Source organism: Oenanthe melanoleuca, chromosome 9 (genome assembly GCF_029582105.1).
Source record: "Oenanthe melanoleuca isolate GR-GAL-2019-014 chromosome 9, OMel1.0, whole genome shotgun sequence".
NCBI classification, from domain to species: Eukaryota; Metazoa; Chordata; class Aves; order Passeriformes; family Muscicapidae; genus Oenanthe; species Oenanthe melanoleuca.
This window is the reverse complement of record NC_079343.1, coordinates 20,462,587-20,534,131: the sequence shown is the minus strand read 5'-3', so window position 1 is coordinate 20,534,131 and position 71,545 is coordinate 20,462,587. Positions and strand designations below refer to the sequence as shown.

Below are 71,545 nucleotides of genomic sequence, written 5' to 3'. Positions count from 1 at the left end.
TCACACTGGGCTCAGGTGTCTCACAGTTAAAGGAGATATTGGAAATAGAGTCAGCAGTGGAGAATTTCAAGCCATTGGGGTTTTTTTAGGAGCATGGAGATAAATCTGAATAAAAATGAGTAAGGTAGAGGCATTACCCACAGGGTCTTATCTGATCTGGCATCCAAACCTGCTATTGCCTCCACTTCCCTATCTCAAGGAGCTTTTTAAATGTGCACAGCTACAAATCACACTCTTTCAGTTTAAGTGTCAAATTAAATCAAGACAAACGTTCCCCTGTTCCACATTTCCTTTGGTCCTTGGCTAAGCCCTGCAGCCCTTTCCCAAACCTCCACCTCCCACAACCTGGCACAACCCCAAGCCTTTGCCTTGGGAGACATCTTCAGCCTGAACTTCCCATCCCTCTGGCATGCAGAGCTGCTCCACTGCCAGCCCCTCTTTCCAGCAAGAAAGTTGCTGAAGATTTTTTGCAGAGGAGTTTTGCTGTCAAACTCTTCCAGTTACCAGCTTTAAGCCCTTTACCAGAAAAAGTCAGGGAAAACCAGAGTTGGTTTTGGCATCCAGCTCACTCTGCATTGAGTGTCCATCCCTCATGCAACAGTGAAAGCTCTGCTGGGACAGATGGTGAAATCCAAAGAGGGAAAGCTAAAAACTGATAAGAAACTCATTTTTACACCAGCACATGATTTATATGTGGAACTCATTGCCGTAAGATACAGCGAGGCTGAGAGTTTTGTAAGATTTTAAAGAAGATCTGACATTTATGCAGCTAATAGAAGATTCTGTAGCTCCATGAGTCAAGGTAGATAAAAGGAAGATGCCTGGAGGGAAGATAAGGCCATGTGCTTCGGAGCATAAGCTAATGACTAATAGCAAAAGACAAAGAAGAAAGCACCCCTGGGAGGCTGGGTTTTTCCTGTGTACCAGGTGTTTGCTTGTACCTTCTCTGAAGGTCCTGGCACATGTTTCTGCAAGATCGGATATGTGACGAGCTGCATCCCAGGCTTGCCCCAGGACAGCAACTCCCCTGCTCCTAAAATTCTAAGTTTTGTTTTGGTTTTAAATTAGACCCAGATCTTAAAGCTCTGAGAAGCCTCTGTCATTAATCCTCCTGACACACAACCTGGCTGCATGCACTGGAAATCATTGCTCAGGGGTTGGCAGTGCTCCAGGCAGAGGGGACTGAGTGCTGACTCACAGGGGCCCCAGGGATGCTGACACTGAGGGCAGGCACCAAGGATGTCATCTTGGCTGTACCTGCACAGAAAGATCTTGTCTGAGCAAGAGCATGGTGCTGCCTGGACTCTGCCAGGGCTGGAGGGACATGGGTGATGCTGGCAGGACAGATGGGTGCACTGCTGGCTGTTTCCCATCTGCACAGAGGGGACCCCAGACCCCTGTGCACTCAGGTACTCCCACTGTGGCACTTGCTGCAAAGCATGAGGCCAACGTGCCACAGTTCAGGAGGCACAGTGGCAACTCACAAGCCTCTCCTCTGTATCAGGGTTAGGAAAGATATCACATATCCTGGGCTGGAGCTGAACCAGGGACACAACTGCTCAAATGTGCTGATGCTGGGTGTGGTGGCACCAGGGCTGTGTGCTCACTTGTATTCCCACATCCCATCTCCATGTTCTTCCAGTGCAGCAACACTGCCACAAGCCCACCTCCCACCTCTGCCAGACGTGCTGCCTTGCTGCCTTCTCCTCCGGAGCCCCTCGTGCCCGTGCACTGACACCTGGAGCTGTCACTGGCCGCCTGCTGGCGCCTGCTCCGTGCCCTGGTCCAACATCTCTTACCTTTGCAGTGTTTACATGATCTCAGCCTCCTCCTCCCCCAGCCTGTCTGCAGGCTCTGTCCTGCCTGTCGGTGCACAGAGCTCTCTTTGTACAGCTACTGTCCTCCGAGACATGGATGTTTAGGTCCCAGGACCCATCCCCTTCCCCTACATCCCTGCATCCCACCCCCACTCCATCAGCCAGCTCTAGGGCCATTAACACCACCCAGGGTCCTTACCTTGAGATTTGTGGCCCCAAATGCTCTTTTGTCTCCTGATCAGTGCTTCTGCACAGAAGTGGACCCCATCTCTGGGGCCAGCCTGCCATTCTTTGCCTGGCCTGCACATCTGAGTGTTTCTGGGCTTGGGGAAGGTCCCTCAGCTGCAATGGAGATGAAGGTCAGAGCACTGGAGGATGATGATTTCAACTCTACTGCTCAGACTCCTTGTTCCTTGCCTTCATTGCCACCTTCCCACACCCACTTTTCCACTGCGGTGAGTTAAACCCTCCAATTGCTCTGCAGCCCCATGACTGAAGCTGGGTATTTTCCCCATGGGTGCTGCCACTCTCCTCCTGCCCAGCTCCAGCAGCCCTGCCACAGTCCCCTCGCTCACCCCACCCTCCAGGGCTGCTGCTCCCCCTCCACATCCCCATCCCTGCAGGGCTGGTCTCCTGAGCTTCCCCACTTTGGGCAGGAGACAGGCTCAGCTGCAGCACTCCAGTCTAAACACAAACACAGGTACAGCACCCCGACCTCCTCCGCCTCTTCCTCCTGGTGCTCTCCCCATATGCTTGGTTGTGCCTCTCCCAGCCACAGTCTGTGTTTACTGACAGCACTTCAGCCTACCTAATTCAAGATTGGGAGAACTCTGGGGAAAGATTGCTTTTTCTTTTATTTTCATATTTCCACAGCACCAGCAGACCCAGGACACACACAGCCCCATCAGGAGCCAAATGGGTACTGGCTCCATCTCACTCTTGCCTTCGTGCCATCAGTGAGGCTGATGAGCCCACATTCCAAGGGCTACAAACACAAAGAAAAGAAGAAACCCTAAAATAAATCCCTCCGCCTGAAGCTGGCAGCACCCAGAGCCGTCGGGGAAACCCATCCCACCCTCCTTGCCTCGTTGAAAAGGCTCAGCTGCCACTCAGCGGGCAGGACCCAGCTGCGAGGGCTGGCGAGCCTTTGAGCATCCCGGCACATTGCGGCGGGCGGGTGGATTCGCTCCATCCTGACGTAGCAGAAAGTCGCAGCTGCGGGGAGCGCTCCGGCATTTGTTACAAAACAGCTCCCCACCTTTTTTTTTTTTTTTTTTTTTTTTTCCCCTTCTCTTTCTTTCTTCTCAAAAACAAACATATTTGCTTCACGCAGCGTTTCGGGCTGTCCCCGAGCGTCGCAGCCCTGGTGCCTGGTGCCATCTTCAGGGCATCTCCCACCAGCTCTGCGGGAGGGCGTTCCTGGCCGCAGCTCCTCCGAGACCAAAGGCGAGGGGAAAAAAGCCAACAGGCAACTTCTGGAGCACTTTCCACAGCGCGATCCAAGAATTAAAAAAGCTAAACAGATTTTACATATTAAGACTACAACCCTTTAGTGCAACATTAAAGACTATTTACTTAAGAGGTTGTGGATGTTACGCTGGGAAGTTTTCCCTTCCACAGATGCTGGGAGCAGCGATGGGAGAAGCCTGGAACCAGGAGTTCGTGGTGTTTTATGGAGTTTTATGCTGCAGCCAAAAATGCTCGTTATCCTCCCAAAGTGGAGGCTTGCCAGTGCTGCAGTGATGGGCAGCTGGTCCCTGGGTGATGGCTGTGGGTGCTTTTCTTCTCCAAAACCACGCATTGAGGGCACCTGTGGGTTGTCACAAGCAAGTCACTGCCCTTATGGATATTTACGGAGTTGAGGATCTGGAAAAGCATCCATAAATCTTACCCTGCACTGTTTTCCCAATATGACATTGCCCAACCTTTCCCTCCTCCCCCCTCCAGCTTCTCTCCTCTGGATGACCCTTGGGAAATCTGGAGAAATTAGAGATTAACAGAAAAAAAAATACTTCACCTAATCACCAAAAAAAAAAAAAAAAAAAAAAAAATAAAAAAATAAAATATATATATATATATATATATATATATATATATATATATATATAAAATCAGAAGAGCTCGTTGTGAGCCCAGGAACCTGATGGGCTTTAAAGCTCCAAGTTTTCCTCAGACCTCAGGGAGCCGTTCCCACTCCTCCGTTGGAGGCGGAAAGGAAGGCAACGCCTCCTGCTAAATCCAGATAACCCTGTTCATCATCTGCCGCGGATCTTGAGCGTTTGTACTGGAGAGGAGCCAAACACTGGGAAATCCAAGCCTCACCTCCAGCCCGCTCTTGGGCCACCTGTGCTCGTGTCAGCACAGCTACGAGGGCCCTGCGCCGCTCCCGAGCCGTCCTGTGGTTTCCTCCCACCCCAGACGGCGCTCCTGGAGCTCTATCTCCAATCCATTATGCTAAATGGGAGCAACCAGAAAGCCAGACTTTGGGTCAGCAGATTTTTGCTGGGGGGAAGAAAACTAAAAAAGAGCAGGTTTGGCTCCTCATAGACACATTTCCAGCTACAAGAAACTGTGGGAAACCCCAGTGGTGCTCAAGGAGCCATTTTGCCCCAGTTTTTTGATTTCTCTTCTCTGTCCAGGTCTGTACCTGCCACAGACTCAGTGATGTCTCCATGGTTTTCAAAGTTACAACCACCTGAAATTGTGTTTAGATGAGAAAAGCAGCTTTCATTAATGTCTAACATGTCCCTTGTGTGCCTAAAATGGTCAGAAAGCTGAAGAAAAATTAAAAGTCATAATGTATTTTTTTTATTCTTATTGATTTTTAAGCCTATTTCATTTTGGGGAGCTGGTTTGTAATTTTGGAGCGCTTGTGGGATAATATAAGTATCCGAGGCCTCATGGCAGGATTGTACAAAGACTTTTACTCATGTTTTATTTTTCAGTAACCTTGATAACAAAATACAGTCTTGTGGAGAAGAGTTTTTAATATTCAGGCTGCCAAAAATAATTGCTTTTCAGTATTACGTGCTAAACCACCTGATGGGGCCACGGCACTGGAATTCACGTGGGCAAGCTGGCCAGGACAGACCTCTAGTGAAATGTGGGGATCAGCCACCTCATCCCAGGGCTGCCCTGCTTTTCTCTGACTTTTATTGCATGACCCTGGACTTGCCACCAGAAAACTGGAAGCGCCAGGATGTGGTGGCATCTCCTGGTGTTCCTGGGGAGGCTTGGCTGGCTGTGCAGGGCACTGAGAGCCCAGCAGCTTCACATGCACATCCTTGCTCAGGAAGCCATGCCTTAATCAAGGCTCTGGGATCCTTCCTTGCCTCGCCTGAGGCGGGGGGATTTTAACTCTAAACACATTAGTGTGCGAGATTGGAAGGTAACGTGTCCTCCCGGGGCTGCCGAACAACGGAAAGGAGCCTGGGTTTCATTTGCACAGAGTGTGCAGAGGGAATTTCCCTAATCAAATAAAAAGAAAATGAAAAACTCACTCTCTCCAAAAGTTTAATTCTCTTAATTACATTAATTGGAGAAACATAGGAGCCTCCTTTGCACGCCTTTCTTCTCTGCAGAGAGCTCTTGCATGAGGGTGCAAGCTGGACCGGCATCTGCTGTCAGCATGGGATGGGGATGGAGGAGGCACAGCAGGGATGCTCTGTGGTCAGCCTCGCCCCAAAAAGAGCCTGGGTGACCCTTGCACTGTCAGGTGACCTATTAATCCCTGGTTCTCCAGCCTTTACCTGCTCCAGATTCCCGTCAGGTGTCAGGAGGGTCATGGGGAGCAGAGCGACTCTTCTCACCCCGGCTTCTCCAAGGCATTTCAGCAGCCAGGAGGCGGTGGCACGTAGCCCTGGAGGGGGCTGTGCTGTGGGCTGAGGTTCTGTGTCAGCTGCGGCCATGGGCACCCCCTGCCAGGTGCTGCCCACCTGCACGGCCGGGCCCCACCGCCCCTTTAGCACACGGGCTCGTTTAACGCTTCCTTGGGGACAGCGGGGAGGTGACATCATGGCGAGCAGCAGCAGAGAGGGGGAGCGGCTTCCGCCCCGCTCTGCACAGCCACGGCCCCCCAGCACCCCCTGGGATTCACCCTGTCGGCTTTAACCCCTTTGCTACCACAAGGAAGGCAGGAACTCGCAAACCTGCCACGGTGCTGGGTGTGTGTGCTGCCCGTCCCCACTGCTGGCCGTCCTGAGCCAGGTGGGGTGTCCACCACCTTCAGGGGTGGGGACCATCCCCCAGATCCTCACAACACAGAGGTGACAGGGAGCAACAGCATAAATATGTCAGAAATGCGTGCAAATCCCAGCCCTACTTGGGAATCAGTGCTTTTGGAAAATCTGGAAGGAAAAGGGATTTTGAACTTGAACCCACACAAGGCTCCTGCTGAAAGCAGCCTGGCCCCCACCCGACCTGCCTCCAGCTTGCTGGAGAAAAACAAACAATAAAGTAGGAACACGTATTGCTCTGCTCTTGGGCAAAATGTCTTCCTCAAGGGTCGTAATTCAGGTTTCCCGGGGCACCTGAAGGGCTCAGGGGAGGGTCAGTGTTTGGGTGAGCTGAGGAAAAGTGAGCTGGGTTGGACAGCAGGATCCCCCTCCACACGCCAGCTCCCCAGCAGTCAGCCAGGGGCCTGCTCCCCACTGACACTACAGCAGGAAAGGTGACTCTATAACTATAATTCTAATATATAATGAGAAAAGTCTGTGTTTACTAGAAATAAAAAAATAAAGAAAATGGACATGGCCAGACCATTTGGCTGAACGCTTTTCCTCGGTTAAAAAAAAAAAAAAAAAAGAAAAGAAAAGGAAAAGGAAAAAGCCACCTTTGTAGGGAGATCACGTCTGGAAAATTCCAGCCCAAATGACATAAGTTATGAGCAATTGAAAATTCGGATTAGAAAGGAACTGAGCAAAAACCTCAAGTATGAGCATCAGCATCCTGCTCACAGGTCCCCATTGCCTGGGCAGAGGTCAGCAGTGGGATGGCTCCCAGGGCACGGACACTCCAAAATTTAGGGCCTGGGGAGGGGAGAAGGGGGAACCCCTAAGTGACATCATGGTGCTGGTGGAGCAGGGAGAGTTAGGGGCAGCCAGGTATAATCTAGAGCCTCCTCCCTGGGCAGTCAGTATCAGCAAAGGTGTCAGTCTAAGGTGACATAAATTACCCACAGCAAAACCCTTCAGCCCAAACACCTCCTGTTCTCTCCTGCCATCTCAGGGCAGGGTTGAGGCTACAGCCCAAGTTTGGGCTGCACATGAGGCTGAACCTGCTGAACTCCTGTTGTTTCATGCTGCCTTAGCTCAGCTGGGGCAGCTTTGTGCCAGAAATCTCCTAACTGAATTTACTCCTGGCTTGCTGGAGGTCGGGCTGTGCCAAGAAATGCACAGGTGCAAATTAAATCAATATACCTGGTGTGGGGAGGTGCTCCCCGGGGACAGAGATGTGCCTGCCTTGTCTGGCACAGCTGCAGGAGCACTGGCAGCTCCGTTGCCCCAGGGCAGAGCACCAGGAGCGTGTCCTGCCCTGGCTCCCTGGCTCTGCTGATGCCTGTTGCAGTATGTGAGGCTGGATGCAGCAGGGACTGCATCAGGATAAGGTCCCTATGGGATCAGGGTAACCCAGTGCAAACCAGGTCCCATGGGGACAGCAAGAGGGAACTGCTCCTTCTTCTGGGCAGGATAGGGCTGCTCTGCCCCAGCTCCATCCCATGATGTTCCTTCCCTGGCAGTGCTGGTGCTGGAGATCCTCCTTCCCTGGGCTGCCATTCATGTCCCTCCCTCACTTGGTGTCCTAATCCTGTGTTTCAGTGTCATCAAGGAAGGGAGAGCTCACAGTCCTCCTTGCAAGCTCCCAGGGTGGGAGGCCACCTCACAAACCTCCATGCTGTGGGATGACCTTGCAAACCATGGTGGGGGAATGCATTGCATCCCCATGGTAGGAGGTTCCCCCATCCCGGGCTCCACAGCTCTCTGAATGGGGCAGAGATGGGGTTTGATTCCCACAAATGAGAAGGTACAGCAGCCTCAGACAGGCAGTGACAACCCCAGGCTCAGCTCAGCTCTTCCAGGTCACTGTGGTCATGTCCACAGTAATGAACAAAACAGTGCCAGGGAGTGGGAAACTGTGAGCTCAGCTCTGCTAAAGAGACTCTGCTAAACATGGCTTGGAGTGGTGTGGGACAGGGACCCTTCCTGGGTGACAGGGTGGGCATGGTCCTGTCTGGGATCCTGTGAGATTTGGATACCCTGAAAGTGATACACTTCATGCTGCTTGGCTTCAGCCTGTCTGGACAAGCTGTGGCCAGCAGCCAGGCAGCACCTGGGACTCTGAATCTTATACACCCAGGACAGCATCCATGGTGTAGCTACAGAGGATGGGATTCAACTACCCAAATATAACAGTTCCCACCAAGGTGGGTGTCTGTGCTGCCTTCATGGCTCTGTCACAGGGATGATCCTGCCTGTGACACTGTGCCCAAAGCAGGCAGATACCCACAGTGAGAGCCACCCAGCTCCCAGGCCCCAGCACAACGGGACTGGAGATGCCCTTTGTCAAGTGAGGGTGCAGAGACCTCATGTGGGAGCCAGGCCTTGGGCTTGGAGTCAATGAACCCAGCCACAGCCTGTCCCAAATTTGTTTTATTTTCTGCATTGTTTATTGGCACCCAGAATGGCCCTGACAGCGTGAGGGGCATTGCACCCCTGTGGCAGTGCTGTGCACACCCTGCATCAGCCCCAGAAGCCAGCACTGGCCAGGATCCACAGACAGCATCACCCCCCTTAGCGAGGGCTGGGAGAAAGGCAGGATCGGTGGTGTTATTTTACTTAATTTATGATTAAATGCCCCCAGAAGAGTTTAGCCCTTATTACCGAGATATAATGGCCTATTAAGGGAGCAGCATTCCCTGGAAAGCAGCCCAGTGTCAGTGACTCCTTATTGCGATAAGAACTTAATAATCACACGTGGGGCGAGGACAGGAGGAAGCCACAGCCTGCCCATGGCGCAGCCCGGGGCTCCTGCCCGCGGGGAAGGGGGCTGATGGGAGCCCCTCTGGGAGCTCTGCTGATTGAGAAGGAAATCCCCACGCTTGTAAATCTGTAATTCCTCACTAAATGCTTCATAACGACAACAAATGGAAAGTAGTGTCAGAAACCTCTCATTTTCTTTTACGGTAAAGTCATGTCCTGAAGCCAAAGGAAGGAACTAGAGAAAAACTAATAGTTCACTCACTGTTTAAAATGTGCTGGTCTTCAGCATCTTTGTGGTTTCTTTGACCTGTTTTCCATGTTGTCCTACGGGCAGGGTGGAGAGCCTGAGCCCTGTGTGTCCTCTACCCTTGTAATAATTAATTTCAAATTTATCTTTCAGGAGAAGGGACCCCCCTCCTCTATGCTCATTTCTGAGCGCATCATTCCTGAGTGTGATGCTTGCTTGCTTCTGGGTTTGTTATTGAACAGGGAACATTTTCTCAGCAAAATGTAGAGCTGAGCGATAAGGACTGGGCAGGAACTGATAGAGACTTTGCAGATCGAATATGATGTTGTTTATTTGACTATGATGTATATTTAAAGGTCTCAGTTACAATTGGCCCCAGGCACTCTCTAATGAGCTGCAGCTGCCTGGACTCTCATTAGCTTTAATGACATCTTCTCAGTACATTTTTCTTGGGGTAAGACCTTGTCCTCTCTATGGTTGTGCACACACTAAAACCAAGAGACATCTCACCCTAAAAGGGCAGCCAACTCAAAACAGTGGAGCAATGATAAATGATGCAAGTGCCCAGAAGAGACAAACCTTTCCTGGAAGAGTCATTGTTTATTTAAGGCAAACTAAATGTAATTTACTTTGGCACGCCTTAGAATTAGCCCGGGAGGTATTTGCGCCGAGGCTCAAAAAGTGGGTAACAAAGTCACCGTGTGTGTTCAGCAAAGATCAATTTGCAATTTCCCTGATTTTTGCCATTTGCCTTACTCAATGGGCAACCATCTGCCTTCCCAAGAGCCACTTTCAGAGGCAGAGAAGCGGCGAGAAAAAAGCCTGGATGAGGAGAGGAGGTGAGAGCAGCAAACACAAGCGCCAGTGTTGGGCAGCGCCTCCCGCTCCCGCTGCAGCCCCGGAGCTGCCGGCGCTCCAGCACGCTGCTGCTATTGATCCTGCCCCTCCATGCGGAGCCCCGGCCTCTTTTCTTCACTCTGGGTATGTCTTCTGTGCTCTGCCCCTACCGCCAGCGGAGGCCTTATCCGACTTCCATCTCTTCTTCGGAGAATTGAGGGAGCAGTCATTAATCATCCGAGCTGTCCCCTCCGTGGGAGCACAATGGCCTCCTTTATCCTGCACTTCAACAGCCCTGACATGTACAATAACAATCAGCCTTGACGTATCTGTATTGCACCAAAGAAACTTACTCAAAAGGTTCTTTTGCAACATTTCGGGTTGTAGTTAAAATATATTGGTGTATTGTGAGGCGAGTGGTACAGATCATATCGGAGATGTATAAGGGTTTCTAGGTAGCGGGGCAGCATCTCGCAAACATTTTTCTGGCTCTGTTGCTAACCCTGGCAGCAGAGGTAGAGATGGCTGGTGCAGGGAAGGTAATCCATGCTTTCATGGGGTTGTTTTCCATCCTGACTGTTTTCTTAGGGAATCTTTCTAACGGGGAAATTTGGCTGCTTCTGACTGAGACGTGCAGAGCTTAGGAAATTCCTATCCCGAACTGAGTGCTGCTCTCATGACATGATGGATAGTAAAGCACCATCCCAGCAACCCTGGAAATATGAGATGAAACTTGTATCTCCCAGCTGATGTCTTCAGACCAGTCCCACGTTCAGGGATTTCTCCTCTACTGTGAAATATGGTGGAATTTTGTCCCCAAAACCCCATCAGAGATACAAAAGTCTGCAGAGCTGCTCATAGGATTTGTCTGAGGGAATGTTTGGATCTCACTGCCACCACCACACGTGTGCACCAAATGTCCATGGACACAAGGCAGGAGAAGACAAACTGGTACCACAGCTCTTGGGCATGTGGGGGACAAGGAAGAGGTCAGCAGAGGGGAAGGGAGACACGAAAGAGAAATTCTGATTGAAAAAGCAGCAAACTGCCTTCACCCACATTTAGTCAGCTGAAAGCTGTGTTAGAAATTTCTAAGCCCTCCTTAAATTCCTGGGCTCCAAAATGCCACTGAACAGAGGTATTTCTGGACAAGTTGCAGGAGCTCCCAAACAACGAGGGAACACTAAGAAAATACAGAAAGATGGGGGTGGGGGAAATAAAAACAGGAAACAGGTGGGATTTACTTCTCCCATTCCCCCCCTTGTCGTTTCACTGCTTTCTGTGGGGGAAAGCTGCACCTCTGAAGCTCAGATTAAATAGTTTGCTACAAAATAAAAATGCATCTGAGTTAACAAGCTCTGAGATTTAGGGAGACGCCGCTCGGGCAGATACACGCGCAGGTCACCGGGGCATTTCTCAGCTCTCCAGCCCCGTGGGTAACTGCTCTGCCCCTTCCATCCTCAGTGAAACATAACCCTGTCTGCTCCCAGCCAGGCAAGCTGCACTCGCTCAGCTGTCCCAGCAGCCCGGCCTCCATTTGGCTTCATTGCTGCAGATCCAACACCCTGCTCTGCCTGAGAGCAGCTGGGGCTGAAAAAGCAGCAGAACAGAGCAAATATTGGGATTATTTCAGTTCAACGGCCTTTCTTGAAATGACAAATCGCTTTCAGTCCTCTGTGCTGGACAAATGGGTGGGTGAAGCAGTGCTGGGGAGTTGCAGTGGTGAAGCTGTCCTGGGACCCCCATGCTCTCCCTGCAGAGCTGCTGATCTGCTCCAGGGCAGGCAGACACAGCGTCCCCAGCACCACGCGAGCCGTGCCAAGCAGAGCTGCACATGCTGCCCTTTTGCTTTTAGCCAGGAATCTATCTTTTTAAACACAAATTTTCTGCTGTCTGCCTCCATGGACTTTTAAAAAAACCCTATTTATTTATTTATTTCCTTCTTTCTGAAGAGATGTGGGAATCGAAAAGCACATGGCTCACAGCACACAATGACCTGGCCAGTGCTGCTGGTTCCAGCAGAGCCAGAGCCAGGCTGTGGGCATGCTCTGAACAGAACCATGCCCTTGGCAGCCCCAGAAGTAAAAGCAGCTTTTCTCTCTGACACAAACTACACCCAGGTCCAACCTCTCATTCTCAGTCCTCAGTTCTCTTCATGAGCATCCATGGAGCTCTTGCTGCTGAGTGCTGCAGGTGGGTGTGGGTGATGCCACCGACTGAGCCAGAGGCCAAACAGATGCTTCCTACTTGGTCATGTTCTGGTGCACTGGTTTGATGTGTAATTAGAATTATAAATTTATCCCATCCTTCCTCCTACAGTCATGAATTACCCTGATCTCCTCACCAGGCTTTCATCATTTACAAATGTTTGCAGGGATGACTGAATATGGTGTTGGGAGGGCTGTTCACCCCTGGCCACGTGCCATCATCATCCCACCACCCCAGCCAGGGAAAGGCATTCCAAACTGGGAAAGGCACACTGTGGGCAGCTGGCAGAGGAGAGGGAGAAGGTTTGGGCAAAGCATCCCAGGAGCACCAGGTGAGGCTGAAAGGACTAATGAGCTCTGCCCTCCTCCTGCTGCGAGCTGTGGACCCAAGCAGAGACATTTCAGCTGGTAGAGACTTGCACATCAACATATCCATTCCTCCAGGTTTTCCTTTCCAGCTTTCCCCCAAATAAAGGCTCATGCTTCTCTGCAGCAGGCTCAGGCCCCAGGCTTTTTATTATTTCCAAGGTCATTTGCTCTGCAGCAGGGCTGGAAAACAGAATTGCCTTTCTTGTGCTGTTTATGTCTACCAGATACACACTACTTGCTTTTTCATTTGGATTCATTTTCTGTGCTGTCCTGAGAGAAAGGAGCAAAGCAATTTTCTATTTACTGCAAAATTCCAACTGAGCAATTTTGTGGATCTGGAGATTGTCAGGAAGAGGTTACTGGACTGTGTACATAGAGGAGGAGGAGAGCAGAAGTGATAGGAGAAGTGCACAGAGCATGAGAGGCGATAGCTAAAGCTGTTTCAATCCCATCCCTGTCTGAAGAAACCTTTGCCTAAACACCCAAGACTGGTAACTATTACTGGATGTGTGAGTAATTCCTAGATAATTTTTTAAGTATTTGGAAAAAAACAATGCATAATGAAAACATTACGTTATTGTCGTGCTGCTGACACTGTTGGCCAGATTCTCAGCTGCTGTGAATCATGATCTCGCCTTTGACTTGAGCAGAATTATCCCTTATTTTTCCCAGCTGAGGATCCATTGGGCAGCACTCGTGCCACCTTTGCCTTGCAGGTTAAAGTGAAGTTATGCCTAAACAGCTGGTAAATTTGGTGCCTGCCCGTGGCTTGGCTCTGAAATGCAGCCAAGGCTGCAAAGTGCCAGCTCCTGGCTGCTGTTGTGTCCAGCCCAAACCCGATGGGGTGAGCTTTGTGCAGATCTGGTGCTAGAGAGGGCAGGCAAAGGCTTTGCTGGATGCCACGGATGGGAGCCCAGTGAGGACAGGGCTGCAGCCAGGGAGCTGAGAAGCACCTGGCTGGCAGGAGGGAAGGGCAAACAAGAACTGGTTAGCAGTTTGCACATATAGATTAATTCCTATATGTTTTTTAGAACTTAGAATAATTTATTGTAATTACTGTTGACTGAGTTGTGTTTGAAGGAGGCAGCGCTGTTTAAAAGGATTTTTTGAAAGGTATTGAATTGGGAGGCAATTACTTTTTTTTAAAGATATGTTTAAGGATTATAAAAGTAATTACTGCCCTCAAGCCAGGATGTCTAATTATGTTAAACTGTGGCTTAAGACAGCGCAGCTTTCAGTCTCTTCCTTGGGTGGCTCACACAGGAGCAGCGCACACGTGGCATGGCCGGAGCAGGGTGTGGCACCAGAGCAGCACTGCAGCCCTGCAGGGACACGGGACAGACACGGGGGATGAACACGGGCCACAAGAGAGCAGGGAAAACGGGTGGGAAAGGGAGAGGGAAAAATTGGAAGGGCAATGGAAATGAGAGCCTGTGGGCACTAAGTTGGCACTCCCATCACCCCAGCCTGATGCCTGCAGGGAAGAGCTTGCCCTTGCTTTGGGGAACGGGCACACTGACCCCTCCGGGGCCTCTTCCTGCCCTGTTTTTCTCTGTTTTCCTCTGGGAGCCCTTCACGAGCAGCAAGAGAGAAGTATGCGTTTATTTTTCAAGCTTGCCTTTTGACTCCAACTCCCCTCTGTTCTTCTGCCAACGTGTGAGAAACAAGTTCAGGTTTAAAAGGCAACCTGAAATGTGCATGCACGCACAAAACAGTTTTATTTTTATAATGCTGTGATTTATGGGCCAGCTTGGGGCAGGGGGGGATTTCACTGGTGATTTCTGAGCATTTGAAGGCCGCCCATAGCAGGAGAGAGAGCCAACATCCTACGTGCCAGGGACGTGGCTGTCACAGGCAGGGCAGAGGGCAGCAAGGGCAGCAGCAGGAATGGCACAGAGGGTCTCTGCCAGGGCACTGCAGCTGCACGGGGGCAGGGCTGGGTGCAGTGTGGGGAGGCAAAAATGGGAATGAGAGTGCCTGCAGGAGTGACAGGCAAAGCTATGCCTTAGGGATGTCTTAAGAGCTGCTTGGATTTGGGCTCAGCCCAGGGTGGGGGACCCAGGGGGACACAATTGCTCTTGTAGCTGGGCAGGATGGAGGCTGCTGTGCCGAAATCGGGAGCCCTCCCTCCAGCACTCGGCTTTGGAGGTGTGCTCACATGGCTGATCGCACACATCAGTTTTGAGTCCTTATCACCCGGCTGATGCCCCTCACCCCACACCTCTTCACCCCCAGCCAGAAGGCCATGGGCTGGTGGGGGCACACACACACTGCTCCTCCAGCGAGTCTCAAAACAAATTCACCCTGTTTAACCCAAACTGTCAAGCGGCATTGACCCAGAAAAGGCTGTTCCTGGGGGCAGCAGCAGAGCAGGCTGGGGCAGGAGGGAGGGCTGTGTCCCACCCAGTGCTGCTGGGCGCAGGAAGGGAGCGGTGACAGCAGCCTTGGCCATGGCACTGCAGCCCCGGGCACTTCGTGGTTCAGAGCTGCTGTCTCACGGGCTCGGGGGAGATACTGCAAGGAGGAGATGCGGCGAGAGGCGACGGATCATATCTGCTTTCTGGGAAGAGCGAGTGCTGCGCTACACGGAGAGCAACAGCTAGAAAGCAAACCAGGAGCTGCCAGCACCGGGAGAGGAACAGCAGGGCAGCTTCCAGCATCCCACGGATCTGTCAAGTGTCAGCGCTGGGTTTATCTCTGGCTTGGCTGCATGAGATAGACTGGGGAAAATGCAGTCCTGACACAAGTTTTTTTTCAAATACAGAAAATAGTTTTTTATTATTATTATTGTTGCTGTTGTTATTATTACTAGTGCTATTATTATTTCTCAGTCTGGCTCCCCAGTGTCTTTGTGTGATTTTCACCCCTTGAGCCTGCTAGCTGAAATAGTCAGTGTATTTTTTTTTCCAAAGCCACACGTGGAAGCAGTTCTTGGTGGTTTGGGTCCTTTGTATTCTGTGGATTACAAAAGGTCTCTCCTGTAAGTAGCCTGGAAAAGGAGAAGTACTAATTATTATTAACTCTGCCAAAGCCAATAATATCCTTGGGTAATTATCAGTTTACCCAATTTTCCTGTGAGCCTACTGTGTAAATACACCATTGTAAGAGGCTATTATTTCCTCCATGCTCCACCTCACCATAGCACTGATAGTTTCCGGCTCGTCACGAGCCTGTTGTGTTCAGGGCTACTAATTTTGGTGGACAGTCACCACTAATAATCAAATATAAGACAAGGAATGGCACGAGTTTGTGTGCTCCTGCCACCCTCCCAGTCCAGCCCCTTCTCTGCTGCAGCCTCACCAAACTCTGCTGAGCCCTCTTGCCCCAGCTGGGGCCACTTCATGCAAAATCCAGCAGGATTTTGGGGGATGGCCACCGCTCCAGCCTCTGGGCAAGTGGCGTGGCACGGCAGGGACCATCCCAAGGGCCAGCTGCCCCATGCCCATCCCGATCCCGACCCGAGCAGGGCTTTCCCTGCCTGCCGAGGTGAAGCCGGGCGGGAGCCGCGGGGAGGAAGCGTGTCTCACGGCAGGAGAGCCGAGCTGCTTTCCCTTTCATCGCCGCTCATTTATTTGGATTAGAGTCAGCTCTCTCCTGAATCCTTTGTTCGCTGTTTGTTATTCCACATGCGCCCAGTGCTGCGTGTTCATCTTTATTAGCTTTAATTGCTTCCCCGTTCTAATGGGATCTCGCTATTCGCATACAATTGAAAGGAAATGTATTCATTAAAATAATTCTCCTCCTAACTGTTGTTTAGAGCTGGTGCTGTCAGTGCCACTCACCGTGATTTTCTCCCTGCCCACCGTCCGCTGCCGGACAGGACCAGGACACAGGCAGAGCATCACTGCTGATTTTCTGTTAATGTGTACCACAGGCTGCGGGCTCAGGTCAGCTTGGGTGATGTTTGCCGACAGAGGAAAGGTCATGAAGCCACCTGGCTGCTCTCCCTGCGCAGCCTGAGGCACATGTGAGCGGGCAGCACGTGTGTGCTCCCATCCCTGGGCACCCTCTTCTCCCCTGGCTGCACCTCGGCCCCTCACACCAGAGCTCCCAGCCTTCACCTCCAAGGAGAAGGAATTAAATGGCAAAGTGGAAGAGAGACAAAAAAGCCAGGATTGCTTGAGGGCTAAGACCGTGCTACAGAACAGTCTCCAGCTGAAATTAGTGACAAGAGGTGGTTTCAGGGAGCAGACAAGCCATCCCCTGAACAGCTTGGCTTCCTCCCTGGCACTCACACCAACTTTTCCTCCTTATTTATTTCCTCCAGCCAGCACTAGTTAGGGGTCTTTAGGGAACAGTTTAATGACCCTTCTTCCTCCTGGCTGTTTACTCTGGGCTCTCCCTCCCCTACCTGGGGCTCCTGAGGTACCATTGACACTGTAGCTAAGCAACCTCCCCATTAGCACACCGGTGGCTCAGACCAAGGCATCTCCTCACCAGCTTTACACAATTAGCCCCTTGGTTTTTGGCTGCAGTGCCACTCTCCTCCCCTCCCAACACCTCTGAACAGTTTGTTTCTGCAGCACTGTCCGTTCAAATGAGTAGATCTTCCTTTCAAGGAAAAAAACATCCCCAGTTTCATGACATTCCCAATCCTCTGTGAAAGCTGCCTTCCCTTGCCTGGCATATTTATGCCATAGTTTGTTAAGACCATCATGTAATTCCAGGGGTTGGAAACTGGCAGTTTCAGGACTTGCAGAGCTGTTTCAGAGGAGATGGGCAACATGTTCTCCTTGTAAGTGATGCAGACATGCAGGAGCTGTCCCTGCAAATGCAGCTGGCAGAGCCCTTCCCTGCTGGCCACCCCATGGGCTACATTTAAGTCACTAATGGGCCATGAGGGAGTATCAACATAGACCAACACCACTGTCCTCGAAAAAACCCTGGCAAAGCTGAGCCCTGCCAACATCCCCCGTGCTCTTGTTCCTGTCCTGTGTCACCTCTGTGGGCTGGCTTCGCAATCAGCACACAAGCTGAGCCCTTGCAATGTTTGTTTTCACTTGCAGGGTATTCCTGGACACCCCAAGGCTCCCTGTAGGTTTCTCAGAGCTAATCCTGGACTGGAGCTGGTCTGGGAGCTTAGTTTAAAATGTAAATGTCTCGGTGTTGCCTAACAGCAATGGCATTAATGGGATGGGATGCGAGTTTGTGCCTGCTAATAGCATCCTGCAGGACTTCTGAAGGGAGCATCTGCTTTGTCTCTGCATTTGTCTGTCACAGAAGAACATTGCCCAGGCCCCGGCTCCCAATCTATTAATATATTTGCGTAATTACAGTGTACAGAGCGAGTGCCAGGCTGGCAGACAGACTGCAGAAGCTCTGCTATCACTGGAAGTGCTCCTCTGAAAAAGACAGTGGTGACATCACAGGCAGGTGACATCAGTCCCATGACACTTCTGCTCTTCCATCCAGCTCTGCCAGCCCTTCTGACCTTGCCCTGCCAGCCCCAGGGTGAATCTGGACGGGGGCAATCAAGTTGGGCCCCGATAACAGACACGTGCCGTGCTCCTGAACAAGCTGCCCTGCACATCCTGGCGCTGGCATTCAGCTGCCAAGCACTGCTCCCTTCCCCAGTGAGGGCTCGCCGTCTATCTGCATTTCAGAAGTGCCTATCAAGCCCCAAAAGACAGTGTTAGACAGACAGTAACCATCTGCCTGCAGGTCAAGTGGCTGTGACAGGCATCCTCTGGCCACTAAGACAGTGAGACAGTTTTGAGACTGTCTTCACAAAGACTCTGGCTGACTGCAGAAATCACTACCTGTTCTGTCGCTTTTTATTCATCCTTGGGATGCACTTGAGAGCTGTCAGCTCCCTGAGTCACGGGCAGGCTGAATGTCTTGCCAAAGTGTGTGCTGGGGTAGCAAGAACATGACGAGCACTTAGAGCAGCCCCAGGAGCCCTGCCCCGGGCTGGGGCATTGTCCCTGGCAGAGGTGGCACACGCAGCAAGGGGGGACCCCAGCCTCCCTGGCCAGAAGCCCCCAGGCAGCACTGATTGCTGTGGCTGCCAGGCCCTTGCAGGTGGTGCCAGAAATGGCCCTGCACAGCATCACTGTAAGTGAGAAGGTTGGTGAAGCTTTGAGATGTGAACAGGGTGGGTGACTGCGCTGCTGATGCTTTTTTGGGAGCCTTGCTGTTTTTCTGGCCAAGCAGTGGGACAGGAAATGTCCAGCCCAGGAAGGAGCTTTCATCTCTAACAGCCCTACTGAGCTGCAGCTGAAGCCCAGGTCTCCTTTCCTTCCCTCCCTGCCTTCTTCCTCCTAACTGAGGATTTTCCTGATGCCTTCTCTGCTTTGATGCTTCACTTCCATTCTTTACTTTGGACCCCTTGTCCTCCTCCATTCCTTCTTGGTAGATGGTAGATCCCACCTTTGCAGGAGGTGCTGGTGGCTGATCCAGGACAGTCTGATGGGTGGGAATTAGTAACAGGTCAAAATAAAGAAAAGTAATCACCGCTTTCCAAAAAATCCCCAGAAAACTCAAAAACTGAACCCAGAAAGGAAGAATTATGGTACCACACAGCAGTAAAGACAGGAGCTTGAGGGAGAGACCTCCTGATGCAGCCATGGGGAGAGAAGAGGGGACAATTCTTGCTCCAAAGAGAGTAAAATGAGATTTTTTTTTCTCCTTGTTCTGCACTTTGAGGCAGTCCTCCAGGACTTCCCAAACCCTAACTTCATAAAAAATGGAGAATATTTTAAAAAAACTAAGCTGTTCCACCAGAATTGGCCCCCTGAATCTTATAAACATAAGTGAGATTAGAGGGGCAGAAGAGATGGGGAAACGTGCCTGATCCTGCAAAGGGTGATGGGCAGAGAAAGCTGGAGTGCTGCTGGCAGGGAGATGGGGAAAACAGGGAAAAAGCTGAGAGAACAGGGGCCATCCCTTGGGGAGGGAGACCTTGGTCGTGCAGGCAGGGGGGCACATCTCTGCAGGCATCAGACGAGCCCCTCCCTGCTCCTGGTGCCTTTGAGACTGCTCCTGAGGAAGGCACCAGGGCCACAGCAGGAGAGCCAGCAGCTGTGCCTCGTCCTGTGCAGCGCTGGAAACCTTGGCTGCCCCTAAGCCTCGGGGTTTTGGGGTTTTTTGCTCCTAATCGATCTTCTTTCTGAGCTTTACTCTGGTTACAAACGTGCACGGGCTGTCGCTTTTGTTGCTTTACTATTTTTTTTGCTATTTGCTAGGTTTTTTTATTTTCCTGCCTTGTCTGACAGCCCTGTTCCCACACTGGGGTGTCCCCACTCCCCAGCAGGGCATGTGCTCCCCACCGCTGGCACCAGCACTCGCTGCTGCCTTGGACAGACATCTCCCACCAACCCGAAGATTCCGTGGCATCTCCCGCATTCCTGAGCTGAAATAATCCCCCAAGCTTTGTCAGGTTTCTGCACCAGTGGCCCCACTGCAGTTTAATTAAGGCAAAACCCCTCCTTGCTTTGGAGATTTTCTCTTTCCAGTGGATTTCCCTAAGGTCTCATCAGCCGGAACGCCCCTCTCTGCCTGCTCCTCCTCTGCCAGCAGCGCAGCAATCCCGGCTGCCCAGGGGGAATGGGTGAGCCTGGATTTAGGGCTCCTCTCAGGGTACCTGTGTGGGAAGTCCTGACACCCAGGGATGCACCTGGGTGCATCTGCTCATTGAACTGAGACTGGTTTTGTCCTGGGAAATTATATTTTTTGTCTTAACCCTGTCTTTGCTTTAGGCTCAGTGCATTGCAATTTAGCTCCTGTATCTGCAAATGGCTTTGTGGCCATTGCACAGGTTGGAATTTGTGTTTATTCTCCAAAAACGTGTGGAGCTGGTGATGGCTCTGCAGCTGGAACAGCAGACAGGATTACCCAATTACCAGGTTTTTTTCTCCACTGAGCTTGACAACAATATTTGTGAAAAATTAAGAAAGGGCAATGCTCTTCCCTGCTTAGAGGAACAATAAGAGCCTATCTGCCATAGGCTTCCAGATGTCATTTTATATTTTCTATAAAAATTTATAGGGAGCCCAGCTGGCCCTAGAGACACAGTGTGAGGAGCAGACAGTGAATTGCCACTTGGCAGAGGTGACCATGCAGCACGTGCTGGCAGTGCTGCTGCCTTTCCCAGCCTGGGGGTCGTGGCTAAAGCAATCCTGGCACCAGCCAGACCTCTGCCCTGTGCCAGGCTGATGGGGCTCAGCCTGGCCTCCAGTGGGCAGTGGGAGGACAATGTTTTGAGAGCAAGGTAAGCTCCTCCTGTGATGGGAGGATGAGGCTCTCAGGCTGCTCCTGCTCTCCAGCTTTCCTCACTCCTCGCTGCTGCTGGACCTGGTATTCCTATAGCATCCCTGGCAAGCAAAGTGCACTGGAGCGGAGAGGGGAGCAGGATTGGCCCCTTCTCTGACTTTGTTTCGTATTTTCAGGAACATGAATTGCCATGGTTACCAAAGCCTGGGCTCCTCATTAGCAACATTTGCTCTGGATGTCAGATTAACGAAGTTGTTCCCTCGCAGCACTGGCGGGAGCTGCAGCTGTTCCAGCGCCGTTCGCCAGCACGGGCCATCGCTTCACCTGCAGCCAGCACCCGGCCGTGGGGCGAGGAACCAGCCTGGGACCTGGCACCAGTGTGGGAAGGGAGCCCAGCCTGGGACCTGGCACCAGTGTGGGAAGGGAGCCCAGCCTGGGACCTGGCACCACTGTGGGAAGGGAGCCCAGCCTGGGACCTGGCACCAGTGTGGGAAGGGAACCCAGCCACAGGACCCTGGTACCACTGAGAAGGCAGCAGCACGACCAGGGCACAGGCTGCTCTCCAGCGCTCACTCTGCTGCTGTTCCCCAGACCCCAATTATTCCCTGTGCCATGTGGATGCCTCGCACTCCCCCACGAGCTGCAGGGAAAGCCTGGTTTCATTTTCCCTAACGCAGGCTGCCGGCAGAAGCGCCTTTGAAAGCACAAACCGCATCTGCTGCTCGTATCATTACTCGGCGGTGGCTACGCAGAGCCACGGCCATTGTGCCTTTCTGACCCGCTCTCTCTCTCCAAAGGGGAGCTATTTAAAGCATCCTATTGAACCATATCATGTGTCCACAGAGGAACTTCGAATGCTCCCGCTATTGTAGAGCTCTTGCTGGTGCCAGCTATGAAAATGCTGTTTGTGCACTCTTGTCAGCAAGGAGGGAGCGACTGCTGGGATCACACAGCCCCTGCCAGGGAGAGGAGAGGACCGAGGGACGCAGCAGAGCGCTGGGGATGTGCCGCTCGGCTGGGCATTCCCGGGATGCTAATGGGGAGAAGAATCAGCCCATGGCAGAAACTCTGGACCTGACCAAATGCCTTCAGTGACATCAGCATGTACATCGTTCCCCGGCGATGTCATGTCATCAGGTTAATCCCCAGCGGCGCGTAATCCCCTGTCACTAGGACAACACCAGCAGAAAGCAAACCTGGACCAATATCTCCTCATTTACCCAGACCTACCTAATCCCAGAGAAGCAAGTTAATAACATACATCAGCTCACTATCTGCAGGTTTTTTATTAAACTCTTCGCGTAAGTTTTATATTATTTTGATCCTTGCCAAGTCAAGCTGCCCAGCTTCAGAGCCAGCAAGGATGTGCTCACAGGAGATGTTCTGAGCAGACCTCAGGCTAAAACTTATTTCCTCTCACTATCTGATGAACTCTTATTAATAATGAAAACATTTATTTAAAAAAAAAAAGTAGGTCAGATCCCAAGCATTTTACGGATGGAACAGGCTGGGAACAGTTGACTGAATGATGTTACAACAGGTTGTCCAAGCAGCTCCTCCTGGCATCCAGCGACTCCCTGGTGCTCACGGGACCCTTCCCAGTAAACCCTTACCCACAGCTTTATCATCCCAGTGTGGATGAACAGGCTTTTCCTTACCAACTGTGGCTTAATAAACTCCAGTGAGCGCAGATCTGTAAACAGTGGTATCAGTTATTCTGTCTGACCTGCAGCACAAAATTGTTTTCCTGCTTGTGAAGGAAATCTTCAGAGCAGAGCTGGGGATACACAAAGGCAGCTCCATGTAGACCATAAATAAATATATATCAGTGCACGTGCTCTTTTATTTTGCACGCCTGAACGCTAGAAATAATGTCTGATGCTTAGAAGAAAGGAAATATTTAGTTAGGAGAAAAAGAGAGAGCTGTAAGAAAAAAAAAAAAACCACGATATATTTATTTTTTGTGGCATAAGTGAAAAGCCTGCGCTTTCAGCTTTGTTGAATTATTTTACACTGTATCTCTGGCAGAAATCGAAAAAAGACCTGCTCTCATCCAGCCCCTCAATTATTGCACCTCGCTTTTCTGTGTGCCAAAATGACATCTGAAGAACTGGCAGGAAGATTTGCCTCTGCGCTCTCCCTTGCACGCAGGAAGGCAGCTCCGCCGCGCTCAAAGGTGTTGGGAGATTTTGCAGCTTAGGTCAAAGGATGTTAATAAAGCACTTGAGCCTCCATATGGTATTTTGGCACTAAAATGTCAGCTGCTTTTCAGACACTGTACTTTAATAATTTCAGACAGGCCTCTTTTAAATGGTTTGTTTAGTTTGCTTAGAGAATAATATTTGTTATTTGGTTTTCAGAATGACTAATAAATGAACTGTCTTTGCTCAGGGAGAATAATGCCACTTAAGCAAAACCTGGTACTGCAGTTCAGAGCTATTTAATAAGAAATACCTGTCAGTGTCAGAATATATTTAGTGTGCATTAGCTTTGAAGAATTGCAGAATAGGTTTCCCCCTTGCTAAGTTTACTTTATGTAAAATGTAACACATGAACTGTGAATATGTGGACAGCAAACAGACTGTATCAATGAATTCAGCCTCCCCCGGAAAATGCTGACAGTGGCAAGAGAAACACCTCCTCCCAGACACAACTGACACCATCAAAAGAGGAACGTGTGACAGCTGCCAAGGAGCCGCAGCTCCCGCCTCCCTCCCCTTGTTTAAAAAACAAAATCAAATCCAAAATAACACGCTGTAGTCTATTTATCCTCTTGTTTAATCCACTGGGAAAGCATCAGCATAATTAAATGCTTTTAACCTTTCTGTTTTAACCTGTGATCAGACAGCGGTGCAAAGAGAAGCTGCAAGGAGCAGGAACCCACATTGCCGGCACTGCAGCACCCCAGCCCTGCCCCCGAGCATCCCCATCCTGAGAGACACCACTCAGGAAGGGGCAGTGTGGCTTCCCAGCAGTTCTCCATCCCAGATCCAGGGCTGCAAACAGAGAATTTGCTGGACAAGCCACAGCCACCCCGTGTGTATTATTCATGCGACTCTGGGCTTCCTTTCATGGCCCAGGTACTGTCTCGGATGCTCCAGCCATCTGGGGCAGCTTCTTGGGAGCCTGGCAGTGGGTTGCATGAAGAAGCAAGTTATTTACTTAGAAACTGTCTCTGTGGCATCTTGACCATCTGGAAAGAATATGGAAATGAGACTTTTAGCGAGATGGAGCTCCTCAGTAAATAAATTAACCAGGCGTCTCCAGAACTAGGTAGAGCTGATAAAAGTGAGCATTTCTGAGCACGTCTCACACATTTATAGGTGTGAGCATTTGCAATTTCCCATCTCACCTACACATCTGGGGACCTAAGTCACTCTCCTGCAAACTGCCTGGGTTTCTGGGCAAACAAAGCCTGACTTCCAGCTGTAGAATTTTTGTGCAAAGAAAGGAGGGGCCAGGCAGGGCTGGTTTACACAGCTTTGACACCAAAGCTCTGCTTGCATCACCAAACCTGCTCCAAGGGGACTAAGCCCAGTCCTGCACGGAGAGCAGGGCTGTGAGTGTCCTGATGGGGTGGCTGGCCAGCAGGAGCTCCTCACCCCATCTCAGGGAAGGTGAGGTGCAAGTGTGCATCCCAGCTTGGTCCTTACTCACTGCCCAAAGCTACAGCAGTGAACAGGAGCCTGGTGCAGTGGGGGAATAATGCTCACAGCCTGTCACACACACAGGAACCTCTCAGCTCTTATGCCAGCCTCTTACTAATCAAAATATCATGCTAGGCTGGAGTGGATCTGGCTTCTTTGAACATGAGTCACATCATTTGCAGATTGCCAGGAGAGTTCCCAGGAACTGGGGGCAGCAGGACAGAAATTGCAGCTGTCCTCAGAGCACTGTAATTTGTGCTGGAGCTGGATGGCTCTCCCAGCCACCCTGAGACAGGGCAATTAAGGCTGGCTTCGAGCCAGATGCAGGTCGCTGGGATCAGAGCACGGAGCCCCAAATTAAGCACTGTGAGAATGGAGCCAGGAGACTGAACAGAAGAACTTAGTGAAGTCCCTGGAACAGCCATCGTGCCTTTCAAATGCAAATGCCATCTCCAGGAAAGTGTTTTGTTCTGCAGCCTCAGAGTGCTGACTTCTAAACACCAAGCAAGAAAATACACCCAGGAATACCAACATGGAGAAAAGACTCTGGGGGTGGCTCGGAGCAGGTCAGTGGTGCAGGGAAACACATTCCCACCAGCTGAGTCAATCCAAGGGCACACACGCTCAGTAAAGCCCTGCTCTGTGCCCACCCAGGGTCAGAGTTTATTCGACTGCCCCTGTTGTGCTGCATAAAATTACCTCCTGCTAATGCAGCCCTGACACTTTCCAAAATGCAGTTGAGGTATCTGGTACCTGCTGCCCTTCCAATATCATGTTCAAAAGCGATGTACAACAGTAGGCAGCTCCTCCATTGTCTGCTTCCCAAATGGACAAAGTTGGATGGATACCATCCATTTATAAACTGAGGTTAAGAGATGTGAAACACCAACAGGGCTCTAGAAAAAGGAATAGCCCTGTGATAACCTCCAGTGGGGCTCAGGTGTTGCTAAATTCCCAATAGATTTTTAGTTTCCTAAAGCTTCCCTTCATTTCACAGGATCAGCATCAACCAGGGGTCCTGCCTAGGATGGCACCTTTGTCCCACAGCAGCAGGTTTTTACATGGGAGCTATGGCTGAGTTGGAGGCTGTTCCTGGCTGCATCTACATGAGCCTGATGCCACTGGTCCCTGGAGCCTGAGGAGATGAGACCCACCACAAGCTCAGGAGCACCTGCAGGGGGCTGGAGCTGCCTTGGCGGAGCACTGAGCAGGGAACAATATTCCAGGGTGACACATACTTAGCCCAACAGGGCAGAGAACTCTTGGAGAAGCTCTGCTGTGCCCAAGCCCTGCTGATGGTCAGCAGACAAGCAAGTTCCTCATTTAAGGCTCAGTGTGGTCTGAAGGTCTCCTTCATACAGGTACTGGTAACTCTGGTGTGATGAGGACCAGAGGCAGAGCAGCAGCTGAGCATCTGTCCCCTGAGCCCATGCTGCTGCTACAGCCATCATTGACATTGCTAACACTTTCTCTAAAGAGATTTTTTTTCCCCCTACACATAGGAATGCATCGAGCTTACGTGTGCTCCAGGAAACCCATGGGACCTCAGAGTGGGATTTACTGACCACAATACTTTGCAAACATGTATCTGTTTTAAAATCCGTGATTCTGTTTTGCTAATTGACTGAAAAAAGCGATGCATTAAATCAAAACTAAGATCTGAGCAATGTCAGATGACCTTGCTCAGATACTCACAGTGCCAGCAGGGCTTGAAGCTGGAGCTCATGAAGGCTCAGCCCTCTGGCTACTGAGCCAAAGGCTCTCAGGTGGACTCATCCTCAAACTGCCCACTGCAGCAGCTAAACAACATGGGGGAACAAAAGCCTCTTCAGTGGGAAATATCCCAAGAGGCTCCATCCCAGTCCTTTGCTGTGTTCCTTTACGAGCAGTGACTTGGGCAGTGTGAGATTTTGCCATTGCTGGGGTTTCCTAAAGTCATGAGGCCCTTGGCCAGTGATGAGCTCCAGCTCCCCCTATACCCACAAGTGCCCTGAATTTTTTCAGGACCAGGAAAGGTCTGAGAAGAGACCCTCTCCCCTTTCATCCCAGGATCACAGGCAGCAGTGCTTACTTTCTGAGCAACAAGGGTCCTTTTTAAAGCACTCTTTAGGTTTAACTCCCACGACATTCATAAACTCTTTAAAGACAGGAATTAACCTGGGTTTCTAGAAAGAGTCTCTGACACTTTTAAACAGCATTTCAGAGGCAGAAATGATCTTCAAAATCTTCCGACTTCCAGTTTTCAGGGAAACACTTTTTTTTCTTTGAAATTAGTCTAATTAGAAGATCACAAAATTAATTAAAATGCAAAATGAAATGCAACACTTTACATCAGGTCAAATTAAATGTTTTCACAAGTTTTAAAATGAAATCAGAGCTGTTTTTCACTTTGATTAAGAACCTCCCTCTCCCTCCCCAAGTTCGGGAAAACATCGATCCATAGAAAATCCTCCTCTCCCAAACCTCCCCATTCCAGCAGGCAGAGGGGTACAGCTCTCCCTGCCCTGAAATATCAGGGAGCAGAAATTCCACTTCACACTCAACCCTCGGCTCTCACCACAGGCACTTTGGCTGGATGATATTTTAAGTGCTCCTACTTGGTGGCAGCAGCTCGTTTAAAATTAGCAGCACCCCTAATTGGGAAGGGGGAGCTCTGCCTGGCAGAAATGGCACTGCTGGCCCCAGGCACAGCGGGGGCAGCCCAGTGCCACTCTCAATAGCCATCACTGTCAGGGATGGGTTCCTGGCCAGGGCTAAACTGTCTGCCCGTTTAAATATAGCAAATCCCAAAATGTCAGGAGTTTTGTAGGCGGCTGCAGAGCAGGGGCAGGGGGAGGCAGGGCTCAGTGCTGGGTGCTGGCTCAGAACCAGTCCCTGCCAGGGGCTGGGTCACTCCAATGTGCTGGTGTAACACCTGAGCTTTAATTGCCTCTGCTGTGGCCCTGTCCTGATCCTGGCAGAGCTGCTGACACAGCCCACTGTAGCTCTTGGCTCCAGAAAATACATTCTCCTCCGAGACCAAAAATATCAGCTCACTCTAAACATCAAGAGAGCAGTTTGTGATTAAGCAGTTGGGGTTTTACAGCATCCTGAGGATGTAAAGTGCTATTTAAGTGACAGCTATTTTTACTGTGGTTATTTATGATGTGGGGCTGGTCAGTGCTGGGTCCAGCCCCCTCTGCACAGCAGGTGTTCCCAGCACCAACACTGGTGTAAGGTGGGCCAGCCTCAGGCAAGCACCACAACAGCAGGTGCCAGGGTCCTCCTGCTCCTTCTGCAGGGAGATGATGTTTTGGCCCTAAGGAGGGTGGTTAAGCCCAGACCCTTGGAGGCATTCATGTTGCTAATGTTCCCCATGGGGGAAACAAGCAGCTGCTTCCCCCAGAGCAGAGCACTCTAATGTGGCTGCAAGGGGTGCATCCCTTGGGTTTGGTTTGGCTTGATGAACTCTGAGGTATTTTCCAGCCTAAATTCTATGAATCTATGGTTCTATCCCTCCAGAGTTGGTTGAAGCAAAAGCAGGCATTTCTTTTGACAGAAATGCTCCATTTTTCTCCCCCCACCCTGTGATCTGGCCAGTTCTGCTGGTCCCACTGGGATGACAGCAGGACCACAATCCCCAGCAGCTGCAGAAGGTTTGGGGTTTTACAGCTCCCTGCTGGCTCCCCTGCTCAGCTACCAGACATGAGCTCCCTGGGCAGCTAAAGGGGCTCTGCATGGAGGGTCTGAGGAGCCAGGGCATGCATCACTCTGCCTGCAGCCATGGCACTTGTGAACACCTATTTGTGCCCTCACATTGCACAGCATCACTCGTGCATTGCTGCAGCCCTCAGGTCAGGGAGGAGCTGAGACTCCCCTCCACCAGCCACGGCGCCACTGCAAATCCCACACAGACGTGGATGCTCCAGCATCATGGCAGAGCCCTGTCCCTCACTGCAGCCATGCAACCTCCTTCCCAAACGGGACACTACAACGGCCCAAGGATGAGCTAAGCCAAAGCCCCAGGCAGCTTCCAAGGGGTTAAGCACACCCACTCTCCCCTCTGCCTTTCCAAACTCCTCCTGCAAAAGGCAAACAAAGAGGCTCTCCTAAGAGTACCTCGGCCTGCCATAATGGCATTAGGGGAAGGGCGGAAAGAGATCCTAACTCTCAGCTCACATTTAAGCATACAAAAACAAACAACCAAAAAAAGGGAAAAGTTAAAGCCATCTGAAAGTGCCTCCCTCTCTCCCAGAAGAGTGATAAAGGCTTTTTGGCAGAGTGAGGTGGTGTTTATTTTGGTTTGTGTTGTGTTGCTGCTCTGACCCCCTCAGCTGTTAGCCGGCAAACTTGACAGCCTGATTGTTTTTACTGGACTGCGCCGGAGTTTTTCGCTTAGCGAAAGCGATCTGGGAGCAGTTTGCACTGATTGCACAGAGGGCTCTGCCCAGGCCCGCTGCCATGTCCTGCACCATGCCCTGATCCCAGCCAGGGCTGCAGCGGGCCCGGCCCACAGCTGGTTTAAATCAGCACTTTCTTCCCATTTCACTGCACAACGCAGCGCTTGAAGATTTTCCTTTCTGTTCTGCTGAAATGTGACTCTAATTAGATGATAACAAGGCTCTGACATTTTCTAATCGTAATCCTATCCGTGCGAGGGGACATTATTAAAACGATTAAAATTATTGATAAAGGGGAGGAGGGGTGCTCAGTCAGAGAGTTTGGTATTTGGCCTATGGCACAGGGGGTGCACAGGCCTGGGTGTGTCCCCTGGGATAAAGGCACCGCTGTCCCCAAGGACATGACACTCTCTAAACACTTGATTGAGTAACACAACGCTGCCCACCGAGCTGGAGCTTCCTACCATCACCAGGACTTAAAGGAAAGGTGGCTTTGGAAACAAAAGGTGGCTTTCATGTAGAGCTAAGGAAGCAATGCTTCACCAGACTGAAGTTACCAAGGAGGTGTCTGGACCCAGTGTTTTCCACACCCATATGTGCTCATGTGGAAGACACAGTACAAACACCAGCACTGCACGTGTGGCTTTCAGTCCCTCTTTTGTCGGGTTTTTGCTTCACAGGATTGGCAGGAGGGATGAGCAGTTGTGCTCTCATCTGTTCAAGTGAAATCAGAGGGCACCATGCCCCTGTCCATAAGGTGAGCAGTATTTTCTAAAGCTGGGCACCTCTCCACAGGCAAGAGTCAGAATCAGAGATGAAAAATTCCTGAGGGCTGAAATTTCCACAAAGGGATGGTGAACAGGGCAAGATTTTACTTTTACTGCCTTTGAACCCCTCAAGGCAATGCAACAAGCATCTCTCTGACCCAGGGGACAGGCACGTGACATCCTACACCCCTGTCCTGTATCAGCCATACACACAGTGCCATGTCAGGGGCATGCCAGCTGTGCTGAGCCAGCCTGCTGTGCCATACAAGGCATGTGGATCTCAGCTGGAGCCTAGTGAGCCCCCAAGCACAGGACCAGGCCCTCCAGCACCCTCTTGGTGGTTCCTGACTCTGCATCACTCCTGCAGGATCCCATTGATCTGTCAATCAAACATCCTTCTCTGCAGGGCTCCGTGCCCAGCTCTACATCATCCCTGCCTGGCATGGAGGCAGGCAGTTCTGAGCCAGTTTTCTGCTCTGGAAACCTCGGGAATCTCCCTCAGTGTTTCCCAGAATAGCCCCAAGGCTCCTCTAATTTCCTACAGCTGCTGCGTGGCAGCGAGCCGGCGGCTCCACCCGGAGCATCCCCCTCGGTGTGGCAGGAATGTCGGTGCCACAGCCCCGGAGAGAGGGGATTCCTCATCCCTGGGGAAGTCCCTACACCTGCAGAGAAAAAGGCTCTTTTTTTTTTTTTTTAACACTAAAACAAACAACAGCAACCCAAAGGGGACAGAGACACGCAGGCAGCTCAGCCTGTGCACTGACACTGCAGATGTCAAACTCCAATACCAGCCCTCCTCACTCCCTAGGGCAGGGGAGACACAGCATTACCCACCCCAAATAGCCCACACCTTCTCCAGGATAAAACAGAGCACGAATCTTTCCAGCAGCATCCGTAGCCCTGCTCAGCATGGTGATCTCCAGCCGAGGGGGAAAGTCTCTGGAGAGCAGGAGTGGGATGGGTCAGTGCAGCCAGAACACACCAAAGCTTGAGGTGTTTCAGAAAGCTCCCCCAGCAGTGGTTTGCATGCAGGATCAAACCCCCAACCCACAGAGGACTGAAGACCTCAGCACTTCTCAAAGAGAAAAGCCCTCTGGAGCCAGCAAACCATTTGCAGAGAACAATTTATTAATCCAATTTACACCTTATTTCTCTTTACAAGCAGATCATAGTCTTCATGAAATTGCTCATTGCTAGAAATAATGCAGCAAATATTTTAGGATATGAATCTCCAGCAAACTATCTGCTGCCAGCGCTGTTTCCCTATCCAGGGCTGGAAATCTGAGCTGTGTTGATAGGACATGCAGCTCCCATAGCTCAGTGCATTCCCCACAACAGAGGCGTGGTGCTCTCCCAGCCAGGCACCAACAGGCAGCACTTCTTTGCTTATAAATAAAAAGATACAACAGAATCAACCTTACAGTGCAAATATTCATGATTCTGAATTTAAAAATCACTTCCTATGAATAAGCCTGCATAGTTTGCATTAAAATATGCTGCTTCAGCACCATTCCTGACAGTGTACATGTTTGCTAGAACAGCCACATAGAGCAAACCTGAAAAGGTCAGGAAGGGAAAGGGAACAAATTTATTGAGGAATTGAAACATATGTTTGGTGCTGGTTTAAAAAAAAATCTGCTGCAAGTACATAGATGGTGTCTATGTCAGGGAAAGTGCACTATGCAGAGCTTGCTACACAGGTACAGAGGTCTCAGCTAATTGAAAAACTGATTAATTTTTACACCTACAAACTTTGGTATTTGAAAGATTTTAATTTCTCTTAAAAACGCTGAAGATTCCTTTGAAAAAGATTTAGAATTCTATTAGAAATCCACAAAGGAGTTTTTAAGACTCTACCTTCTTATTTTAATAAAATGTAGTTTAGATTTTTTTTTTCTTGGAAATATCTTCATTAAATAGAAGAAGAACTAAAGGGCATGGTAATATAATTCACAGATGATACTAAATTAGGATATATTGTACATGGCAGTGTGGACTGAGAAATAATACAAAGGGCCCCAGAGAGATTGGAAACCTGGGTAGAAAATAAATGAGATTCAATTTGGAAAAATGCTGTCAATGCCTCTGGGGAAAATAATTTGAAACACGCGGAAACCTGGGAAGCAGGAATGGCTAACATGGAGTTTAAAACAATAACAGAGAGAAAATTGTCTGCAGAGCATTACAGACCCCCTCGAACGCCCGCTGCTGTCAGCAAAGAGGTTCCTGCTCCCTGCTGTGATGCCCTGGGGACGGTCACTGCTGATGGCAGAGGCACAGGCAGGACAGGAAGAGGCTCATCAGCACAGCCCGGTGACAAAACCACTCGGAGTGGCCAGGGACAGGATCAGGGCTGGGGAATTCAGGTGTCTGGGGGAATGAGCAGGGTGGGAGCTGGGACATCCTGATGGGCACAGGAGGGTGAGGATGCTCTGTGGGACCTGATAAAGGTGTGGGGGAGTGGGGCAGGAGACATAAGCTGAATTTTGAACCACTGCCTCAGAGGACCTCCCAGCAGTACAGACCAAAGGCCCAAGGAGGTTTTGAGAGCACAAATCTCTGCAGACTCAGATGTTCCTCCATGCAACCCTCTCCTGGGAAGCAGATGGGCTGGGACCCTGGTGGTCCCTTCCTACCTCAAGTGTTTCCTCTCCTTTTTCCTTTTCCTTCAAACTGGCATGTGTTTATCAGAGCTGGATAAGGGAAGAAATGAGGAGCACAGAGCAAGTGTGATCATGGATCACATGGATCCATTGTGGGATAGATCATGACCTTGCTCAGATTGCCCTTTTCCCCCCTGCCACCTATGAACACGTGTTTCCCCATCTCTTGGGATTACAGATGTAATGCTGCAAGGGCTGTGAGAAAGGGGCCTGGCCCTGCAATGTGTCCAAGGCACAGGAGCAGCTCCATCACACACCCAGGTACACCCTGGCTGTGCCAGGGCTGCACCCACACCCCAACCCTTTCATTCACACAGAATGGCACCAGGTCAGTCTACTTTGCTTTTAAATTTTTTAATTTTTTTTAAAAAAAATTTTTTTTAAATTATTATTTTCTTTTTAAAGGGTTGGGCACTATTTCTCTAGGGCATTCAGAGCTCTCCTCACCTGTCTTCTGTATTTCAAGAAACCATCTAAGCCTATATATTCCAGATGATAAACTCCACCTAGCAATTTTCTCCTTTTCATTAAAATTATTTACACCAGAAGAACTTAAAACAAAAATCGATTTCAGGAGAAACAAGGAGGGACAGACCAAGGACTTTAGCTTTACACTGCTATTTTTTAGCTTCTGAAAGGCACACACTTCACTTATGAACTTGAGCATCACATATATATTTTAAAAGGTAACAGTAGAAACACTTGTTACTGTATCCATCATTTTTTCTTGACCTTACAAAAAACAGAGCTCATCAGGTAACAGCATTTCTGACATTTTGAAGTTGTTTTCTTTCACCTTTGGGATAGAAATAAAACCTTTAAGCATTCTGTTGAATGAGCTTTCAGAAGTGTGGCTTTGGAGACATCTAACCAAAAATCAATGTTTTTTGTTTAGATAAGGTTGAGAATCTCCAAAACCTCCCAGCAAGTCTAAAAAAATTCTGATTTTAATTCTAATTCTAAAAAAAGTTATCATCTCCTAAGAGCATTTCAAATGAAATGTAATTGTTCTTTTCCTCCAGATGAAAACTGTGATGGGAGTGGGGCTGAGGATGTTTTTGATGATCCTCCCCAGAGACATCCACAGGCTCTTGGAGACTTCATCTCAAATCACAGGGAAGCTGTTTTTTTTCCAGGACTATTGATTTTTAAAGACATCTCTGAAATAGTTTGTATCTGACTGTCACAAGAGGGGTACTTAGGAATGAAAGGTGTGGATATACAACTGGCTTTTGAATAGCCTGGGAAACAGCAGAGAGCATGTTTGAAAAGGCATTTTCCTGCACACCAGGACTGCCAAAACACATCCTCTTTCCAGTCAACACTGAGCTTGAGCCAGCAAATATTTAAACCTTTTGAGGGCAAGAGAGAAATGAGAAGGCTTCAGGACTCCAGCCTTGACTGTCTGCTCTCACACCAGGTGTTTTAGAAAGGCCAACTTCAGGTGATGGATGTGGGAGTTTTAGCAGGTTACAAACTCAGAAAGGAGCATCCCTGCTGCAGAAGACAGGGAACCCTTTGGTTACCTAAGGGCATTGGGTCCCACACTAGAGCACCACGTCAATCTTTAGACTGGTATAAAGGATGGATTTATTTACTACAGTGTAAATACCTGCACATTTTGTCACACAGGAAGCTCATCTCCTCATGCCACCAGTTTCCAGTCCAGCTACCAAGTGTAGGGCAAGGTGATCTTCACCCAGCCCAGCTCAGATGGAACTGGGAAAACAGGGAATCAATCTTCCCATCCTTGCTCACCTGGCAAATCTGAACTCACAATGGAAGGCTGAGAGTTAGAAATTCTAGAATTTCAGAGCAAAAAAACCACACAAACTATTTCAAAATGCTGTAGGTACTAAATCAGTAAATGTAAGCCCTTGCTCTCTTGTAAAAGGCTTCTGGAAATGCTTTCCATGGCTGCAGAGGCCCTGGACGATGAAAGGCATTGTCCTGTTGTGACCAGAATCTGTCACATTCATTATCTTGTACTCAATCACTGCAAAATGCAAAACATGGTTTGACAAGTTTAATTTCTGTATATAACCATTTTAAAAGTATATTGTTTATTTTAATTGCATACCATTCTTCATCCAAGTGCAGGCCAACAAAATTCAAGCTAAAAACCATCTCAAGGTTATGTTCACTTTTAAAAAAGTGAAAAAGCTGAGGTTTTGAATACAAAAATTGAACTATGTAATTGTTTAAATGAGAATTCCTTTACCATATCATCCTCCCTAGTAAGAAGTAGTGCCGTTTTTAATGCAAGCAGCTATATTTGGTTACAAATCATGTTTTAGCAATTATACTACACAGCAAGAATGAACAACTCTGTAGTCTTTAATAAAATACACATGAGAAACAGGATCTTCAATTTACATTTATTTTTATCTTGCTTGTTCATTAAAAGTCTTGTTCAAAAACTACTTTGTCTTGTCCTTTCATGAGAGCAAAGCAGGGATGTTCCTGAGCCCAGCCCGGCTCAGGATGGAGCTGATTCTGCAGCTCTGAACTCGCATGTGGCACCTCCAGGCTTTGCAAAGGGAAAGGGGTGTCAGTTTTGCAGTCTGGGAAGCACTGTTGGAATTCAGTGGGAAGTGGCAGGACCCCCCTCCCTCGAGGGGCAGCACGCTGCTCTCAGCTCCATCAGTTGCCTCCAGGGGGTTTGGTCATTCTCAGCCTCATTTCACACACCCAGCACCTGACACCTACGGAGGTGAGAGCTGAACCTCACAGACACTTTGCCACCTTGCCTTCCTGATGTGTCCCACGGACAAGCCAAGTACTTCTGCTACTAAAACGAGTCTGTAAAAGCAGAATTCATCTCATTTTAAAGCCTACAAAAGGCTGTGATTAATTCCCACTGGCAACAGATAGGATTCTTAAATCTACTGTGTTTCAGCCCTTAATTAAGACTTGGGGTAAGAAAAGGAGAAAGATGTAAGAAAATAAAATAAAATAACAGGGCTACATGGAAAAGAGATGAACAAATCTCGCTCAAAACAGCCAAGTGATGAGTAGCAGTTCACTATCCTCCAGAGTACCTTGCTCCCCTGCTGCCCCCATGGTTGGTCTGATGTCAGAAAAGATTCCCACATCAGCACACTTTAATCACACTCTAGGACAGGCAAGGCTTCACCATCCCTCCTCCAGGAAGTACATTGACATTTTCTATTAAAAGTGATAATCCAGGTCAATAACTTGAGGAGAATGATGACTTTGGTGGACTTGGCACCACAGAGCTGGCTACCAACAGGGCAGTACCTTCAGAGTGTTCCCAACAGGCTTGCTCAAGTTTTCCAAGCCAAAGCCTTCCTGGACTCAAAACTTCAACCTGGATGAGGATGCTGAGGTCACTCAACCCAAGAAATCCCATCAGCAAAGCAGAATAAAAAGGACACAAGAGTGAAGCCATGGCAGTGCAGTTCACTTTCCATCCGCCACGGGGATTAGCATAATTAATGAAGTATTTAGAAGCTTTTAGACTGGGAAGCAATGCCACCTAGTGAACAGGACGGCGTGTGACAGACAGGGGACACTCTCAGAAGGCTGGTCCTGGGTGAGGTGTCGAAGCAGCAAGTCCCACTGCTGCTGTGGGGTGAGCAGTGCACTGGATAGGGCATCTGTGCAAGGACCATCCAGGAATCCCAACATGTGCCCCTGACCCACCAGCTACACAAACACAAGTTCAAAGACATTTTATCAATGAATAATTTAAAGAAAAATGCATTTTCAGTAGGCCATGAATTTAAATTTTCCTTCAACAAGACCTTTTAAAGCTGGAAAATATACAGCTCAAAAATGACAGATGGCTTTAAAATTACACATCAGATTATATGGGAATTTATAAAGGTATTGCAGAGAAAAGTGAGCACTGAATGTTACTAAATTTAGGATAAAGCCTGAGCAGACACCAGCAATTAAATAAAAATTCAAGAAAACGCATGGCCCAGAGGCTGCCAGTGTTTGGCAGTGGTTGACAGCCACAGCACAGCCCCAACTCACTAACAGAGGGCAACTCCTGTTCTGAACCATTTTCCTTTAAAAGATCCACATTGTGAGCAATTCAGACGCTTCACACAAGATATTTGATGCAGCCATTTTTTGGAATTTTGGGTAGGGGTTTTTTCCTCCCCCTAAACGAATTCCTGGTTTTGTTTAGTTATTTGCAAGACCATGTCAAGTTATAAGCATATGACCACAAATCAGACAGAAGTTGCTACTGATGTGGTTTCTCCCCGCTCCCAGCATTTGCCACGGTAATACAGAGTTATAAAAATAACAGTCATGATCTATGGTAGGGCAGCAGTTTGATCAGAGTAAAGACCTCTGGTATGCAAGGCTTCTCTACCAAAAAATGTTTCGGCCAATTTGTAAAATTGATGGGACTCTGGAGTAATCACACTGGAGCCAAACACTTACATGTTTGATACAGAGGGATTTTCAGTGGATTTGATGGTGGGTGGAAGGTGGTGGTGAGGGGGTTGGTTTAACACACACATTCTTTCTGCAAGTGCAGTGCAGACGTTGCTGAGGAACGTGTGAGAAGACAACCACTGACGTGGCAGTGACACGCAACCAGGAGACAGCCATGGCCTGGTCAACCCATGAGCTGGAGCTGGAGCACAGCACACGCTGGTCTGGTGGTCCTTGCGTGACATCTGGTGGCCAAAGAGTACCCTGGGAAGATCCATCTGACTCAGGCTGCACCCAGGGACCCCCCCCACAGCCCCAGGAAAGGCCATGAGCTACAGCCCTGCTAAGAACTGCACCACGACTTAAATGCTCTGTTTCTAATGTTCATTCTGGTAAAACGATCAAAGAGTGAATTTGGGAGCTGGACCTTTATGCTCCCTGTTTTCTAAATAGCACTGATGCCCTCAAAATACTTACCAGTCCCTTCTGAAGACTAAGACATCCCATCTGGGGACAACCAATTGCTTATAAGAATCTTAAGCAGCCATTAATTCAAGGCATTGCATTGCATTACTTAAGAGTATTTTAGCTATATTTATGTTCTAAAGGAAAAACATTCACCTGACGAGCCATTCACCAGCGGACAAAACCCAAAACTCTGCCAAAAATTCTGCCCTGAAGATTCTTTTCTGCCCATTAATAGTGAAACAGAAACATTTCAGTATGCAAAAGTGAGAGCAGATCTCCTAAGCCAAGTTTCCTGAATGAAAAGACTGAAGAATTACCCTAAAATTCTCTATACTTCAGACTTCTTTAAAAACAAAATAAAAATCACCAACCCCCTCAAACCTGAAACCCCAAAGAAGGCAGACCTGAAAGGTGAGCTGGAATCTATAGGATTTGGGAGGCCTTGGAGCAGCCCCATGTCTGCCTGGAGCAGCAATGCCTGCCTGCCAGCTCTCCAATGGGCTGGAGCTGTCAAGAGATGCTGAGGATAAATTGTCAAGCCCCAACTGCCCTAAACAAACGGGAAGTTCAGCCGAACACTGCAGAGGGAATTTCTTCCTTTGCTGCAGTTGCTGCCTGCATTAAGTTGATGTAAAATGCACAGGACTGAAGCAAGACAGTGTCCCTTTATGCAGAGCAATGATCCCTGCAGAAGGCATCTCCTCCCTGCATTTCTCTCCCACCCACCTCAAAGGCTTCCATAAACAAGATGGCTCCTTGTCTGCATCAAGCTCACCTGACCCACATTATCCAGTTAAATACATCTTTTTTAAAGCTCAGTTTCTCCCCTGCCCTTCCTCCCACAAAACATTTATCACAAGGTGGTGCAAACAGATTCCCCAATGGATTTTTGATCCCTCCTCCTCTCAACCACTTCCTAAAGTTGCCTGTAAAGAGTCCCAGGTAACCTCAGCGTTTAGGTAAGGTCTGAAAGCTCAAAGTACCAGGTTAGGGGAGATGAGTTACCAGCAATGCTGAAATTAAACCCAAGAATTAAGAACTCATCAGGATTTCAGGCAGGGGCTGGAGCTGCTTTGCACATGTTCTGCTTACTTGTGTCAGGAGAAAACAAACCAGTTGATTTCTCAAGATATTTCACTCCTTTTACAGCAGTTTTTAGCTCTATAGTTTGTAATATTACATACTCTGAAATGAAATTCAATCCCCAAATCCTTCTAGCTGGTTACTCATAAAACCCATTAAGTTCAGGCATAAGCAAACCAGACTCATCTTTTTCCCTCCCAGTGCCTATTACATATAAATAGTAATTATTGTTCCTGGCAAGGCTTTAGTGTCTCTTATGATTCTGTACTTTAATGATCTGATTTCTTAGTACTTTCCACTGAAGAATATATTTAACAAGCATCCATGTTTCCTCCTCCATGATAGGATTTTTAAATTATGAATGTAATAAAGACAATGATGTTGCCAGTCTCATGATTAATAGCTTAAAGAGACATTTGCTAAGCCTTCATTCTCACCATTATCACAAATTCACAAGCTGTATAGCTTTGTAACATGTGACAAAGACAAGATTTAACTCTATAGTTACACAGCTAAATCCACAAGCAATACAAGAAGGGCATTAGTGTAGTTTGATCTAGAAAAGCAATTTAAGTCCTACGTGTTCTGTTGACAGATTTGTGTTTTTTAAATGCCACCTTAGAAGAAAGTGTCTAATGCAAGATTTCCACCCTTATTTATGCAATGGGTGACATCTCCAATCTTGTATGTTGTCAGAACTTAACCACAGTAAGTTACATCACTGCGAGACAGAGAGCATCATTAGTCTCAACTCAGAGTTATTGAACTAATCAACTGGAGAGGCTTCTCCTAATAACACATCCCAAAACAAGCTGCTACAAACATTCCCTCAAACATCACATTGCTTGCTTTTAAAATTAAAATGAAACCAAACCGCTGAAAGAAAATAGGGTTTATGGTAAAACTCAATTTTATTACTTCACAGGAACATGGGCTTCATTCAATGCAAGAGCACACCCACAGCGCAGTCGTTGCTCAGTGGAGTTAACTCTGCAGCATTTTCCAAGGTTTAAATTTGCACGTTGAATTGAGTAAATGCTACAGTAGATAACGCCAATCAAAACTCTGAGAAAGTAAAGGTAGTTTAAGCATTACGCTGGAGATTCAACACGAGCCAGCAGCTCTGTGCAAGCCTGTCTGGCTCGGTGATCAGTGCATGTGAAACATTCAAAATATCACCTTCACACTCAGGAGAACCAGGGAAGAACAGAACAAATGCATATTAGACAGCACAAAGGTCCAGCCTCCATTCTGCAAGTACCAGCTGCTCAGCAATAGGCATCTCTCTGCTCACCTTGCAGAATCAAGGCCACACTCTGTTTTTGATATTGATTTGTATCCGGGGCACAGTCATTTAAAACCATAGATTAAAGCAAATGAAATGGAAACTGATAATTCATTTTCAATTCTGTTTAAGGTTTATTACAACTCAGGTAGCTTAAATTTGTCACGCACGAGGCAGAGGCTTCACCAGTTCTGGGACTATTTGTATAAATCAGCACAGCGAGACAATCTCTTTGGAACAAGTCGTGAAATTTAAGCATCTGCCAAACCAGTTCAGAGTGATTTATGAAAATCTGAAGATCACATTAATGGAATTGCTAACAGCCATAACTACATCCACATAAATGTGCCTCTCATAATAAAAACACTCTACATAGTTCTGAATGTTTTAAGAACTAGTAAAATGACTACAGATTATGAAGTCCATCTCCTTTAAGGCATCAAAGACATTCTCAAGGAGGAGTTAATTAGTCCAGTTTCACAGGATACACCATTACAGAGCCTGAGATTCCGACTGCCTGTGATTAATTTCAACACTGCACCAACATACTTTGCTTACATTAGATCTGTTTTCAATTTCCCCTTCTTTTTTTTCAGAGGCCCCTCACTGGTGTGTTCACAGCTGGAGACTCAAGTGCAACTCCTCTGTGCTGCCCAATAACCAACTGGAACACTTGTCAGGAAACCTCTAGATGACAAGAAAGCACATAAGAAGTACTTTCCAACATGCATGTTTCCCCACCCTGTTCCCCAGTTCACAAGGCAGCAGATTCAAGTGCAAGACCCCTCCCCTCAAACGATCTGGGACACACATGCACTTGCTTCAAAGCACCCATGTTCAACACACAGTTCACAGGAATCCTTTGGCTGATGCTGCTGATAAGGGGATGGTGATTAAAGACTCCTCATGATCTCTCACATAAAGCAAGATGGATCCTACCAATCAGCAGTAGGCACCAAGCAGTAGGAAACAACTGTCTGTAGTGCAATGTTCCAGCACATTCCCAAGCAATGAAAAATATCCTTCAACAAGGCAACTTGCACAAAAAAATAAGGGTTTTTCTTTGAGGCATTGAGCCTCCCAGGCTGGTACCCTCAAAGGACATCTTTCAAGCTTCCTCAGCAAATTGCTCAAGTTCTGAAAATAAAAGCAATTTGCTCATGCAGTTCTCTTTTTGTTCCACTCCCTTTCTGACAGGAGTCTTGAAAATAAAGCCTCACTTGCATGCACCCAAAATGGCACCACCTCCACATCTCTTCTTGGCCACACAATTCTGTGTTTTCCTTCATACCAGGATGTACACTTAGTAGCAAGTCACACTGAGGTAAGAACTGTCCTCTGGGTTTGTTGTGACCTGGACCAGTTGTCCCGCGACATAAGCACTGGAACCATTCATGTGACACCAGGGCACAGAGAAGATGAGAATGGCAGCACTGGCCTATACGTGCTACCCCACAGGAGAAACTACATCCCAAGTTTCAATTTTCATGGAAGTCGCCCTCCACTGCTCACAAGCACTCACCTCAAGGAGGTGTTGCTTTCCTGTCAGCTGCACCTCAGGGAAACACAAATAAACCCTGTGCTGTGGGGTGCTCTGCACCATACAACGGGCACATGTATCTTGCCTGTCTGGGTTTTAGGTTCTTTCTGATTCATTAAGTTCCTCGTTTAAATTATCTAATCAAGTGCTTAAGGCTTTCCTTATCTTGCTAAATTAAGCCAGTCCTTGCCAGCTGCCAACAAGGGGAAGTGGGAACATGCAAGGATACTGCAGGAACTCCTTCTCCAGCACAGCATAATGTGCATGTGCTTCCACTTCCTGGCCTGACTGTGCTTGGCACTCCCTCCCTTCTCCCTCCCGTCATCTAGGAGGGATTTGCACCTGGCTTAGCTCAAGTCTGAATTAATTTGCAAGACAGGGAAGTCAAAGCAGTTTTCCTCTATCAGAAGCCAGGGCTATGGACGGACACAAAGTGAAGCTGTGCAGCAGATGATGTTAAGCAATGAAAATACTTTTCCTCTGGGCTCATTCCTGTATCTGGCAGAAAAACACAGCAAAGACATTTGCCGGTGTAGCCGTGCCAGACAACAATCTCCTCAAACAGAGGTAGCTCTCTTCAGCAAGAAGCACATCACAGTTTACAGACCAAGGTGGAAGTCCAGCAGATCCACCACTCTCGCTCATCCTTTGCCCAGCACAACAACCCTGCAAAGCTCAGGGCTGGGCTCCAGGGCTCCCATCCCTCTGGAGCAGGATGACATCACCTTGCTGTGTTTGCACTGCACCCACCACAAGTGCTGGGACTCCCAGCCAGACCCATCGGACAAAACCACGGATGTTGGAGACAATCAAACAGCAGATGCAGCAGAAATGAATTAATTTACATTTGAACAAAAGCAAAAGCCAACAGGAGGTTAAAGACAATAAGCTTTGAAGACAGAGCTGAAGGGAGAAATGGTACATTTTCACTGCATATTGTGGATCTGAGAAATTACTCAAAGCCATCTGAGATGCAAACAGTTACAGCCAAGGAGTTTATCTTACTATCTAAGCTGTGACTCTTCAGGGCCAGCTTAATAATTCTCCTTAATACACACATCATGGAAACTTCTGCAGCATCTAGGAACTTACCATCCATCTGACTGACTGAACACTTCTGTACTTTCTATTATACAGACAAGTGCTGAAGCTTTATTTGTGCAAAGGCTGCTTTTTATCTATAGGGACAGGCTGATAATGACAGCCAGAGAAAACCTAACAGAACAAACTTTATTAGCATCTTGAACTATTTGAAAAAGGGGTCTTCACAAATTAAAGCTGTAGATGAGTTTAGCCACTCTAAAAACGTGTAAAATGTGGTATTCAGTATTACACAGCCACAACAGGGACAATGGAACTATCAAATAGGTTCTAGCTGTTCTTTTTATGGCATTGATCTTTTTTTGATACATTCAAAGCATTATTGCATCAGAAAACATATCATGCATCTTTATTTTTCCAGACAAATTCACCTGTATTTGTCATTTCTAGCTACACCTCAAAGGTGCCCCAAATCTACCATTTCATGGTTTTAGTTGCATGCTTTGACTATATGCATGCTGAAATAATAAATATTAAATACAGGAAAGAACATAAGAGAACCAAACTGACATTAGGAATAGTCTATGGCAGCTCTGTTATGTTCTGCCAATTAAAGAAGTTTGCAAAAGATTGAGGTAACAACAGTGGCCACACCACTCAGCTGAGAATTGCTCAAAATTCATGGAAATTTTCAGAAATTCAAGTACACAAACACCAGCTGCAACTTGTCAGAAATGCCAGAGAAATTAGGTTGGCTGCATTTTATTAGTCTATTAGCTGGCGTTCACACAGCTCCTTGTAAATCCTTTTTCTCACTCGGGGCATATCTTCCTGGGAGAACTGAAAAGGCTGGTCTAAGGCGAGGCACTTGCAGTACTGGGGAAAAGGAAAAGGCTTGGTTGAAAAAAGGACATTTACTACATGAACAATACAGGCCACTGATTTTTAAAAAGGAATACTCTTACCTGGAGCACAAAAACCCCACAGTCACTGTCATTTTTCTGTTGTGGAATGCACTGAAAGGAAAAGAAACAACCAGAGACATGTCAGATCCTTATCCTTTTACTTATCATTTCACTCTCTAACTCCTGCTTTAAGTCCAAAAGGAGATTCAGCATAAGGATCAGTTGTCTCATGCTCAGAGCCACCTGTTCTGCAGAAGCAGAAACTGGAGTTGTAATTACTTGTTCTCATCCCAAACTTTGCAAGGTGACACTCAACACCTTGTTAGAATAACACTTAATATTTAGAAAAATATATAGTGTAGGACAGAAAATAAATTATAAGTCTTTCTTTCACGTTTATTTTCTTTTAGTGACCTACACAGAACAGCTTCTCAATTAGTTTAAATAAATGTTTGTATAGCATTATCTACTTTACACAGGACAAAACTTTATCAGCAAAGTCACACAGGCCTAGAGGAAGATTACTCTCAGCATCCATGCTACCAGCAGTGGCTTTCCTCCCCCAGCCACACCAAAGGGTTTCAGAGAACATGACAAATGGTTCATCACTAGGCAACAGGGCTGAGCAAGCCAGTCTCAAATGATAACTTTCAACCTTCATTATTTCCTCAAACATGCTCAATTTTGATACGCAGAGCTAAAAAGTCCCAATCACCAGTGCTATTATGTCTCTGGCACTTGAAAAGGCAAAGTAATTGTTTTTTCTCAACTCCCAGATCTTCTGCCTCACAGAATGCAGGAGGATGAACTGACTGCACAGGTTGTGCATGAGTGCAGAGGAATCATTTCATCATTGTATCAGCATCTAAAAATAAACCTGTGCAAGGAGGGAGCTGTTGGAAGTATGTCTAGTGTGCAATGACCTGTTTTATATCTTTGGAGCCATTATGGGATGGCTACACAAATTACATATTCCCTCATTTACACTACACACAAGTTATTCCTTTTTATTGTTGCCAGACTTTGTTTACTTGCCATCAAACGCAATGTGCCACAAACAGCCCTGGAGACCAAAGCCCTCTATCCATAGCAAACATAAAATATCAGCAGTAGCAACACCAGCCTGTTCCCTCCCTCACCAAAGCCTATCCATTCAGAACAGCCCTTTCAGGAGAAGGGGGGCAGCTGAGTGTCCAGCTCATTCAGTCCTTGACCTTGTGTCAATATGGACACCAGCTGCACGTTTTGCTGTGCACACATTTAATTGCCCAGACAAAGGCTCTGATCACTTGCAGAAAGTGCTAAAGCCCTGGTGGGAGCTGAATGAACAACACTGCTGGAATTCCCATGTGTAACTACCTACATCTCTCCCACCACCCTCTATGTGAGCAGCATAAACCCATTTACTACTTGTACAAATATATGAATTTAGAAGCAGCTTCATGAAATCTCAAACAAAGTCAGACCCCAGGGCTCAAAGTGCTGTCATTTACCTTTGTCACAGCAGTCTGCCAACCCTGAAGGAATTCAGGGTGATTCTTCTCTTTTGCTTCAGTCAGCAAATACTTTCGAATGTTCTTTAAAGAAGAAAGGAAAAAAAAGCAACATTATTCACCCAGTAAAGAACTGGAGAGAGACATTGACTGCTTGGTTGGTTATCCTTTTGACAATGAGGACAAATTTCAGGTGAGCATTAGGAGCTGAGCTCAAATCTAGAGGTAAAGACATGAACTCTGGTGGGTACTGTGCCATCTACCACCAAGGCTCATATTAGTCTATCAAGGGGAGCTCTAACACCCCTCAGCCACACTGTACACTGCTCTACTTCACACCAGACTAGCTGTGGCACCCAGGCACAAGGTCAGAGTGCTCCCAGACATTCAGAAAAAAAACAGAGCAGCTTGGCATGTGTTCTTTCCTGGCTTACTGGCTGACACCAAGGTCCTTACATTCAATACAACCACATTTTCCTGCTGGAATCTCAATACAAAATGCTTGAGTTCTGCAGCTAATCAACAAAGCTCCAGGGAGAGTCTTAGTGAGATACAGGAAAAAAAGCCAGGCTGATGCAAGTGAAGAGAAGGAAGCAAGATAAATGAGACTATAGTCTTGGGTTAAGCAAATCCTACTTCTCTGTAAACAGACTGGGCATTTATAGCACAATTTAAACACTGCAGCACACAAATATTCACCCTAGTGTGTGGAGCACAGTGAATTTTGGAGCATTGCTCCCCTCCTACCCCTAGAACAGGCAGAAATAAAAGTTCCTCATGTCTGTGAGGTTAAAATCAGGTGCAAATGCCTTGCCTGGAATGGGATGGGAGAGACCCTGTTTCAAGGCTGCAGGAGACTGTAGGGCTGCCTAGAGGGACGGTTGGCTCATGCTGCACATTCACAAGCTAGAGAGCATGAGATCTCTTGCTCCCAGGACAAACATTAGCTTCATCCTCAGCAAATGCCAGCAGGCATACTATCTTCATTCAGAAGTCCTAGCTGGGAACTCTCCTGGGTACAATAATTACTACTCTTCTGTAAGCCAACAACTACACACAGTTAAAAGTAGAGGGCTGCTGCATCAAGCAAGCAATTAAGTTGACAGAATTAGCTTTTGTAAGAGGGTCATTACGATTTGCTAAGCCCAGCAAAAATTTCCTGACTGCTCTTTATCAGGAAGACTGATAATTTAACTTCAGTGTTCAGGTTGCAGCCCTGAAAGGTGGCTGGGATATAACCAGAGGCAAACACCCTGTTACAATGCAGGCCAAGGAAAAAGGCAACACACTGTTAATAGCACAGTAACACATAAACCCCACTGGGCAACACTACAGCATCTTCAGTCCTGTGCTCTCACCCAGGCAACCTTTTCCCTAAAGGACCACAATTTATCATTTATCCTCAACACAAGTCCCCCACAGATGAAAGAAATACCCTCACTCTCCTTGGGGTTCTTCTACTCCCCCATGGCACTGGGCTTTGAGCTCCTGCTTTTTGTGGGAGTGCCAAGTCAGAGTCACCAAAGCTGTGCTGATTACATGGTCAGACTAATTGGGCAATAGGCAACCTGACCTCAGCTCCTGGCTCTGTTGTGACCCTGGAGCTCTGTGCTTCAGACTCCTCAGCAGGACAGGCTGATTCTCATTCCATACACAGCAAGACAATGACAGACATATCGCATTTAAAGTTCGTGGCTGAACAGAAACAAAGGGGAAGTGTTTTGTTTAAGAAAACAGTTCTGCAGACACAGCTGTCACTCTTACCTCTACACAAAACTTAAAATGAATGCCTTGGGAATCGTAAAACGAAATAATTCGACTGGGGATGTTCACAGTAATGAGGGACCAGTGGACTTCCAGGTGAATAGGAATTAACAAGAGAGTCTTTTTAAACAAGTCCACCTGGCAAAAAGAACAACACATATTAGAGAGTTCCACAGGCAGAATACAGCAAAGCAAGAGATTAATTGTATCCAAGTTTCCTCTCTGCCACTCCATAACTGAAATCTTCTTTTGCCCCCTCCACTCTTTCACCACATTCTTCATGTTTACATAATACACAACTTATCACCAGGCATAAAAATATAGTTACAGTCCAGAAAGTGGCTGAGGAACCTTGTACAGTATTAGAATTAATCACTACTGTATTTGTCACAAAATGCTGCTCATGTTGCACTGCAACATCTGTGTTGAAGTTGGATTTGTTAGGTAATGATGGCAATACAACTGAGCCTCAGTTTAGATTAGCTACATCTCTTCAGTAATGACACTTGTCCAGTGCAGCACCACTCATTTCTATCAGAGCTGCTTTGTGAGTAGGTGACAAACTTAGGGGTTGTTGATGAGAAGCTCAAGACAAGGCAGCAACGTGCATTCACAGCCCAGAAAGCCAACTGCATGCTGGGCTGTATCACAAGCAGTGAGGCCAGCAAGTCAGGGAGGAGATTCTGCCCTTCCACTGCTCTCACAGGAGACCCCTGCAGTGCTGTGTCCAGCTCTGAGGCCCCATACCTAAGAAAGGACCTGTTGGAGCAAGTCCAGAGGAAGCCAAAAAGATGTTCAGAGGCCTCTGCTATGAAGACAGCCTGAGGGAGTTGGGGCTGCCCAGTCTGGAGAAGAGAAGGCCCTGTAGAGACTTTATGGAACCTTCTAGTACCTAAAGGGCTACAACAAACTGGAGACAGACTTTAGAAAGGGCATGGAGGGACAGGACAAGAGGGAATGGCTTTAAAATGACAGAGGACAGGTTTAGATTAGATGTAAGAAAGAAATTCTTCCCTATGGGGATGGTGAGACCTAGGCACAGGTTGCCTGGAGAAGCTGTGGCTGCCCCACCCCTGGAAGTGTTCAAGGCCAAGCTGGACAAGGCTTGAAGCAGCCTGGGATAGTGGAAGGTGTCTCTGCCTATGCAGGGGGGTGGAACTGGATGATGTGTAAGGTCTCTTCCATCCCAAACCATTCCATGATTCTATGAAGAAGCTGTAATTACAAACATCCCACAAAACCAGCAAGTTTGCAGTCTGCAAACCCCTTCTGCTCTAACACAGGCTCTGGGACTTGCCAAAGGAAGGCAAGGAGTGCAGGATGCTTTGGTGAGCAGAGGAAAGGAGGGTTAGAAGGTAGAGCAGATTATTTCTTTCCCAAAGCTAACTTTGCAGCAGATGTACTGTGGTCACAGGCAAGCAAACAAGGGAAAAGGTCTTGAAGTACAGAACAAGTAGATCAGATGCAACACCCCCCGTGTCTGTATGGCAGATGAGCCCTTACACTTCTGGAAGCCAGCCAAGCCAGAGCCTTTCATGATCTTCCTTCTCCTAGCTCCTCTTGAAAAAAGTGTCTAATTACTGGGGTTTTGGTGGCACAGTCCAGAAAATAAGCAAAAATAGAATACTGAACTAAATGAACTCATCCTGTGGGAAGATCTCTAAGCTTTTTTTCTGGTTTTTTTTTAAGCACTGTGCAATTTGAACAGTACATAATTGCAACACTACTGGCAAGGGCAGGTCTTTTGTAGGAAAGAAAAGTCTATTTCTTAAGTAACAATGGGAAGTTGAAGAGACAAAAAGGTCTGGGCATTCACAGCAGTTATCAGCCAAGCCTGAATCACAACAGTCCTTTGATTGTGACAAGCATCGACCCTGCTCCCACCTGCAGAAACTGCTTTCTGACTGGATTACAGCACACTGCTACACACTGATCCATCATTCTTGGAGAGAAGCAAAGGGATGTCAGCCAGCAGCAAGCTGAGACCACAAAGGAAAACTGGAGGAAGATAAATGAACTACATCTTCTGTGATGTCCAGCAACAGCAGAGCCACATGAAACTGAAGAGTCCTCAGCAAGCCCTAGTTGTGGGATTACTGCAGGTGTGCAATCCTGCAGCAGGAGAGTAGAAACAGGCAGCCAAAGTGGGGTCTTTAGTTATGAACTGATGTACAGGAAGAGTGGGGGCAACCCAGATTCACTTCACCAAGAGAGCAGAGTCAGCTCTGTGTCATGACAGCGGATCAGGAGTGCCAGTGTGATGGGTGATCAGAAGGGACAGAAACAAACAGGAGCTCTGAAACCTCAGCCAGAGCCAGCACAGGACATCCTGTATCCCAGGAGAGAACATTTACAAAACATGGGGTAATACTTTAGTGTGTTTAAAAAGCAGAAACAAATTCTCCTTAATTGCACGTTGCAGAATGAAGGAGTCTACAGAATCCTTCCCACAGAAACGGCTTAGTTCTCATTCTTGCTTGAGAGATTATTCAGGAATTTAAGTGTGAATACCTAAAAATTGTCCTGTCTCATCAGGTGCCTCTCAGAAGCAAAAACAATATAGATCCTCTTCCAGAATCTACCTTAATTTTGGGAGTTTTTACAAAACTTGGGTTGCTGGAGAAAAGGAACACTTAAAAAATAGTATGTGGGAATATTAAGCACAGATATTCCATCTCTCTTTAAAGAGATTTTTAATAAATTATATGAATAATTTTATATTTGGATAATGAGTTCATCTCTAGCATTTCACAGATGTGTGCTATTTAAATACTTCTGCAGAAAGATCATACATTCAAACATGGCCTTTGATTAGTCTTGCCTCATCTCCCGTATTAGAAAGGACAAATGTTCACAGAAAAAAAAAAAAGAAAAAAAAGAAAAAAAGAGAGTATTTCTTTTTGCATTAGCTACCCCTGAAGATATCATGCCCATGATCCAGTGTGGGTTCTGGAAAGCAAGGTGAATTTTGTTCTTGTTATGAGAACAACAGTCCAGCTAATTAAACATGGGTCTCTTTTCTGCTTTCAAGTACCTGGTATGTGTTACTTGGAGTAACAATTTGATTTTGTCAGAGAATGCCAGTTTGAGATAAAAGGAAGAAGCAGAATTAAGTCTGCCCTCCTGTAGATTAGTGTACCTGGCACTGTCAGGAGCAGTAAGAGACATTTCTTGCAGTTAAATTAACAACTTGCATGAACATACACAAAGAGATAACCTCCCACTGAAGATTTAGCCATTCCAAGTATAACATACCCGTACTAACCTGAACAGTGCCACACTGCTATTTCCATCAAGCCCTCCCTGCTTTGTACAGCGCCTTTGATAACCCATCCTTTGCAAATAACACACTGTAATCCAGCTTCAGGCTAGTGACTGAGCCCAGCCCAGCAGAACCCCAGCACTGATGACACCATGTTAAAGGTACCTTTTTAGTCCATCGCTTCACCCCATTATATCCTTTGGTTACGAGCTGTCTATGAAAAAAGCTGTTAAAGAAATGAACCTAAAAAGAGAGAGAGAGGAGGAATGAGCACAGAAATTTTCATGCACAGTCATTCCCCTTCCCCCAGGATAATTTATACAAAACAACTTGTAATGAGGCAATATTTAATGCAGGTTTAGAAACAGAACCCCGGTAGGGACAAACAGAGGCTTTGCCAAGCCTCAACTATTACTGTTCTTCAGCAAGCTAATAAAATAAGCCTTATTTCCCTATAATATATCATGTGAGCCACTGCAGCATTTATATTTACATTTTTGTATCTCCAGGCATATCATGTTTAATTTTTTTGTTGGGGACGGACTTGGGAGAAAAACACCAGGACAAGGAGTTAGCTTTATATTTCTTTACAGGGAACAAGGACGAGAACACTGGACTGGAAAAGAGTGGGTGGTGGAAAAGGGAGTAATTTCCGGCTTTAATTGCTGGAAGCTGAGACTCAGAAAAAGAAAATTGATCAAAACAGTTATGAGATTTAGTCCAACAACATTGTCTTTGGTATTCAGCTCTTATGACCAGCTCCCAACACAAACAATATTCTGCTGTTGAGAAGTATTTTTAACGTATGACCAATCCATTTGGTAAGTGAAAACTGACATTTATGACAAAAAAGTAGGCTTATGAAAAAAAAAAAATTAGCTCCAGGTTAACACTATTACTCCCTGTGCTTAACTTCTTGCAATTATAGGAACAGATTAATACAAATAGAAATCTGCAACATCTGTTTTTAATAATTCTGCTGGTGTAGAGGTGGTAGAAGGCTTGAGTTGTTACTTGAAAAAAAAAAAGAAAATTCAGCATCTGAGAACACAGTCTAACACCCATTAGCTATGCCAACAGACTTCAAAACCACATTCTGAGGTACCAGCACAAAATCTCCCATGAGGATTTCAATTATGCACTAGGAAGAAAAAGCAGACACAAGCAAACAGATACAATCTCCAATACCCCAAGCCTAGCACACTCAGGAAATAGGGAGAATACTAATGAAGAATCACCATCATCTCCAATCAAAGCAACAGCACTCTTTCTTCAGAGCTTGAAGATTTTAAGAGTTACATTGTGCAGAGCTCATCTAAAAATGGCTTTGTTTGGTTCTTCCTTTGTGGTCTCACCTGAAAACTGTTCTGCCCTACTAGTAAACAGATGGGTTTTTATAATTGTCACTGCTGCAAATTTAATCACAAAATGGGGGGGAGGGGGGGAATGGGTTATGTTGATTACTTTTTTTTTTTTTTTTCTTTCTTTCTCTCAACTGCCACCAGCAGTCAGGCACTGCAGTTGCAAAGCTGTAAGCATTCTGAGGAGGATGCACAAAACAGAGTCCTGCAGAGTCAATACTGCCAGGGAACCAAGCAGCTCCACACAAATTCGCATTCACCAGGCAGGCAGCTGACACAGCTTGAGCTGTTACAGCCCCCACAGCTACGAGGTGGGCGGCAGGGTGAGTGCAAGCAGCACATGTGCATGGTTCAGATGCTAACACTCATGGTTTGTCATCTCAGCAGAAATCCATCTCCATCAGAAATTTCAGCTGAAACACCAGGCTCGTGAGCAAAGGCATGAATACAGCACTTCAGAAGCAGATAAGCTGGAAACAGAAACCTCCAGGGAAGTAAGGAGAGTGGGATGGGCCAAAACAGGGCACCTGTCTTCTACAGGTACATCAGCAACAATAGGCTACCACAGAGACCATCTGCAGAGCTAATACACTCAGCTCCTGAAACAACAGCAACAGCACTGAAAAGGGAAAAAGTAGAAAGTCTGAGCAGAACATAGCAACAAACTGCAATGGAACCACTCAGACTATCATTGAGTTGAATCCTGATTCTCTACTTGAAGTGTGCAAAGTTTCCCCCTCCCCTCTCCATCTCTCATTAAATACATTTGTGTAATAATAAAACCTCCTCACCTTTTCAGGGACCGCATCCATTACAAGTTCACCATACATGTTAATTATCTGGAAGAGTTTGTAAATAGTTAAATACATACATCACAATTTTTTAAAACCCAACTTCACAAATGCCCATAAAACATAGGCTCCTACCCACTTAAACCAGCAGGATGGAGAGGAGCCTTTAGAGGCACATCATCTGAAGGACAAGCACTCTACAACTAATAGTGGTCATCCTGGAGAGAGACTGTAACTGGCTGCTTGAAGTCTGCCTTAGTCTTAAATGCAGTTTAATTCAATTTAAATCTACTGGTGCATGCCCTGGGCTCTGCAGCCTTCCTGGTTATTTGGCCGTGGGCCACAGTTTGCTGTTTTACTCTGTCATTCTTGTAATCTGCTCAAGCTGGGGATGGGGAAAGTTACTAAAACTTACATGAGTAGCCACTATTTTATCAAAATAGTACATAATTTCTTCAAAAGGAAACAGTCTAATTGTGACACCTCTCTAAGCTTCCACACTTACTGCACCTGTCACTGTAAAAGCTGCCCACCACTCTTTCTACTTGTGAAGTTTGAAATAAGGATGGCCCACCTCTAGTGTCAGCAGAAGGTGTACAACTGGTATTCTAATATGAATGGGCTAAAAAGGGTAAGGGAAGCACATGAACACCAAGCATCTCTGACCTGGTCATTCAGCCAGTTCTGGCCTTCCAGTGTAGCCAAATCATCCATATCTAGCATGTGCTTATTATAGAAGACCCGGAAATTGCAAGTGGAGGTTTTTGGATGCTTTTCCCGATACTTCATGATTTCCCTGGTGATAAAAGGTTTTCTAAAACAGGATTGAAAAGGCAGAGAAAAATCAAGTCAAAGTCATGTCAAATGGACTCTGTTGTGCTAGTTGCTAGATGTAGAGCATGCAGTAGCAATGCAAGTGATTTATTCTTTACCAGGTGTACAATGTGATACTGCTACACACCTATGGGAAAAATCTTCATTAAAGACTTCTTTCAATCTTCCCATGACATCTTTTTCACAGAGTGGTACTAAACTGCCATATTTCTTCATAACTTCATCTAGGAATCCTTTAAATACACCAGAAAAATGAAAGTGCAAACATATAAAAAAATCTTCTGAGTTCACCAATCCAATAAAGCTCTCGGCTTTTACAGGTGCAAGCACCAGTCATTCTGCACCCAACCAACATGCAGCACCACACATGGCAAGTATGTATTTAAAACTAATCTCAAATTGGCAACATTAAATAAAAGCGGGGGTAGGGGAAGAACGACAAAAATAAAAATGCACGAATCTGATCACTCAGCTTTACAGGAAAAGATCAGCCCCTGCTCTTGCCATACACATACATATCTGCAGCAAACTAATTATACCAGTGCTAGAGAAGAATCTACTCCCTTCCCTACTTCAATTAGCATTTTAAATCATTTTACTGCAACGTGAAAAGCCATCAGTTCCTGCAACAGGTTTCATTGAAAAGCCAGTATCCTGTCCTTATGGCAGGCAGAATGACTCTCCTCAAACGCAGGCAGCTGGAGCTGGCAGTGTTTGCAGTCTGCTCAGTTCCACTGCAGCACCACAGTGACTCCCAGCAGGTTTAACTCCTTTACCCTTGTATCCCAGGGATGGCACTTAAGGTGACACACACAGCCATGTCAGCCTGTTATTGCCCAGGAAACACTGAGCAACCACACTAGAAAAATATATCAACTTTGAAATAATGAAGAGATGAATGCTGGAGGAATTGAAAAACCTAGGAAATAGACTTCTTTTCTTTCTCAAACACAAGACTGGAACACTGGAGATATAAATTCCATACAAGCATCCAAAACCAGTCTGAGAATGAAACAGAATGGAGAACAGGATTTCAACACTTGCTAGTAAACAAGAGGAAAAAAGACCAAGTTGTCCAGCTGCCTGAAAATGAATTTTCAGACGCAGCAGAAAACACGTGTTCTGTGTACAGAAAGCTGGATCTGAGATCAGAGTCCAGGAAAATTGCATTAATCCTAAGTCCAGGACTCTTCTGAGGCTGGGGTGTGATGGCAGAGCATCACTGGATATGACAGTGTGTGCTTACTAAGGCTTTAAGAACATTTCCTGGAAACTTTCAAGATTGGAATAGGAAAAATCAAGATGGGAGAAACATTGTACAGAAATAGTGCCAGAAGAACAGCAGTAAGAATAAAAACCAAAGGAGACAGACCAAGAAAAAATCCAAAACACAAGGAGTTGAGAATATCAGCGAAGATACAACAAGAAGTGTGGCAAAAGGAAGGGAGGGAGGATTGAAGAGCACGATCAAACCACAGGGAAGCATTCTTCATGGGAAAAGAACCTTCCTTGCAACTCTGCCACACATTTGCCTAACAACTTTTATCCCTTACATCTCAGTACACTGTGACAGGGAAGATGTTTCTTACTCTGGCTAGAAGTCTAGCTAGACAATGAATGGGGCTTATAAATGTAATTTATTCTGTTTTAATATATAAATTTTTTTAAGGTTTCTTATTAATACACAGAGGAAGGACTGATCTTGTCATTACAACTAAGAGCAGCAGAGCTCCAGACCTCCAGCAATATTGGCCTCACTTGGGCTGGTGTAACCCAAGGAAGAGAATACAAAGTTCAACCCTGGGGCAAAATCAGATACCCGTCATGAACAGGATTTACCATGGGGCTGTTTGATACCTAATAGCACTTCTGAATGCACTAAGCATTGCAGCCCATTAAAGTCCCAGTTCAGCTGCTGCAGAGAAATTCAAAACCCAAGAGCAGTCCTAACACTTGCACCTCCTTCATGTTTCTACCCCAGGAACTCTTGCCAGGTTAGCACTATTTTTTAGGGTGCAGTTAATTATTAACAACACTCCTAAACACACAAGAGCTCCTGTACACAGTTATATCACAACTAAAATTCTTCTTTACAGCTTCTCAGCTGAGACAACTCAGAAGTACGGTACTATCAGGTGACAAAACTTTAACCTTTGCCACCCTGATACAACCTTGGATCTTGTCTGTTATAGAAGGACTACATCTCTTTTTCTGATGGACAAACTTTAAAATTCCATTGCAGAACTGATCTCTTCACTGGGTTACCACAGTTTTCTCTCAATTTCTCACACAGCATCTGGTCCTTGCTGGATCATATAAAGCCAACAGAGATACACATCCCACAATAACTTAAAGATATGGATGTGGAGAGATAACTCCTCTCTTGAGGTTCGCTGTCTCCTTTGCATTTTGTTTTAGAGAAATCAATTGCAAAATTGAAGGACAAGGAAGTAGGCAGAAAAGTCAGAGCAAGTCAAACTTCAAACAATTCCTTCAACACTCACCGACACCAGCTTAAAGTTTATGGGACTCTAAAAAGCAATTTATCCAAAGGAAGTTATCAGAACATCTCTGAAGTTACACTGATGGCATAAGATGGCACAACATGTTAGCTTACTGCTCCTTACTCTGTGTGTAGAAAGCTGCTACACACAAATAAGACACCAATTACTATTTTTATCATGCTCCTCTTTAGAGCCTATCAAATACTGCATGCTCAGCATAGCACAAAAAGACCCCAAAGCCTTTTTGCCTTTTGCTTTGCTAAGACTAGTCTTTTTAAAAAATATTGTCTCATAGGGTTCATTAAGCTTACTCTATGAACAACTGGAGAGAAAACTAAAGGACAATGAAGAGTATACGGCTATTAAAACCTCAGTTTAAATGATTTAGTTTAAGACTAAGAGGAAAAGAGAGTAAAAGGGTAGAAGGAAGCATTAGAATACCTAGGATTTTCAAAAACCAAATTAAGAATAACAATTGTCAACCGGTTAAAAACCTGAACCTTTTCATTCCACATAAGATATTTAAAACTTCTACCAACAATTTTCTGCAGATTCCAATTAAACAACATTGTATTATCTAAAACAAAATAATCTTAAAATAGCTTATCAGATAAACATTCTTTTGTTCCTCATTCATGCAGCTCTCCTCCACGCAGCTCTCCTCTTTGCAGCCTCATTTAATCAAATATTATGCTAAGTGACCTTTACAATTCAGAGTAAGAAACTATTTTTATAAATGAATTAAAACAATATGTAAACTCCACAATGCATGCAGATTTCAGGAACTCCTGGATGCCCTAAAATATTTAAAAGGTATACCACAAAGCCACGCTGCCAACTGCTCATCAGCCACCCGGGAAGTTTTCTGACTGTTCCTTTTGCCTCCCTTCCGTGCTCCTGATTTCAGATTTTTTCCTGTGCTTTCTGGTGAAGGCTCCTCAAGAGGACTTTTACAGTAAGGGTGATCTAGTAATTTTGAACTAAAAATGTCCAAGTTTAAGGAGCCTTCTACTTCCATCTGGCTAGAGCTGTCCTCATTCTGTGTCATCTCCATGGAGAAAGGTCCATTTGCAAAATTATCACTGACATCAGAATCCTGCAATGAGGATTGCAACAGTGTCATTCCATCTACACCCACAACCTCCTTGGATTCTGCACCATCTTGATCCGAAACAGCAATTTCTTTTCCTGTCACAGAGACGACAATGTCAGAGCAATGATCCTCTGCCAGAGCCCCGTTGGTCTCCACCTGGTGCAAGGTTTCTGCCTCTGGAGAAGCTCTAACATGCAGTTCTGGTGGGACAGCATCCACACTGCCATCCTGCCCTTGGGATGCTAGATTCTCAGAACATGGCTCAGCAGACACATCCTGTGTGTGGCAGATCTCAGGTGCACATATTTCCCTCTCCGCTCCTAGAGATTTGGGTGTATTATTGTTCATATCTGATAAGCGGTACCGCTTCCAAAGACGCTTACTTTTAGATTTCCAGGAGGAAAACAAATTACACAATCCACTTTCAAAATCCTGCTGAATTGTTTCTTGATGGTCCCTTGTAACTTTCTGCACCCACCTTCGCTTGATTTTTCTTAATTTGCAAGTCTTGCCTCTGGCTCGAAGTTTCGGGAATTTTATGATTCTATACCGAAACCTAACCATAGAAAGTTTCTTATGCATCATAAATAAAAATCTCTTTTTTACAGTATGATGGTTAAATTTGGACCTCTTTAGAGCTGTCAAGGGTCCACAAGTTCCATTCCACTCCCTTTGCAACAGCATTTCCTTTTATAGTTGTTTTAAAACTACCAGGACTGTGTTGCCCTCATCATTATTGCTCTCCTCCCCACTATATACAAAAGCACCTTTCTTTACAGGTAAGGCAGCACCTTCCAGCCAGCCACATGAGACATAATGGATATGGCCAGAGATGCTATTGAAAATAGCAACAGTTTCAAATTCTTCATTCAAGGGATCTTCACTCTGAAAGGATTCATTGTTGAGTTTCCTTACTGCTTCTCCAGACAAGCTTGACAGGGACAGGATCTTTTTGCTCTCAATAGTTTTGTAACTACTGCAACAGTCGTTTTTGGACTGGTTTCTGCACTTAGAAGCACACCAGGAGCCCACCTGCTTTGGAGCTCAAGTGTCTTCCTTCTGCACTGTTTGTTGTGATTTAAGGTCACAAATAGCTGAGCACTCTGTCTTCTCTTCTAAGTAAGGAAAACTTGCTTTTGGAAGCAGAATTTCCCAAGCTTCCCAAAACCAGTGGTCCATCTTCCAGACTGGGCCAGCAGCTGACTTCTTTGCCAAAGCAAATGTCTTCTATGGCTTTTCATTCTTCTGGTGCATTATGACCTTCAAAAACAGCTGAAAGAATAAGGAAAATTATTTCAGAGTTATCTGGACTGTAACATAATAGCAAACCACTAAGGCCTCATGCCTATCTAAAATTCCACTCCTCCTCCAATCATATCCCCACATTCCCTAAGACACTTCCACCAAAAGGAAAAACAAGTCATAGTTGCAATGTGTAAACCAGCTTTGCTCATTTACCTTCCCTAGAGGTAGAGCAATAAACAGGTAATTCCCACCCATCCCATGCTCCCCATATGCAATTCAGGACTCTAGCCTAAGGTTAAACCTCTCTCACTGCCTATGCCTAGGGCAAGCACAGTTAACCAGCTTGCCTCAAAAGGCTTTTGAAAAACAAAACTTTCAAGTCCAAGTTATCAACAAGCGTGTGCAGGTACCCCACCCCATCAGCCCAGTACAAAGAAGTCCTCACGCTTGTGCAATAAACGTTATCAGGCTCTGAAAACACTTCACAAGCTCACACAAAGTTTTCCTTTAAAGGAACAGCAAAACACGAACACCCACAGAAATTGATTCTTTGACTAGATAAAGAATGACACAGTTTACTCCCGAAGTAATTGCTCTATATTTATAGCAACACGTCATTCTGTATGACACCACCACTATCAGCTTCTATAATCAGTGTTTATCTTTGCATTAACAAAGCAGTACCAATGCAGCACAGCAGCTAATCATCTTAAAAACTCCTTTCCCCACTAAAAAACCTGCATCTCAAAGTGTTCAATAAGGATATATTTCAGATTACACAAGCATGTAAAGCATGCAGTAATACCTATTTATCTTCACTACGTAGTTAAAAATATTAATTAAAAGTTAGAAGAATCCAGAAACACAAGGGGGAGGCAGAAGCAGCACACTCAACATGGGATAGTTCATGTAAATTGCCCCAGCCTCACCATGTACATCCCATCCCGTATTTTACAAGTTTGCAATTTTCTCACGTTCAGAAAAGGACTTTGTCCTGCCCCTTTAAACTTATTCTGACTTACAGACTATTATAGCAAATTTTGCCTTAGCCATATCTGTCCTAATCATTAGACATAGGCATGTGTAGCTCAAAGTAAAGGAGTCTATAGACTCTATAAATGAAAATAAAATATTAACAATTGGACTTTTAAGGCAAGTATGAATGAGAACTGCAAATCCAGGTATTCAAAGTCTGACTTAAGAAGCTCCTCTGCATTTTTCACTCTACGCATCCTAGACACAAACAGCAGTTTAGAAATCACAGCTTAACAGTATAAAAGAACTGCAACTGCCTGGCTCTTTTGTAACCCTCTATTACTCACTACACAACTCAGTTATCAGAAAAATCAGGACATAACATCTCGTCACACCAATTTTCTTGTACTTGCTCATCTAGAACTTCCCTACTTCTCTACCCTAAATGCAGTTTACTGCAGATGTCTGCTTTTCCACTACAAACTCTATGTGTCTGTCTCTTGTGTGCAGCATCTACAAAACATTCCTTGAGTGGCCTCAGTAAACATCAGCCAAACCACAGGCTTGCTAGGACAGCTTATTCCAGTCACATTTCATCCAGGTAAAACAAACAAACCCAGGCAAATCTCAACATTCTCAACAGAGCTCCATACACAAGGGGCTTCTGCCAACACAGCAAGTGTTGAGCACTCCAAGGACAGAACAGCAGATGAAGGCAAGGGTTTAATCTTCTCAGGCTCTGCAATAGGTGCCACATACCTGGCAGTTTTTAAGAACAGTTCTGAACAATTTGGAGTCATCACCTTTCTCCTTGCTCTCCCACAGCCAAGCTCAGCAGCCTCCACAGACACTGCCTCAGACACAGAAAAAGGCTTTCTGAATGGCCATGGATTACACAGAAGCTGAAATTCCAACAGCTGCCACTGTTCTGCCCATAGGAGACTGAACTCATGATAGCAACAGGAAAAATACTGAAATCAGATTCTAGCAAGGGTAAGTCCTGGTAACAAAAAGGACCCAAGGCAAACCTGAACAAGGGTGATGCCACAGTTTAGGGTGATGCCACAGTTTCAACACAATTGCAACAGCAATGGGAATAGATCATTTGCTCATTGGTATCATGAAATCCAGCTTCTTAAAACTGCAACAAAGGAAGATGTTAGGAAAGCTACTCTCCCTACTTGTTCTTCTGTTTCATTTTCAACCTAGAAAATTTAAAAAAAGCTTTAATTATAACTTACAGGATTAAAAAATATTTCATGTTTGTTTGTGATGCCCACACCAATTTCTTCACTTTATTCAAGGTTTCTGTACAAAAAAGTTTCTCCTTAAAGTTCAAATAAATTTTAAGTAAGGCCATTCAATCCAAGCAAAGTTTTCTTCCCCTCCCCTCTCCATTTTCAAACATGATCAGTTTTGAGTCTGGATCCCCTTAAAGTGAAGGCCTCCAAAGAGCAGTTAATCCCAGTCCCAGGAGCTGACACAGTGCCTTTTCTAACAGCAGTGTTACTTAGAGTAACAAAAGATAATCCATATGCAAATACTTAATTCAAGATGATTATTGAAGAACTTACTTTCCACCAGTGCTACAGGAGTATCACTAGGTTTACTTGGTACCATAAACCAGCAAGACAAAAAGGCAGCTTAGAAGTGCACTGATAGAAAAGGAACTGAAGTAAGCAATGTAAAACCACAAAGCAAGCACTGCCCAAATTTTAAGGAACTGAAGTGAAATGTTTGCCCCATTCATTAACACAGATGAAAAACCTCTGAACTGAGGAATTTGCACCACTAACAGAGCTGTTTGGCTGGTCAGCAAAGGTAGCCAGGTTTCTGTGCTGTGCTGGGTGACTGCACAGGGATGCTGCCAGTTCTACACCAGCAAACCTCAAACTCAAAAAGCCCAAAATGTACACGTCCCAAAGACCAAAAGTGAAAGGAATTTACCATAACCCACCCCTTTAGCTGTGTTTGACATAGCATCTGCAAATGGTTAAATATTAAAAAGGCCCAATCTCTTTTGCACTGGATGAAGAAAACCCGACTGTTACACCTCTATATTAATGGCAGATTCTGATTACAGATTTGCTTTATACTCAAATTTTAAAAAATATATTTGGGAACCACTCAGTTTTCAGAATGCTTATCCCAAGAGCTCTGGTAGGCTACAAGCAAATATGACTGTAGCAACTTGACATCAAGCACTGTGCACTTGCATGGGAATGGAGGAACATGAGGCCCTCGACCCTTTATGAGTAACAAATTCAGTGCACACACATACACACTGTATTTTCCTTAGATCAATCAGAAGATTGCTCCATTTGGAACTTACATGGCTGCAACTTACATCACCTTCAGTGGAGTACTGTAAAAGATACTTTACATTTCTATATTTCACCCATTATAAGCCTCTTAGTTTGACCACTTGGCAGTCCTATTTATTTTTGACAGTTTTAGAGAACCCAGATTTTAACTGAAAAGCAAATAAATGGGGAAAGCAGTCCCAGGAAATGCTGCTACTAAAGGTAACAGACCACAGAAACCTTTTGTCCACACAAGTGCAGAACAAACCCATGGCACTGCAGAAGAGCTGCTCCTTCATGCTTAGACCACCACAACCATCTAGGGCTGTGTCAGGGTGCCCAATGGATCAAGAGACACATGGAAGTTCTTCTGTTAAAGAAGGTTGTTTTTAAGAACATCAGCAATATAAATAAAGCAAACAGCTTTGAGTGTGGCCTTGTGCAAGCAGGAGTAACTCATGCATCACCTGCTCCCATAGGAGGCATTTTCACAAGATCCAGAGTTCAGCCTTTCCCAGTGGGCAGCTCCCAAAGACAGGAGGTAAGGAGGAAAGAGAAAGCCAGCCTGAGACTATGGTGTGCAGCTGAGATATGCTGTGCAAGAAGATGCCCTCCCTCCCCCAAGCAGGATCCAAAATTGGAAAGAGAGGGAGGAAGCTGGAGAAGAGTGTCTCTCTTCTAACCACTAAGTGGCCAGGGCTAAGCTGATAAGGCTAGAAAGTCTGAAACTACTCAATTAGCACATGCAAAAGCAGACTCACAGTACTGGCAACGATCCCCTCTTCTCTTTCTTTCCTGATCAGCACAGATCTGTTGACTGTTAAGCAAGCATTTTGTCCCAGGGTGAAGCAAGCCCTCGGGAAAGGCACTTTGACACAACATAACTCATTAGCACAAGACCATACAGAAATAGCCAAAGTCCGAAGTTACTGACTCAGAGGAACACAGCAGGACACGCAGCTGGTGACCTCATGGTCACACTGCAAGGCTTCAACTCCTACAGATACCATGGACTCTTCTCTCAACCAGCACTTCTGGGAACTCACAGTCTCACCTAGCTGGTACACAACTACTAGACTTATTTCTGGCAAGATGATAGAATTTACTTAAAAAAACATCCTCCTTTAGGCTAAATTAGATTAATGGAGAGATGTATATTAGATAATAGAACTTCTAAGAGAAATAGTGTCACAAATCAGAGATGGAAATTTTCTAGATTATAGAACCCAAAGATCCTTTTGTATAAGGCAAAGCATAAAGATATACTTTTTAATCTTCAGCCTTTAGTTTGATTTTAATGAAATGTGACTCAAGCTTGTCCCTTCCTTCCTGAATACCTCTGCAAGGCAGAAGCACGGAAGTAGCTGAAACAAAGTCCATCAAACTTTGCTGTCCAAGCTCTGTGAAGGGAACAGAAACTGGTATTTCATTTGAGGTCCCTGATTGTGTCTGAGGTCAAGGGTCTCAAAGTCTTGATGCTTTCTGAAGGCTTTCCTTAAGAGAGAGTGTATTTCCACAAGTATTAAACACATTTTCCTGCAGCTTTTAAAAATTACTTTTCTTCTTGTGTTAGCAACAAGAAAAGATGAGATGAGGGTATTACCAAAGGCAATGTATCTCTCTTCTGAGCTAGAAGTCTGGACTAGAACAAGTGGAGTTTGGAAATGGTAGGGCACATTAGTGAAACGCAGCCTTTAGCTGAGGAGCACATCTGTGCTGTGCCTGTCCCGTGGCTCAGCAGCCACAGCTGCTGCTGCTGTCCCTGTCCCGGCCAGCACAGCTCGGAAGGGCTGAGGGAGGGGAGAGCACACAGCACTGGAGCAGATAAGCTGTGCTTACAGTGCACAGACTGGGAGTCCCGGGAGAAGACAACTTGGGAGCAGCGGGGTCGAGAGACCAATGATGGAGAAACAAAGCTCTTGCAACACCTGAAAATTCCCTTCTACAGCCTCCCAACCCCATCACCGCCCCGGCTCTCTCAGCAGGCGCTCAGGGCGAGCCTCCCCGTGCTGCCCAGGGCACGGCGTGCCTGGATTCCCCCCGATTCCCGCGGGCCCGGCCACAGCCCCGCGCAGCCCCCGGCCAGGGGCGGGCAGGGCAGGAGGCCGGAGCGCAGGAAGGGCCGGAAGGCAGCGCGGCCACACGCGGCTCCCCGCGGCCTCCGCCCGCCGCCGCCCCGCGCCGACAGCGCCCGGGCCCCGCCGCTGCTGGGGCCGAGCTCCGGGCGGGCCGGGACCGCCGCCCGCCGCCCCCCGCTCACCTCTGCCCGCGGCGCCGCCCGGCTCAGCCCGGCCGCCGCCTGGGCCGCGCTCCGCCCCCGCCGCTCTGGGCCGGAGCTGCGCCGGCGCCGCCGCGTCAGCCCTGCGACGGGCGGGGAGCGGCCGGCGGCTCCGGGCAGGGCCCGCCCGGGCAGCGCAGCGCGGCGGGGCAGGGCCGGGCTCGGCCCCTCCCGCCCCGCCCGGGCCCGATCTCCCTCCCGTTCCCTGCGAATCCTTGTGGGCCGTGTGAGCTCCGTGCCGAGGGGGACCCGGGCCCGCCGGACCCTCGGGGCCGCCGCTGTGCCCGGGAACGGCCGCGGAAACGAGACACTTAAAAATGCCAACCTGACTTTTTAAAATAAACCGTTAATTAATGTCTCGGTCTGTGGAAGTGCTTCTCAAAAACCCGATTTACAAAATAAGAAACTCAACAACCTGACCTTTTAAAATAAGCCATTAATTAATATCTCGATATATGTAAGTGCTGCTAAAATTCCCCAAATTAAAAAGTTCTGCTGTTAACTCTGGTCCCAGCAGTCTGGCAAAGCTGCTTCTCCTACGAGGCAGGGCTCGTTTCTCCATGTGCTGCCATGTGTGGTCTCATCTCTGTACCCCAGTTCCCGCCTGCAGCAGGGGAAAAGGTACGGGCCAGTTTAACTTCTGTGCTGCATTGCACAGAGACATGATGGAAATGGGAAGTGTTCCAAAACCATTGCGTTTTTCTTGCTGGGTGGAGAAAGGTTACACTTCCTCTCACTTGGTATCCGCTGTGAGAAGAAGCTGAAAGAATTTCTCTAAATAAAAGAAACCAGTGAAGCAGGGATGATTGGGAAACAGCCATGTTGCATCGTTTTCTGCTATGGCTTTGCACGAGGTGAACTGTTTTGTGATCATGCAGTATTCATTATGCTGTGCATTCCTTCAGGAATTACAGTATCCAGGCTGTGGGTTGTGAAATGCTGTAACAAAGAAATTTTAAAAAAGAAGGGATAGAGAAGACAATGGGGTGATGCAACAAACAAAACAGCAAAGTCCATGCCAAGCTGAAAGTTGCTGGCTTTTATCTGTTTGAAAAAAATCCAGCCTGGCTCTCTTGTTAAATACAGGGCTTTCCTAAGCAACCGCTTCTTCTTCCTGAACAGTAAATCCAGCCAAAGATGGGCTAAACAGTTTCAGACCAACAGGATGAATCCTCTGGCCTTTATGAAACACGCAGTAAACAGGGTGCACAGGGCAAGACTCAGGCCATGAAGTTAAAACAGGAATATAATAAATGGAAAGAGGATTCTTTCCCCAATCCATCTGAGTGCTGCAGAGCTCTCTGCATCACGGCCTGACCCAGGAGATCATTAGTACAGTCTACATCAGGCACTTGAGACACATAAATGGGAGACCAAGTTCATGAGATCCTCTTAAAAAATCATATTTGACTTTTTAAATGTGGGGTTTTATAAGCCTTCTGGTTTTGCCTATGAGGATCAGCCTTATCACACGTTCCTGCTTCCTCTCTGTCCATGAGGGCTAATAGCAGATCTTTAAAAACTGGAAGCTGAGATTCTCAGATGAGTAAGATGCCTGTAAACACCGAGGCTTTATGGAATGCCTGAAAAACATGAGACTTGTGAAAATTAATAAATAAATAAAAGCCAGACTTGGCAACGCTGACAGAAAGGACTGAATACCAACTGCATTACGGTAACATTTTTGTGGCCAAACTTGCAGCCTCAATGTTTTAATGATGGCAGCCTTTACTGCATTTAACAGAAGCCTGGATTTGATTCTTTCAGAATAAAAGGGCTTTTGAATGCTCTGTAAAGGCAGTTTCCTGACTTCATTGATCGCTGACACAAACACCAGAATTAAATCTCCGACATCTTGAGCTAAAGCAACAATCCCATTAATTTGGAGAGCAGTGGGCTTGTACAGGAAGCAGTTGCTGGAAGAGGACATGTAGCATGAGCTGAACCAGTTGGCTGTTCTCTGTGTCTCATGTCGCCAAGCAAGAACGGGGCCAAGGTAAATCTCCATATAACCATGTTTTATTTGGAGGCTGCTAACAGCCAGTCTGAGTTCATGAAGGAATGTGAATAGCCACATCAGGAAACTCAGCAAGAGATTATTCGAACTGGCAGGGTTTAAGAAGGAAAATTAAATTTGCTCTTTGTTGTCCCTGCCTATTTTTCCACTTCTGAATCAGAATAAAATGAAGGACCACTCCAGAGAACTTGGACATTCCTTCACATAACTTCAAGTTGTGATGTAAAGACTATGCTGGCAGAAATATCTGTAGGTCTCAGCACATACTTTCATTAAATACATGGAAAGGATTGTTGTTAAATTACAACAAAGTAAAAAAGCTTGAAAAAAGGTACATTCACAGCAGGCGAACTCTAACCTGAACATAACTATGTACATAGTGATGGAATGTGGCTACTCTTTGGCCCATGCTTTGGAAGTCTGAACTTTTTTTCAGGCCATAAGAATTTTCATGAGGCTAATCCTTCTATGGCACAGGGGTACAGGAGGTGGGAAGGAAGCAATCATATATCAGAGGCACCCAAGCTCCCCTGAGAGGAAACAGCCCTGCTACATAATCTTGCCTCAGTGCTTCCAGCCCCTGCCCAGTTAATGAAGAGAATCTCGTTCAGCTGGAGAAGCTCTGCCCCTGCTGACCCTCCCCGTGGCCATCATCCCATGAGCTCACACCCTGCCCAGGATTCTGCTGCCTCCACCCCTAATTGTTCACTTATTCCTCCCAGGACAAGTGTACAGCAGCTTCTAAAAAGAAGATCACTTCAGCATATCCCAGAAGTGAATCTTCTAGAATTTAAACACTGATTTCTATATCACAATAAAGTAAAAGTGGCATTTCTTCTTCCCCCAACTGTAACAAACTAAATAAAGTCTTATATCACTACAGCCATGTGGATCCACATAAACCTCATTTAAAGGGTTGCTGATTTTCCAGCTGCACATCTTAGTACAAATGGGTTACCCCAAAGCAAGGACTGTCCATATAATGTATGCAGCAAACTCCAAACTGGGTTTGCAAAGTGACCTGGTTAAAAACCCCCAAACCCACAACATTTTAAAGGGAGACATCTGGTAGCTTGTTTAGGGCTAGTCCATGGCCTGTACAATTCACCCACAGCAACTTCTGGCAGAGGTGGGGGTGAGGGCACCTCTGACATTTTTACCACTGCAGGTTGAGGCTTTCAGTTCTTCCTCTATGATTATAACCCAATTACATAAATACAGACAGAGCTTTTAAACCTCGAAACCACCACGACTTGCACATTTACTCAGCTGCATTTAAAATATCTGTACTTTCATAATTGCAATATTGACAAGGATTTCAGAGGGAAGGCTAATTTTCACGAGGGAGACAGGATGATTAATGATGGAGAATGTGGTGCATTGACATCAGTATTCTACTCCACTGCAAACTCCTAGAGTGAACCCCCATATATCTGGCATTTCAGGACAGTGCTTCCCTCACAGTGGTCACCTCCTAGTCCAGGCTGCAGGGCACAAAATGCTCCCTGTCCACTTTGTGTGCAAGTCAGAATAGCTTGGGCCACCCTCAAGCAGTGAAGTGCAGATACCCAGTGTTGTGCTGAGGAGTGAGGAGCCACACAGCCCATCAGCTCTTCTGTAGCACTGGTAGCTGCCCTCACACGAGTGGAGCAGTAAAGTCCCAAGTGATCCTTGCTGCTTTTGGATGAGTTCTCAGGTCTCACTTGACAGGACACAGACAGGGCTGCTTTCCTGCCCTGCAGGTATGTTTTGAAAACAAACATTGAAGTCAACAGGCCTGTGATATAACTGCAAAAGGGACTGTGGAAGTGAAAGAAAGGCAGCCCTAACATAATGTTGAGCTTTGGACTTGCAAAATCCATAATTATATCTTGCTGTATGTCTGCACAGACCAAAGCTCATGGAGACCATGTACAGGCTATGTTTAAAAGAGCTATTCCAGGTACCACAGGCAGTGTCACCATGGTACCAGCACAGGCAGCAGAGTCCACTTCTGAAACCCAGAAAATGTGCAAGTAACCATTGCTGTGCTCTGTAGCTCACCAGCTGCTCAGCAGGTAACATAAAGCTAGTTCTAGGTACAATTCCACGTGTTTATTTAAGTAGTGAAGCCAGCGGAGGAATTTCCCGCTTCCTGTCACTCTTTTTTGGTCCTGCATCTCTGTTCTCTTTCACTATAGTTATGCCACTACAGCTATGCATGAGGCTCACTGGAAAAGGAATGATTGAATTTATCCACATAGAGAAAACAAACCCACCCCCAAACAAATAAACAAACAAAAGAGAGAGAGAAGCAATATCCAACATTTTTTTCTCTAGAGTTGCATAAGGACCACCAGAGGCAGGGGCTGAAATGGTCAAGGCTGGAAGCATAGGTGGGACTCTCCCCTGAATATGTAGAAATGGCACTAGTCCAAATGATGTTACAGAAATAATAAACACAGTTTTTATTTTCCAGTCAGCTGCCAATATTCTTCATTAAAACATGTTGGTTATGTTCTCTCTGGCAGTGACACACCAGGGACAAGATCTGGAAGAAGGCTGCCTCCTGGAAGTATTGCTGCTGCACAGCATCCTACTGGTACATTTTGTCCTTTGCTTGGCAGCCAGACGTGGGACTTGCTTTTGACACTGTGCTGGCTTTCACTGATATCAGATTGTGAGGGGTTGTTTCATCAGAAACAAAAGAGTGAAGGGGAATAAAGAATAAATTAGAAGAAGAACCAAGCTGTTGTTGCAATTCCTGCAACTTGAAAGAAAACGAGGTAAAAACAGCAGAGATTTGATTATCAGCTTCCCCAAAGAATATTAATATTGTAATTACTGAACTCTTTCTAAAGCAGGAATAGCTACAGTTATTGCAGCACCAGAACTGTAGATGGAGAAGGATACAGAACATGCACTGTAGGACAGAAATGAGGATGTTTCAGTTGGTGAAAATCTTTGTTCTCAGGAGAGGCTGGAGAAGCTGAGACCATCTTCAGAGAGAAATGAGAGTGCTGGAGGAGCCTTTCTACATGTTCTTAGACCATTGAAAGGCAGCTGTGTTTATGGATTTTTCTTAGCCCGGGAGAATCCACTAAGAGAAAGTAAGGTCAAGTGGAACATTCAAAATGACGTAGGCAAGAATGTCAGCCTTTCCCTATGTGTCCTATGAAGACATTTATGCAATATCATCTGTAGCTGGGCTGCCATACCTAAGGCTTTTGACACAGAATGAACTTTGCTTTTCAAATTAGAACTGACAAATAAAATAGATTATTCATTTCTACTCAGAAAAAAAAAAAAAAAAAAAAAAAAAAAAAAAAAAAAAAGAAAAAAGGGAAAACAATAAAGAAAAGAAAATCTAGGCAGTATATTTGGAGCCCTGGCACTTAGAGAAAATGTTTGTGATGACGAGTTTGTTATTCAGACCTGTGCCCTTTTTCTGAGTTGAAGTTAGAAGTGAAAGGAGAATGCCCCAAACCAAACTAGGGGCCACTCCACAGGAACTATTATCTTATAAACAGAGGCATGGCCTGATTTAGGTATTTCAAGAGATGCAGCAGAAGTTACTGTCAGCCTCTGCCTCAGAGACATCAGTTAATCCTGTGTCCTTGAACTTTTTTGAAACCAAGCAGATAATACCCTGACCACACAGAGGATCTGAAAGTGTTCACACACAATCTCTGTTTCCATGCAGTCCCTGGAAGAGCTGTAGAAAAAGCCAGGGTGCCACTGCCAAAAGAGCTGAATCTCTTTAATCTCTTCTGTATGTGTCTTTAAAACTAATGTAAACTCTCACATTAGAGTCCAATGAAGGATTATTGTGCTGGGCTGAGCCCCAGGTGAATAAGGAACCTTGGTAGTTTGAAGCATCAATTGTTTACATTTGAAAGGTATCCAGTGTGCCTGGCTGATGGCTGGTGACTGTAAGCACTTGAACTTCATACTGATAAATGTTGATGGTTTAAGATTATGTATTTTTGTTAGTGGCTAAGTCTAAAAAGGGAAAACAGGTTTCATTAAAGGTTTTCTTGTAATCTTTGAGTGTACCAAAAAAAACCCAAAACAATCAAACACCAACCCCCCCCCCCCCACAAAAAAAAACCCAAACCCCAACAACACAAAAACAAATCCCAAGCAAAACCCGTACAATATTACCAGAGTTGTTTTAGGACAAGAAATATCAGGGATCCTCCTGTGCTGAAATACAGTGGTAATAACCAAAATTGACTGTGTAAAAGGAGACATCCAGTCTGACCTTGCTGCCAGGACTTCTGAAATGAACAGCAGAGTATATCCTCGTCCAGTGGCAAATCATCAAATCTAGATTAGATGATAAATCTTCAAGTGAAGAAACATTCCTTCTCCATTCATTATGGACACACCCAGACAGCTCCTACAAATTAAAAGTGAGGGAGATGAAACTACCTTTAGTGAAAAACAGTTTCTTCCTTTCTTCCTTAACTTACCATCAAAGATAATGGAGAGACATCCCAATCCAGACTCCAGGGCTCCCAGAATGGGGATGTGATAGACACTTCAGGTGGTAACCTCTGGACCCAGAAGATACCATCTAAGGCAGATGTTTACCCTCATGTGCAGTGCAGTCACTGGCAAAGCCCAGCCAAACCCTGATAATCAGATAATTCCCTTTTTAAAAACAGATTTCATCTCTCCTGTACAATGAATATTTTCTTGAATTATGAAAACGTTATGCCTGTTGTTTTGAACAAAATACTGACTCACTTTTAGCTGACCTAGTTGACCTACATTTTTAGTAGCTTCTCACATTTCTGCATTGTAGTGCTGTTACTATTTACCTACAATAATGTTATAATGAGCAAGGGTTCAACTTTTTTCAGGAAGGATATCTGTAAATATTCCTACAGGCTTTTATGGACGGTGATCCAAATTCTGGGCTCGCTTTTCTCTGGATAGGAGGAAAAGATGTTCATTTAAATCCTATCAGATAATTATTTTAACTTACGTTTCTTAAACACTTATTTGTGGTCCAGAAGATAATGCGATTTAGAATCTTATAAAATGTGTTAAGTTGGCTTAAGAAGAGCCACATAATGATCCCATCTAGCTAACATGTTAAATTGGAATAAAGTTTGATTAACTCACAAGAAGAAAAACCACTAAATACTCCAGATTCACCCCAGTGACCAGTGATTCACCCCAGGCTGAATTTCTGTTCAAGGAAGATTTTCAAAGTTACTGAAATTCTGGCTGTTGAGCAATTATTCATCTGCAGTTCTGAAGGACATTCTTCACATTCCCCACTTCTACTAAGAGCTAGTAAGTATAAAAAATGAAAGAAATAAGCAAATGAAATATTTGAGCCTCTTACCAAAACACACTAACAGCTAATCATAATGCAGTCCAGGAAGGTGCACTGCCATGATGTATTCAATAATGTGTTAAAGTTCCCATTGCAGTCAAACAAAGTCTATTGTAAGAGATTTCTAGATAGACTCCAGTTAATATCACTTACAGGAGGTCTTGCTTGTCTCTGTGAGGCCAGACCAGCTGGGGCAGCCTGTTGACTGACTGCAGGATTTCCATCCAGCTCACAGTCAATGAGCAGCTGCTGCTTTTGGTTACTCTCTAGGGCTCTCCCGTGGAATTTTCCTTGGATGGAGGCCCTGACCACCCGAAAGTGGCAGGCAGGTTCTTGGGCTTCTCTGCTGCTTTCCTGGCCAGGTGATGGAAGCTGGATTTACAAGAATGGTTCAAATGGTTCATGTTTTTCCACAGGAGAGTTGCAGAATAAAATAATGCCACTGCTACAAATTCTAAGTCTTTTCTAGTTCAGATGGTCTTTAAGCATGGTTGAAAGGCTTTGTAGCCTTCATACTATGAGCAACCTACATTTGAATGCTTTTTTCACAATACAGTGTTCCCTCTTAGAAAGAGGAAGGAATCTCAGAGTAGGACTGGCATTGCCTCATATGGTAACATACTGTGATTTAGTTTTCTGTTGGTAACATAGGAATAATTATTCCCTAGCCAAGGGAGATCCTGTGAAGATGAACATTTTTTAGGCATTCAGTTAGCAGAGACACCATGACTGAATGCACAGCTATCAGAAATGCTGAGAGGATCTTGCAATGTTATGTTGTCTGTCCCCTTGTCCCAATATAGTGTCATGGCAGGTGACTTCTAGCCCTCTCCTATACTATAGACTATATTTACATGTGCCCTATTTACACAGCCTCGTTTCATGTCTAGATTTAATGTTTGATACCCCTTCTCAGGACTCACCTGCACAAACAAATCTGTTTTCACACCCTCCCTGTAGTTGCTTGAGATTCTTAAAGAGCAGGTTCCCTTCCCTTTTATCATTACTCAGAACTCCTCAAACAATTTGCTCTCATCGATCTGTCAAGGCAAGCATACTCAGATGAGATACTTCAAACAGTATCTTCTTCCTTTTCCTCCTGCCTGTCTTCTCTGAGCAGTCTGTACATATAGACAAACTCTTACTAGTTGATGCCTTCAAAATGCATGCTCAAGTCTTTGTTAAAATCTGTCCCCCCTGCTCTGAAGCTGAATGAGTTGCAGAGTCTCTGAAAGGATAAGGCCTTGACTACTGGAGTTTTTAAAACTATGCATCCCTTTGATCTCTTTCCCAATATGCACAAAATACTAAAATTCTCTCCTGGATTTCATTACACATAAAAAGACATGAAAGTGCAATTTGCTCCTTAATCATCAGCAACTACCCATCAGCCTTAGCTCCAAGCTAGACCATTCTGGCCACTTCAAGAAATGGTTTTGA

The 71,545-nt window shown here is 46.2% G+C and overlaps 1 protein-coding gene across 7 annotated transcripts; it reads right to left on the bottom strand.

Annotated features, from left to right (window-relative positions):
• Positions 1-15,214: 15,214 nt before the first annotated feature.
• Positions 15,215-62,822, bottom strand: SENP5 (SUMO specific peptidase 5). 7 transcript variants are annotated; one of them, XM_056498694.1, is made up of 11 exons: positions 62,742-62,803; positions 59,207-59,319; positions 55,685-57,230; positions 52,489-52,594; positions 52,194-52,341; positions 51,528-51,575; positions 49,541-49,618; positions 46,114-46,251; positions 44,350-44,433; positions 42,917-42,967; positions 39,481-42,827 (listed from the first exon to the last, which is right to left on the bottom strand). In XM_056498694.1, the coding sequence occupies exons 3-11, from the start codon at positions 56,640-56,642 to the stop codon at positions 42,717-42,719; spliced, it is 1,722 nt and encodes a 573-aa protein (XP_056354669.1). In that variant the 5' UTR covers positions 56,643-57,230; positions 59,207-59,319; positions 62,742-62,803; the 3' UTR covers positions 39,481-42,716. The 7 variants fall into 7 exon arrangements, with proteins under 7 accessions (XP_056354668.1, XP_056354666.1, XP_056354669.1 ...); XM_056498693.1 differs by lacking the exons at positions 39,481-42,827; positions 59,207-59,319 and adding an exon at positions 15,215-15,443 and having other exon boundaries at positions 62,742-62,821; XM_056498691.1 differs by lacking the exons at positions 39,481-42,827; positions 59,207-59,319 and adding an exon at positions 23,805-23,858 and having other exon boundaries at positions 62,742-62,821.
• Between the last annotated feature and the right edge of the window lie 8,723 nt (positions 62,823-71,545).

What these genes read in the sequence shown, in the direction of transcription:
- SENP5 (XM_056498689.1), bottom strand. Translation starts at nt 56,642, where the DNA reads ATGCTGTTGCAAAGGGAGTGGAATGGAACTTGTGGACCCTTGACAGCT. An exon ending in AATGAAGATTTTTCCCATAG is followed by an intron (nt 52,342 to 52,488) that starts GTGTGTAGCAGT and finishes ATCCTGTTTTAG; the next exon opens with AAAACCTTTTATCACCAGGG. An exon ending in GTGGGGTTTTTGTGCTCCAG is followed by an intron (nt 42,828 to 42,916) that starts GTAAGAGTATTC and finishes CCTTTTCCCCAG; the next exon opens with TACTGCAAGTGCCTCGCCTT.